Source organism: Eretmochelys imbricata, chromosome 3 (genome assembly GCF_965152235.1).
Source record: "Eretmochelys imbricata isolate rEreImb1 chromosome 3, rEreImb1.hap1, whole genome shotgun sequence".
Classification (NCBI taxonomy): domain Eukaryota; kingdom Metazoa; phylum Chordata; order Testudines; family Cheloniidae; genus Eretmochelys; species Eretmochelys imbricata.
Window position 1 is genome coordinate 68,177,130 of NC_135574.1, and position 72,089 is coordinate 68,249,218.

Here is a 72,089-nt window from a genome sequence, read left to right on the forward strand (position 1 = left end):
ATGCAACATGGTTTTACAAAAAGTAGATCATGGCAGAGCAACCTAATCTTCCTCTGCAATGTGCAGGAGGTCAGATGATTACAATGGTACCTTATGACCTTAAAGTCTACAAATGTATGAGAGGTGATGGCGGAGGAAAGTATTTTGAAGTGTTTGCAGTCACAGCGTAGTCTTTGATGGCTGAAAGTTCAAATCTGGAATGGGTCAATTTAGTCCATAGTAGTAGTCTTGGTTTCCTTGAGGACACTGAGCTCTCACATAGCAACAGCCAAAAGTAATGCTTTTTACCATCTCTGGTTGGCTAGGAGACTCCATCCCATCCTGATAGAAGGAGACCTGGCCTCAGTTATTCATGCCTCAGTCACCTCTTGGCTGGACTATAGCAATGAGATATCCTTGGGCCTAAACCTTCAGCACTGGCAAAACTCCAACTAGTACAAAATGCTGCAGCACCGCTCCTCAGCCACACAGGCTACTGTGAGCACATCACATCTGTTCTCCACTCTCTACACTGGCTTCCCCTAGAATTCTGAACAAAGTCCAAGGTCTCAGTCCTTTTCTTCAAAGCCCTCCATGGCTTGGGCCCAGGATACCAAAAAGACCATACAGACATCTGGGATGAAGACCGTGGTCAATAACTTTGCCCCTCTGGCACAGCAGAACTCCCAGCAAGAGTGAAGCTTGTCTGCAGCAGAGGTGGAACATTCTCGTGAGGAGGCTGAAAGCGTGGCATGTTCTCCCGCAGGAACGAAGGGCCACAACAAACCTCACCACCACTCTCCAATCCAAGTGCAAGAAGCACTTCTTTGATCTTGCCGTCTCTAACATGCACACAGCAACAGGTATTTTTTATCAAGCACAAACACAAAACCCTACCCAGACCAGTCACTCCCCGCACATGCTTCTCCCTCTGGGGAGAGGATAAGAGAACAAACAGCACATGACCGACGTGTAGTCCTGTGGGTTACTGCACTACTGGAAGGTTCTCAGATACTACAGTGAGCACTATAGACTAAACTAGGTCCTGTCCCTTTACTATATGTGCGCACGCACACATCCACTCGTAATCTTTATGAATGGTGACAGGAAGTGGAAGACTGGTAAATAGTCAAACACAGAACATAAGAACCGCCATACAGAGTCAAACCAAAGGTTAATCTAGCCCAGTATCATGTCTTTCAACAGTGGCCAATGCCAGGTGCTTCAGAGGGAATGAACAGAACAGGTAATCATCAAGTGATTCATTCCCTGTCGTCCATTCCCAGCTTCTGGCAAACACAGGCTCAGGACACCATCCTTGCCCATCCTGGCTAATAGCTATTGATGGACCTATAGTCTTGGCCTTCACAACATCCTCTGGCAAGGAGTTCCACAGGTTGACTGTGTGTTGTGTGAAAAAAATACTTCCTTTTGTTTGTTTTAAACCTGCTGCACATTAATTTCATTTGGTGGCCCCTAGTTCTTGTGTTATGAGAAGGAGTAAATAACACTTCCTTATTTAATTTCTCCATGCCAGTCATGATTTTATAGACCTCTATCATGTCCCCCCTTTGTTGTTTCTCTTCCAAGATGAAACTCCCGGTCTTATTAATCTCTCCTCATATGGCAGCCATTCCATACCCCTAATCATTTTTGTTGCCCTTTTCTGAACCTTTTCCTTTTTCAACGTATCTTTATTGAGGTGGGACGACCACATCTGCAGGCAGTATTCAATATGTGGACATACCACGGATTTATATAGTGGCAATATGATATTTTCTGTCTTATCATCCATCCGTTTTTTAATGATTCCCAACACTGTGTTTGCTTTTTTGACTGCAAGTGCACTTTGAGTGGATGTTTTCAGTGAACTATCCACAATGACCCCAAGATTTCTTTCTTGAGTGGTAACAGCTAATTTAGACCCCATCATTTTATACCTATACCTGGGATTATGTTTTCTAATGTGTATTACTTTGCATTTATCAACACTGAATTTCATCTGCCATTTTGTTGCCCAGTAACCCAGTTTTGTGAGATGCTTTTGTAGCTCTTCACAGTCTGCTTGGGATTTAACTATCTTGAGTAGTTTTGTATCATCTGCAAATGTTGCCACCTCACTCTTTACCCCTTTTTCCAGATGATTTATGAATATGTTGAATAGGACTGTTCCCAGTACAGACCCCTGGGGACACCACTATTTACCTGTCCCCATTCTGAAAACTGACCATTTATTCCTACCCTTAGGACAGCTTAAGAGCCTTTGGTGAGGAACCTTGTCAAAGGCTTTCTGAAAATCTAAGTGCAGTATATCCACTGGTTCCCCCGTTCCACATGCTTGTTGACCCTCTCAGAGAATTCTAGTAGATTGGTGAGGCATGATTTCCCTTTACAAGAACGATGTTGACTCTTCCCCAACAAATTATGTTCATCTATGTGTTTGACAAGTTTAGTCTTTACTATAATTTCAACCAGTTTGTCCAGTACTGAAGTCAGGCTTACTGGTCTGTAATTGCCAGAATCACCTCTGGAGCCCATCTCCAGTCATTTGGTACAGAAGCTGATTTAAATGATAGGTTACAGACTACAGTTCGTAGTTCTGCAATTTCACATTTGAGTTCCTTCAGAACTCTTGTGTGAATAGCATCTGGTTTTGGTGACTTATTACTGTTTAATTTATCAGTTTATTCCAAAACCTCCTCTAATGACACCTCAATCTGCAACAGTTCCTCATATTTGTCACCTAAAAAGAATGGCTACCTCTCATTCTCAACCGTGAAGACCAATGCAAAGAATTCATTTAGTTTCTTCGCAATGGCCTTATCGTCCTTGAGTGCTCCTTCAACATTTCAATCGTCCACTGGTCCCACTGCTTGTTTCGCAGGCTTCCTGATTCTGATTTACTTTTAAAAGATTGCTATTACTTTTTGAGTCTTTGGCTAACTGTTCCTCAAATTCTTTTTTGGCCTTCCTAATTATTTTATACTTCATTTGCCAGAGTTTATGTTCCTTTCTATTTTCCTCACTAGGATTTAACTTCAACTTTTTAAAGGATGCCTTTTTGTCTCCCACTGCTTCTTTTACTTTGTTGTTTAGCCATGGTGGCACTTTTTTGGTTCTCTTTCTATGTGTTTTAATTTGGGGTATACATTTAAGTTAAGCCTGTATTATTGTGTCTTTAAAAAGTTTCCATGCAGCTTGCAGGGATTTCACTTTTGGCACTGTACCTTTTAATTTCTGTTTAACTAACTTCCTCATTTTTGTGTAATCCCCCTTTCTGAAACTAAATGCTACAGTGTTGGGCTGCTGTGGTATTTTCCCCACCACAGGGAGGTTAAATTTAATTATATTATTGTAACTATTAGCAAGTGGTCCAGCTATATTCACCTCTTGGACCAGATCCTGTGCTCCACTTAGGACTAAATCAAGAATTGCCTCTCCTCTGGCGGGTTCCAGGACTAGCTGCTCCAAGAAGCAGTCATTTAAGGTGTCAAGAAACTTTCTCTCTCTGCATCACATCCTGAGCTGACATGGGGGTAGTTGAAATCTCCCATTTTTATTGAGTTTTTTATTTTTATAGCTCCTCTTGCATTTAAGTCACTATCACCATTCTGGTCAGGTGGTCGGTAATATATTCCTTCTACTATATTCTTATTATTACTATCCATAGAGATTCTATGGTACAGTTTGGTTCATTTAAGATTTTTACGTCATTTGATTCTACGCTTTCTTTCACATATAATGCCACTCCCCCACCAGCATGACCTTTTCTGTCCTTCCCATATATTTTGTACATAATATCCTGGTATACTGTGTCCCATTGATTATCCTCATTCCACTAAGTTTCTGTGATGCCTATTATATCAATATCCCCATTTAATACGAGGCACTCTACTTCATCCATCTAATTATTTAGTCTTCTATCATTTGTAAATAAGCATTTTAAAAACTTGTCACTTTTTAGCTGTCTGCCATTACATGATGTAACTGAATGGGACTCTTTTTCATTTGATGTCAAGTATCAGGGAGTAACCGTGTTAGTCTGTGTCCACAAAGACAACAAGGAGTCCGGTGGCACCTTAAAGACTAACAGATTTATTTGGGCATAAGCTTTCATGGGTAAAAAACCACTTCTTCATTTTCCCAGTTCCTAATAACTCTAAACCCCTTCTTCCTACACCATCGTCTCATTCACGCATTGAGTCCCTGCAGTTCTGCCTATCTAAGTGGTCCTGCACACGGAACTGGAAGAGATTGCTACCATGGAGGTCCTGGACTTCAATCACTTACCTAGCAGCCTAAATTTGGCCTCCCAGACATCTCTCCTATTGTTCCCTATGTCATTGGTACCTACATGTACCACGACCACCGGCTCCTCCCCAGCACTACACATCTGAAGAAGTGGTTTTAAGGTGCCACCGGACTCCTTGTTGTTTTTCTTTTGACTATTTCTTATCAGATCCTACCCATATTTTATCATCTTCCATCTTCCCCTCCTTACTAGAACATAGAGAATCTCCATTAATAGATCTTCCCCTAAGGGATGTCTCTGTCCAAACCATGTGCTCCTCCACGCCTATCGGCTTTCCCCCAACTCTTAGTTTAAAAACTGCTCTATGACCTTTTTAATGTTAAGTACCAGCAATCTGGTTCCATTTTGGTTTAGGTGGTGCCCATCCTTCCTGTATAGGCTCCCCCTTTCCCAAAATTTTCCCAGTTCCTAATAACTCTAAACCCCTTCTTCCTACACCATCGTCTCATTCACACATTGAGTCCCTGCAGTTCTGCCTATCTAAGTGGTCCTGCACACGGAACTGGAAGAGATTGCTACCATGGAGGTCCTGGACTTCAATCACTTACCTAGCAGCCTAAATTTGGCCTCACAGACATCTCTCCTATCGTTCCCTATGTCATTGGTACCTACATGTACCACGACCACCGGCTCCTCCCCAGCACTACACATAAGTCTATCTAGATGTCTCGAGAGATCCGCAACCTTCACACCAGGCAGGCAAGTCACCATGCAGTTCTCCTGGTCATTGCAAACCCAGCTATCTATGTTTCTAATGATTGAATCTCCCATTACTAATATCCGTCTCTTCCTAATAACTGAGTTCCTTCCCCGGGAGAAGTATCCTCAGTGCAAGAGGATACCACATCACCATCTGGAAGGAGAGTCACAACTATGGGATCATTTTCCTCTGCTCCAGTTGGATGTTCTCCTTCCCTGAGACGTTCATCCTCCTCAACAGCACAGAGGATGTCGGACCGGGGTGGGACCATTCTACTGTGTCCCAGAAAATCTCATCTGTGTACCTCTCTGTCTCCCATAGCTCCTCCAGTTCAGCCACTCCTAAACCCATACACGGTCTCTGAGGGCCATGAGTTGCTTGCACTGAATGCACACATACACCATCTGCCCATAGCTGAGGTAATCATAAATGCTGCATTGTGTGCAATAAACTAGATAGCCCCGACTTTGTTGCTGGACTTCTGCCTGCACTATCTTTTTGCTCCTGCAGCTTGTTCCTTTGTTGATATTTTGTTTTTATCGGGGGTGTTTTTGGCTTTAAGTTTAAAGAATGTTAAGAATATCTAGCTCACCCTGTTAACTTCCTTGAAAAACTCCCGTTAGCTGCTCCTGTTCACTAGCTCCTCTGGTTGCTGAGGAGTGGACTTTTTAAAGCCCTGGTCTACCTGAGTAGCCCCACCCCCTGGTTAAGGGTTGATGGGTGCTAAAGGGCTTAGGGATCAAAGCCTCGTTAAGAAGCTCTCAGCCTTGTCTAGCAGGCTGCTAGGCTCAGCACACGGTCCCCCAAACAAACAGACCACATGATATATTTCAATCAGGCAGCAAGCACACCACAACACAAACGCACACAGTACAGACAACAAACTTACCCCAAGGGTCACATAATCACTCCTCCTTCTCCCGGAAAACTCCCTCCCAAAACTACGCTGTTAGCCGCTCCTGTTCACTAGCTCAAACAGCACCTCCCCAAACCTCCCTGGCCAGAGCCCTGGTACTGAGACAATTCAATTAAATGAGACATGAATGGACTCTTTGCAAATAACACTGTGCTCATATACATAAAGTTAATGGTCACGGTGAATGGTGAGTGACAGCATGATATGAAATGCAGATGCCGGGGTTTAGTCTATGCACTTTACAGGTTCGTGATATAGTATAGTCTCTCGATGGGATAATGGAACATGTTCTTTGGTCAGAGCCCCGCCATTCAGGCATTTAACTGAGCCAGACAAGCACCTGGCCACAAGCTTCACAACTAAGCAGGGACTTACACACACAGTTATTAAGTGAATATGAAAAGAGGAAATTGAATGTGAAATCTTTTTCTCTCCCTCAGTCAGGAAAGAACAAGGCTATTTCTAAATATGGAGACCACGTAAGTAGCCAAATATAATGCTCCTTGTCCAAAAGAGGACAAGAAAAGTTTCACAGATCTGATTTGCTCGCAGTTGGCTTTGATGAGACTTAAACATGTACTTACAGTTAAGCATGTACTTGTGCATTTTGCTGAACCAGGGCTTTAGCTCAAGCTGTTAAATGGCATGCTCTTAACTCTGGAGGGCCCTAGTGATGACCAAGATGATTGTTCTTACATACTGTTTGAGATAGTAGTTGTCATTTAGTACATATTTGTCCAGAACTAAATAGCACAATAGGGCCCAACCTGGCTGAGGCTTCTAGGTTCTATCACAATATAAATAACACTAAAGAAGGACAATATGTTCTAGAACTCAGGAGAGGACTAAAGAGGGGGCTCAGCTATCACTTTCTTCAGCATCCCATGAACCCAAGGTGATGTGATCTGCCAGTTAGAAGCATGGCCAGATTCTTTTCTTTTCAGCATGGATGTCATGGTCTTCAGCACAAGGTAGACTAATCCTTTTTTGAATGCCAGTTGGGTAAAATCCACAAGGTGTTCCCCAACTCCAGACACCCTGAAATATCTTACCCTATTCAGAAAGTCAACTCTAGGCCCCACTGTCTGAACACTACTCTACTCTGCCCCTCACTCCCAACCAGCATAATTCAAGAAAGTAAAGGCAAAATTTAACCCTTCATTCCCAAGGTGCCACCGATATCTACAACTGAGCTCTGAATGATGCAAGGCATAAACACTTTCAGTGCAATTAGAATCAGTGCAGCACAAGAGTTAGCCTGACCTGAGGGTGGGGCACACAATATTTGTAGGTTTCAGTGCAAGGAATAGCTGCCATATAGCTCCGCAAACAAATAGGCTTCAACCGATATGTTTTAAAGATGAGAAACAAATATTGCACAAATAACTGACTCCGCAGAATTCACACAGTGAACCAGTGCGCTCAGTTACTCTCACACTTCTCCAAAACAGGCTTTGCAGCAATTTCCCATTTACAATGCAGCTACTTCTTATAGTGCATCAGTGCAACCAACAGTTAAATTGTTACAGTTTTTCATCATCCCCTTTATAGTTCACAGAATCTAATACAGTATTAACAACCCATTTTGTTCCAGAGGCATTTACCCCAGTGGGGGAAGGCAGGTGATATTTGCACTGCAACTGTTTGTTGAAGGTCCAGCCAATGAAGCATGGCTTTAAATTACAGCTGAAGCAGAATAGGAACGCTGCTGAATGAAGCTGTTCAGGATTCACACTGAATCATTAATGCATTCTCTGGCTGTCTGGGCCATTCCCCTACCTCAGGGAATGCCATCCACCTTTAGGATGCTAAATCAGAATCACCTATATCAGCTCAATCTGAGCTCTTATTTTATTTAAAGACTTTGATTTCTTTAAGGAAGGAAGAAAAGAAAAGTCCAGCCATGTCCCTTCCAAGCTTTGCTTTCAAGTCAGGGACTGATGTATTTGTGAAAGGGCCAGGAGGAAGCTGGGGAAACCTCTCCCCCACATACACTGTGTTTCCTAGCTTTAAACATTCAATAATTTCCCAACCCAGGAATGCATTTGTCTCCTCCTCCCTATATTTTCTGAGCATGGTTTTCATTATTATTGGCTAAATATGTATATTGCAACATATGCTATTTGCCCAGGTTCACAGGTCTCAGACAGTGTGTAGAGTAGTTTTCTTCTTAAGGATTTAATAAATAATTCTGAGGTTAGGAACCTGTGCCCTCAAATGTTCCCTGATAAATAGACTTCGACCAACCAGTAATCTACAGGAAAGAGTGGAGATTGATTAAATACGTAGATGGCACAAAACTTGTGTGGGGGGGAATAGCTAATAATGTAGAGTCTATGGCAATGATCTGGATGAATCAGAAGAACTATCAGAAGAGAAATGAAATGTAACAAATGCAATGTAATCTGCAGTAGTCACAAAGTCACAAATAGAAGTACAAAATGGGAAACCAGTGACTGGACAGCAGCAATACAAGAGGAGACCTTGGGATAATGAATGATGAAAAATTAAATATAAATGTTTAATGTAATGCCATAATTAAAAAAGCAAATACAATCCTAGGATGTATTAAAAGGAGAATCACATGGAAAATACCATAACAACTACGATCAGCTGAAATGCTCAAGCCAGCAGTCTGAGCTTAGAACGTTGGAAAGATGAGGCCAGGTTGTTCCCAGTTGAAAAGCCTTGACTAAGGAGCTCACTCCCCTCCTTGGTCCAAAAAAAGTCTGAGTTTTTTAACCATCAAGGTATACTGAAAGGCGAATATTTATTCAGGCTGTTTCAGAGAAGAGCGGGAGGGATTGGCTTTCTTTTCTGGTTCAGGTTGGAGTTTTGTCACTTTTTATTATGTTTGTATTTTTTTTAATCTATTGTCAAAGCACCTAGAGAGATTGGCATACAGATACATTGAAAAAGCTGCAACACAGATGGATGTAAGGAAAGGGAGGGGATATTTCCCCTTTACAAAGTCCCACAGTAGAAGAACTGCAGACATTTCTTGGCACTACTATGGTACGTGTAACACTGGTAGTACCCATTGTAGTCAATGGTTCATGGGTTGGTTTGAAGCCTAGTGTCAGAATAAGACTCCATTATGACTCCTCTGATTACAGTTACAGAGGTGGTATGCCAAGTACTTTTGAGTTTTCAATGTGGTGCATCATGACTCAAAATCCAGGAACCACTACATTATAGAAAGCATAAAGAGAGGCTGGAGTGAGAACAGCTAAGATGATAAACCATCTGAGGCAAAGAACTTTGAAGAGAGATTCAAGGAATCAAGGCTGTGATTTCCAAAAGAGCCTACGGAAGTTAAGCACCCAACTACCACAGTCATTTGGGGCTGGGTGCCGCTGCCTAACTCCCTTAGGCTCCTTTGGAAAACCTAGCATAAATCTGTACAGCCTGCCACAACCAGTGCTATGGGGGAAAATGTTATTCTGGCATATATGTGCACAAAAGATACTCCAAAGAGGGGTAGAAGTTGTTTTCTCTAGTTAGCAACAATAAAAATAACAGATTCAATATGAAACAAGAATGATTTGGTTCAAGCCAAATTAGAAGCAATATTTTTAATGGGAAATTTCATTGGGACAATTTAGAAAAGTGTTGTTGGCATCAAAATCACTGGACATGTCCAAGTCATGGTTAGACAAGGAACTACAGAAATAGGTCTAGAAATATTGTAAATATCAGATTACCAGAAAATGCCAGGGGTGTATTCTGCTCTTACTAAAATCAATGGCAAAACTCTGTTAGCTTTCAATGTGTGGTGGATCAAACACTGCTGCATGTCCCTTTCATCTATAACAATTGTAAGATACTCATGTACTCTCTTCCTGATGCAGTAAAAATGATCTAAGAATCTGAAGTAACACTCCTAACCCAAAGCCTAGATTACTGGGATTCTGGGAACGTTACTTTGACCATTGATCCTTCATCTGCAGAGTTGCGGTGGGTGAATTTGTACACACCAGTAGAGAAAGGGCAGGAGTATCTTTAACTGTGCTCTCCAATAGCGTCCTCTGGGATAATTCTGCCCACTCCGTCCTCTCCTGTTATGCTCATGTGGTCAGTGGACCATCCTCTGAAGAGGCTGACAGATGGTATATGGGGAGACAAACTGAAATGAATGGAAAAATAGTAGCTGGTTAGAAGGTGAAATAGATGAGGGGTGCAACATCACCATCTACCCAGCTGAATACCATATTGGCAGCAGTTACTTTAAAAATCAATATCCTGCCTGTTTCCTCTTTCACCTGTCTTTGTCGTCTGCTTTTGCTTGAATTCCTTAAAGTCAATAAGTGAAGAAAACAGAATATGAGTTGTCTTGAAAAATATCCATGCTGTTAACTGCCAGGCTTAACCTTTGATATAAGGAAATGTGATTATGTAACTACCACTACAGTAAAACTGGATACTGCTGGGCCCAATGTCCATCTTAATGGCTCAGTAATTCATTTTGCTTCCCAGCAGTGGAGAGAGTGCTACAAAAAATCCTTCTAGCTAATAGATGGGAGGTCAGAGGCTTATACTTACAGTCACTGGCAAACTACAATGGCTGAAGCTGTCATCATAACAGTACTTATTGCTTCTAGCTGCATGACATCCCCTACACGCATCTTGATATGTAGGGGGAACAACTCAAGTAAATGCTTTTGTCCATAAAGCAGATATGATTAATTATTAAAATGGCACCAGAGGAGCGAGTGCATGGCACTGCAGACATTTACCAAATGACACCTCCCTTGCCCAAAAGAGGTTCCTTTCTAACTTCAGACATCACAAGACAGGTAGGAGGAATTGGTGGAAAGGGAGGCAAGGGTTATAAAAATAAGTACCTAATTACTTTGGTTTGTCACAAATCTTATGCATACTGCATTATATTGAGGCCAAGGGCTTCGGGGGATTTAAAAAAGGGTTAGACAAGATTGTTATGCTGGAAGATGAGCAGTTCCCAGGAAGCGTATCTTAGCACTATGGGCAGTCAAACCTAGTTGAAGCTGGTGGGCATAATAGTTCTATTAGGGCTAAATGACAGAGCAATTAAATGCTCCTTTGTTTTGTGAATACAATGGATACAGCTGAAACAATAGAGACACCACCCAAATCGTGGACCAACATAGCAAGGCTGGAGCAGGAACTGAGTCATGTGATCTGAGGGTTTTCCCTTGGAGTCTGAATGCAGACTCTGAACGCAGAGGCTGGGTATTATTTGGTGGAGCTGCATGAGGAGCAGTCAGAACAGAAAGCCAACAAGAAACTAAACAGAAAGCCAGGAGACAACAAGTGAAGTGAATCATCACATGGCCTTGAGAGAAAAACCAACGAGTGAGAGAGCAAGAGCGTGCTTTTGGAGCAGAGTTCTGGCTTGAAATTGTAAGCAAGGAAACTGTCTCTTATTGTTTGATTCTTCTTGTGTTCAGGGAAATAGAACTTTATGTACAGAATTGCATTCAAGAAATATCTGACTATCAGCAGTTTCTCCTCCTGACAGAAACAACCCACAAGGCCCCAAATATAGGCTAACCTCTCAGGCTAACACTATAAATAATGACAATATCCACATTTACATTAGATAGGATAAATACATATTAGATGGGACTTCGAGGGCATATGTTAACCACTAACTGATGGGGTTAAGGAACAAACTTCCCCAGTGAGTGGATTGTTCAATAATTGTCCACTGCAGGCTTTATTACATTTCTTATACTGTCCTCTGAAGCATCTGGTACTTGCCACTACCAGAGATAGGATACCATACTAGATGATCTGGTCCACTAGGGCAATTCCGATGTTGCTTGTATTTTCATGTTTCCATATTTAGCAGTTTTTTAAACACATCTTTAGACTTTGTTTGTGGTTGATGATGAACTAACGGTGAAGTGTTTTCCTCGCCTCTTTCTCAATCCCCTTCTTTTTTGTAGGCTAGCTTGTAGGAGAAGTGGTAGATGCAGAAGGGTATATGTGTACTGATGGGAGCGAGAGCAGATGAGATGGACTAGCTGTAACAAATCCAGGATTCACAGACAATAAACACTGACACAGTAATGAATGAAGTTTAAATACTTATATGCACGATTTATCCATCTGGGAAGCTGAGGCTAGAACCCTGGTTCTGCAGCTACACAACAGAGTCCTCTACCACTTGAACTAAAGAACAGCACTTTTAAGTGATACTAAGTAGGAGACATTCTATCCTAGCTGTAGGCCAGCCACTAGAGGCCGATATGACTGAGCATTCATCACTCTCTAGTTTGCAATGGTAGGAAGGAGAAGCCTGGAGGAAAGGAATAAGAGAGGTTAAAAGAAAGCCTGGAGAGAGTGGGGGCAAACAATATGATCAGTAATGTTATAGTAAAAAAGGAATGGGACAATAGTAAGCAATTAGTACAGTAAGTTTATGGCAAGCAATGAATATGCAGTATGGGAAATGGTGCTGCTCAGTACTGTAGGGATGATGGGTACTACATAAAAACCTAAACAGATATATAGGGAGAGTGTGACCCAGGGACCTCTTGGTGCCAAGAGGCAGCAGGCACGGGGATGCATAGGGTTTTACAAGGATCCCCTGGTCAGATATATACACAATAGCTCACCAAAGGCTGGCATGTAAGATCACTACTGAGAGCCAGTACGCCTCTGGCCATGATAATCATTGCAAAATGTATGGATGGATAGTATTTAAGAAGTTACGTATCCACACTCGAATATTATGTTAAGGTCTTGGAGTTAAGGCAGGCGATGTACCTCAGAAATATTCCTTTTAGGCTAAAGGTAGTAGACACCTATCTCCCTGTCTGGTCATTTGTGTACTCACAATGTACCCTCTTCATACTGAGCCACAAGAACAAACAAACAACAGGGGGGTGTCCTGTTTATGAATAAAGATAAAGGATTGTTCCGGCATTTCTGGGAGTGCAGAGCGACACACTGGGAAGGCAAGCGGACAGTCTATGTGTCTCACATAAAGCGGGTCACAGCCAGCCTGGCTATGAAGCTCTGTCAGGGTTTTGGGTGAACAATATTTTGTTAGACATGAGAGTATCTTCTTACCAAGTCTAGGCTGTAGGATGCTTATTTTGATTTTATTTTATATTTAACCACCTGTTTCTGATACTTCTAGTTGCTATTATTTGAAGCTCTGTGCTTTGTTAAATAAACTTATACTTGATTTCACCATAAACAGATATTGAAGTGCTGTGTGTTAAGTGAGACAGTACTCTGAGGTGGGACTGGTAAGCTTGGGTATGCTGTTTGTTTGGAAGCAGCTACTCAGAGAATGATGCGAATGTCCAGCGGACCAGGGGCTGTACACTCCAGGTAGGGTGACCAGATGTCCCAATTTTATAGGGACAGTCCCGATTTGTGGGTCTTTTTCTTATATAGGCTCCTATTACTCCCCACCCCTGTCCTGATTTTTCACACTTGCTGTCTGGGCACCCTAACTCCAGGGTGCTGCTTAGAGGGCTAAGGGGTTGGGGCGTGCCAGTTGCTAACCTGTAGAGTAACAGTGGGACCTGTGAGGCCTAGAGAAGAGTGCTTGTGTTGCCCATGGCTGGTGGAGTTGGGGAGCTGACCCACAGCAGACACAGAAAAAGCTTCCCCATGCTAAGGGCAGGTGGTAGTGAAGTTCCTCACAACCCTAGTGTCCCTTGGAAGCACTACAGAGAGTCAGTCAAGGAAAGAATGAATGTGGCAGCACTGGCAATGAGAAACATCACAGCATTAACTACCATGCAGATATTTGTTGGCTCCCAAGCTGCTCCTCCACCCTGCTACTTCCCATTGCTGGAAAGCACACACTGACCCCCAAGGTGCAGTGCCCTAACCTTGCAAATGGAGGCTGAGGCCTCCATGAGACTGGAGGCAGGGGAGAGCATGCAGTAGAGATATTGCACCTCTTCTCAGGCAATTCCTGTCTTGTGTGCGCACATTTTTCCTCCCTCTCCCCTATAATTTCTGCTGATACAGACACTGTTATATTCTGCTTTCATTAAACACAAAGTAGTTTTATTTTTTAAAAAGTGCTTCTTGTTTATGGTGAACTTGAATGAAATTGCATTAGATAAATGTGGATTTAATTGCCCTTTCAAGCAGTGAAAAGGTAAAATTGGCTGGTTTTGCCTCATATATGCTGTATTAAAGAGAGTCATTAAATCTGTACTATCTATGCAAGCAAATTTCACTGCTGGAACAGTGGGAGTTAGTTGACATAATGTAATGTCAAACTGTTTGATGAATTACAGTATCAAAAAAGGATACTTTTTTTGTGCCTTACAAAAACTTCTCAACAAACATACCTGGTCCAACTGCATTGTTTGATCAAGCAATAACAGCACTGTAAGCTACATTTTATACTTTCTTCAAATCAAGCAGTCGGAAAAGAATTGCCTTTCTTGTTAAAAGGCATCTTTAAAAACATTTTTTTTTTAGTTACAAAGGTATGTGGTACCTGGGTTTTTTCTTACTGTGAAAATTTAGCACCAAGATTTTAACTGATGAGAAGCCATCCCTTAAAGGTCAGAGATCACAGATTGCAGGATGTGTTGCTTTGATGTCCTGTGTACACATCCTGTACAATGGGCTCTGTGCCAGCTCTTCCCATCCTCAACAAAAATAAAATGAGAGCATCTGTGGCTTGAACCAACACCTACTAAAGTCAATAGGAGGCTCTCCACTGACTTCAATGGGCTTTGGATCAGGCCTCTAGTGGACAGAGGAGTGAGGGCCTAATCCTGCCAAGTAAATTGCAGCATGTACACACATTGACTTCAATTAGTGCTGAGGGCACTCAGCACCTCACAGAAGGCACCCAGCACCTTGCAGGAACAGTCTCTTTTCATATGAAGAGAGACTGAAAAGACTGGGACCACGGTCTTCAGAGAAGAGACACATAAGAGGGGACACGATCAAAGCATACAGCATAGAAAACTGTAGAAAACATAGAAAACTGGCAAGCCTATTTCCTCTCACAAAAGAAGTGAGAGTTGAAGGACAGTAAATTTTAAATTGATACCAGGAAATACCACTTCACATAACACCTAATTAGCCCATAAGATATTGAGGGCAAGCATTTAGCAAGCTTCAGAAAAGATTGGACATTTATATAGGTAATAAATAATAATGATCCTATGTTTCTTCTTTTTTAAAACAAATATTGAACTAAGTGGCACAGACACTGGACTGCGTCATCTACTTGACCTGCGTGCCACTAATGTAGATTGACAAAACCCCAAACCATAGAGTACATTTCTCCTCTACTTTGGCTTTTCCTTTTCATAATAATAGGTGCTTGGCAATTTTCCCTATTCATTTACAAAGCTTGACTACATCAGGATTATATAACATTCAATCGTAGCAATATTTTAACTGAACCTCGTCGGCTTCAGGAAAGTCAATGGGAATTTTGCTTAACTAAGCAAGGCAGAATTGGCCTTCAACCCTTTTTTTCCACAATGGTGGCATATTCTCTTGTAAAAGGTTTTTCTTAGGTAAATTGCTGTCTTTCTCTTTCCTGTATTCCACCTGCAGTTTCAGAAACAGTGGCCTTAAGTTACATGAGTAAAAGCTGAGGCTAGAAATTCAGGAAAAGTTAATAGAATAGTTAGACTGTGATATGGAACACCAGGGGAAGTAATAGACATTCCAAAACTGCAAATATTCATGACCAGGTTAGAGGAGACATTGGTGGGAATATCTAATAAGGAATTCTGCAAATGCAGGAGGTCAGAGTGGCTGACCAAAGTGATCTTTTCTGTCTGATTCTACACCAATGCCTAATCATACAGGCCTTTTAAAGAAGATGAGTAGGCAGACATTACTTCAGCTGAGCTAAGCACTCTGTAAATGTAACTGACAAATGCGGTTATCTCAGGTGCTGAGGTTTTTTTGCCTTTTATATTTAATGAACATCTGTGGCATCCAAACTTTGTCCAACAGAAGGTCACATTGGGAACAGAAACCAGCAACACCCAGCCTCCTTCATATTTAATAAAGATGAGAGTTCTGCAGAGACTACAATCTCAGCATGCAGTGCTCAGTTGATCCATCTGGTCATGCACAGTCTCAATGGGCCATGTCTTTGTATTAAATATGAGGGTGGCTGTTGGCCATATTGCTGAACTCCATGATTGAGGCTGCACTTTGGCCTACACTGCTCCAAAAGTTGTTCTCCCCTGAACAGTTATTCTTAAAAACCTGACTCTACAAAATTCTTGATCTTCTTACATCTGAATGCTTTATAACTTCCATCCATGTGGCAAATGAAAGGTCATGTTATTTAAATTGTTTATAGTTACACCTTTTTACCACAGTGCGTTCCTTAAATGACTGTGGGTGTTAAACTCTCGAAAGGCTGGAATGTATTGCACTTAATTTGAGAATGTCAGAAGAAAATTAACAAACAGACGTTAAAAAAAAAAGGTGTATTCACATGATAAGCCGAGAAACTCATTTGTTTTGCACATGCCATACGACAGTTGTGAATGGCAAGCATTTAGGGGATTGTAAGGCCTATCAGGCCACTGAATTTTTGAACTGTTCAGAAATATTATGAATGCTTCACAAGTCAAGTGACTGCTAAAAACTTGCTGAAGAAAAACAACTGCTTTGGATCAGAGAGAAAGATACTATTATGGGTTGGGTTAAAATCTTTTTTAAACTGGGGGAGGGTATAACCTCCACCCTTCATTTAAGATAGTTGTAAGAAGCCATTAATCTCCTTTATGGAACAAGGTAGCAGAGACAATAGGAACTTCCATGCAAAACACAAACATCTATGTGACTGCCCACCACAAGGTGATGGAAAGATAGGAAGAATGGTAAGAGGCCAGTGTGGCTCCATCAAGAGCAACTGAGTGACCAGAAAATCAAAAAGTAATCCTACAAAAAATGGAAACATGGATGAATTGGTAAGGATGAGTAGAAAAGAACAGCACAAGCATGGAGGGACAAAATCTGAAAGGCTAAGGCACAAAAATGAGTTAAACCTAGTGAGGCAATAAGAAGCAGTTCTTTAAATACATTAAGAGCAAGAGAAAGATGAAGGACAGTGTAGGTCCTCTATGTAGCAGGGAAGGAGAGCCAATCACTGATCAACAGGCTGAGGTGTGTAATGCCTATTTTGCCTATTATCAGTCTTCACAAAAATAGGTTAATTCTGACCAGATACTCAGTACAATTAGTATTAATAATAAAAGGGAAGGAACACAAGCCAAAATAGGGAAATAATAAGTTAAAGACTATTTAGATAAATTGATGCATTCAAGTCAGCAGGGCCTGTTGAAATTCAGCCTAGGGTACTTAAGAAGCTAGCTGAAGCAATCTCAGGATTGTTAGCAATTATCTTCAAGAACTGATAGATGAGTGCCAGAGGGCTGGAGAAGGGCAAACATAGTACCTCTCATTAAAAAGGGGAGTGGGAAGGTCCTGGAAATAATAGACCAGTCAGCCTAACTTCAATACCTGGAAAGATACTGGAACAAATTATTAAACAAGCAGTCTGTAAGCACCTAGAGGATAATAGGATTATAAGGAATAGCCAGTATGGATCTGTCGAGAACAAATCATTCCAAACCAACCTAATTTCTTTCCTTGACAGGGTTACTTGTCTAGTGGGGGGAAGAAGTAGATGGGACATATCTTGATATCAGCAAGGCTTTTGACACAGTCCCACATGATGTTCTCATATGCAAACTATCGAAATGTGATGAAATTACTATGAGATGGGTGCACAATTGGTTGAAAGACTCAAAGTGTAGTTATCAATGGTACACAGTCAAACTGGGAGGGTGAATCTAGTGCGGTCCTGCAAGGCTCAGTCCTGGGTCTGGTGCTATTCAATATTTTCATTAATGACTTGGATGGTGGAGTGGAGATTATTTTATAACATTTACGGAGGACACCCAGCTGGGAGGGGGTGCAAGCACTTTGAAGGACCGGGTTAGAATTCAAAGTGACCGTGACAAATTAGAGAATTGGTCTAAATTAAAAAGATAAAATTCAATAAAGACAAATGCAAAGGTCATCACTGAGCAAGGAAAAAAATCACATGCATAACTCCAAAATAAGGAATAACTGGCTAGGTGGTAGTATGGCTGAAAAGGATCCCATTGAATGTGATGCAGACGTGAAAGAGACTAATATTCTGGGGTATATTAACAGGAGTGTCATATGTAAGACATGGAGCTAATATTCCTGCTCTGCTTGGCACTGGTGAGGTCTCAGGTTGAGTACCATATACAGTTCTGGATACCACACTTTAGGGAAGATGTGGACAAATTAGAGACAGTCCAAAGAAGAGGAACACAAATTATAACAAGCAGAGAAAACTAGACCTATGAGGAAAGGTTAATAAAAAAAACTGGGCATGGCTAGTCTTGAGAAAAGAAGACTGAGAGGGGACCTGATAAATCTTCTATTATGTTAAGGCCAGTGGTGAGCTGGAGCCGGTTCGCACAGGTTCACTAGAACCGGTTGTTAAATTTCGAAGCCCTTTTAGAACCGGTTGTTCCGCAAGGGACAACCGGTTCTAAAAGGGCTTCTAAATTTAACAACTGGCCAAAAGTGGTGCCTTAGGCACCAACTCCGTGGTGCTCCAGCCTTGGAGCACCGATGGGGAGAATTTGGTGGGTGCAGAGCACCCCCTGGCAGCTCCCCGCCCCACGCCCGGCTCCAGCTTACCTCCTCCCCGCCTCCGCCTCCTCCCCTGAACGTGCCGCCCCGCTCTGCTTCTCCGGCCCCCTCCACTCCCGGCTTCCCATGAATCAGCTGTTCGCACGGGAAGCCTGGGAGAGCTGAGAAGCAAGTGGCGGCTTCGTGCTCAAGCCCAGGGAAGTGGAGGCAGAGCAGAGGTGAGCTGGGGCGGGGGGGGGGGGGCGAGGAGGGCTGCCCGCGCCGCAGCAGGTAACCTGGGGTGGGGGGGGCGCAGGGGAACCACTCTCCGCCCCAGCTCACATCCGCCTCCCTGGGCCTGAGCGCGAAGCTGCCACCTGCTTCTCAGCCCTCCCCGGCTTCCCGTGCAAACAGCTGATTCGTGGGAAGCCGGGGTGAGTGGGGGGAGAAGCAGGGCAGGGCGGTGCGTTCAGAGGAGGAAGCGGAGCAGAGGTGAGGTGAGCGGTGGCTGGGCGCAGGGCGGGGAGCTGCCGGTGGGTGCTCTGCACCGACCAAATTTTCCCCATGAGTGCTCCAGCCCCGGAGCACCCACGGAGTCCGTGCCTAAGGTGCCATTTTTGATGTGATCATTTTTCCCCATCAGCTGCTCCCCCCCAGCTACGCTCCCCCACCCCTAGGAGCCAGAGGGATCTGCCAGATGCTTCCCTGGAGCTGCCCCAGGTAAGCACCACCAGGACTCCCCACCTCACCCCGGCAGGTCCCTCTGGGTCTTAGGGGCAGGGTGGGCACCCACTACAGTTGCCCACAAGACCCTCCTGTCCGGTTCTGGGGGAAGTCAGGGGACAGGGGAGGAGGGTAGATGGGGCACGGGTGCTGCGGGGGGCATCAAGGAACGCGGGGGGTTGGATGGGGCAGGAGTCCCGGGGGGAAGGGGTAGGCCACGACCCCCTCGTGGGGTGAGGAGGGAACCGGTTGTTAAGATTTTGGCAGCTCATCACTGGTTAAGGCTGTTATAAAGAGGAAGGTGATCATTTGTTCTCCATGCTTACTGAAGGTAGAACAAGAAGTAAGTTGTTTAATCTGCAGCAAGGGAGATTTAGGTTGGATATTAGGAAAAACTTTCTAACTATAAGGGTAGTTAAACTTTGGAATAGACTTCTAAGGGAGGTTGTGAAATCTCTATCATTGGAGGTTTCTAAGATGATGTTGGACAAACACTTGTCACGGATGGTCTGGGTTTACTTGGTCTTGTCCTCAGTGCAAGGGGCTGGACTGGATGACTTCAAAGTTTCTTCCAGCCCTACATTTCTTTGATTCTGTAGACACCACAGAAATGGAGCCATGTGGGCAGAGGGATTTTGCTCGGTACTTTTTTGACAGAGATGTGTAGACTTTTGTATGACATCATGGGTAAAATTAAGTCACTGTCATAGAATTCCATGACACATGACTCTGTGAGGGATTGTTTCCACACATTTGTGCAGGGACTGAATTTTCAGGGATGGAGAATCCACTACAACCGTTGATTAATGGTTCCAATTGTTAACTACCCTCACTGTTAAAAATGTGTACTTTACCTTATTTCCTATCTTAATTGACTACATCAAACCATTGGATCTTGTTATACCTTTGTCTGCCAGACTGAGGAGCCTGCTATCAAATTGTTGTTCCCCATGAAGGTACTTGTAGATTATGATCAAGTCGCCCTTTAATTGTCTCTCTGTTAAGTTAAATAGAATTACCTCCTTAAGCCTATCACTATAGGGCATGTTTACTAAGTAAACTTCTCTCCATTTTGACTAGTGACCACCCAGAATGAGTCTCACAACTATCAGCAGCCACTCCAAAACAGCAACTGACCTGCTTTGAATTTCAGTGCCAGAAAGATTGCAGTCTGGATAATTTTCTGTATTGCTTTGGGTTTTTATACTGAAGCAGTAGGCAGTAGGTAAATAAAATAAACTTTACTTTTGATTTGTGTTTCAGTTATATTATTCATTTATATTTTAAGACCCACCTTTCTTTAGAGACCTCTTTGAGTCAGTCCCTTGAGTGAGTGCTACAGTTTCACTACGTTTTCATTCAAAAATTTCCCTCTCCCTATTTCATTGTCGCTTCGGAGTGGACTGGAAACCTGATCACTTTCAGTTTCAAGTCACACTTTCAAATCCATGATGTTCACATGGAGTCTTTAAAGTTAGACAAAAGGCATTTGCCCACACCTTGCAATTTGAAGTGATAAGTAAAAGACTTTTCTGATCTTCACCTGCTATTATGAGGCCTACTTATAGCCTCAGTGGAATCCATCTATTAAGAAACATGATTTACATTTAATAGTCATTCTCTGTTTGCCAATAGTTTGGAGCTATAAATATTTCTTTACTGTGTGGAACATGACCTTTGCTGTATCAGCCACCAGTCACTGAAATTCACAAGAGTTCTAAATAACCCATGCTTGTTTTCATTCTTATTCCAGTAGGACTGGACATCAGATCATATATAAGAGTAAGTTCCTTTAAAATAATGCCAATCAAGTTGAGATTGTTTTAAAACTCCAGACCCCAGCTCTAACAATGCAACATGTATTTCCATGGAGTGGGGAATGGAAGCAGCAGTAGAGAGCTTTTAAATTTCAGTGGCTGTCATGATCATTTTCCAAATAGCAACAACAGGCCGCTCAGTCTTGGCCAGGACCTAGGGAGTCCCAGTATGGTGAGAGTCAGCTGTGTTAGTCAGTTAGTTAGAGCCAGGGAGAATGACAGGGTCTAACTACATTAAACAGCCTCATTAAAAAAAATGTATTTATATTCATTCAGGAATCCTGTCTCTTCTCTACATAGGAGACAAACAAACCTTTGGATCCATCAATCTGTAGAGCTTCTACTTTGAAACAGGTAAAGAATTGAGTACTTATGCATGTATTTAAGAGAACTCCTTTGTGCTATTACTTACTGTCACAGAGTGTACCTGCTCGATAGCACCCCCTTCTGGCCAAGTGCGACACTATAGGCACTTCCTGCTTCAGTTTCCCCTTATGTCATCAATAAGTTCACCAAGACTTTATGTAGGAAGCAATGCCCCCTCTGAGAGGTCTAGTTTATTAACCCAAGACCCAGTTAAAATACAAGCAAGCTTTCATCTTAGCTGGGAGACAGGTCAGTCTTAGTTTACCCATTCCCACTTGGCTCCACCACTCCCCTCAATGAGGGCTCTCTCAGCTCAGATCCCTTCCCTACAATCAGGCCACTTGCCTCTGCCTGGGAAGAATCCTTCTCCAGAACCAGGGGTCTGCAGAGATTTGTCAGTGGCAGCTCATCTCTGAGGCAGCACATAGTCCTGGCATACTGGGCTTTCTACCACTGTTTGGGACCTCCCTGCACCTTACAAGCCCCTTACACTGGTGACCTTTCCTATAGCTCCTCTCCTCAGGAGCCTCCTGTCACCAGGAACTACCTCAGCTGAGCCCTAGCATCCCTTATCAGGCGCATTAGCTGAGCAGCTGCCAATGAGCCACCTAGGGATTTAATAACTTCCAGGTGGGTCTGATTTGGTTTGTTCACCTGTCACCGGTAGGCTGGTACCTCATGCCCTGAAAGGGCCACACCCATGACACTCTCCTTTTAAAAACACTTTTGTATTGCTTTCCTTTGCAGATACAAGGATGGAATATTTACTAAGTCAACAATGCTCTGCAAAAAGTTCAGTTATGCCAGGTACACTTAACTGCCACCTCATGCCTTCAAATACACCCAAGGCCAGTGGGTGTCCAGTATAAACACATACCTTGTAGGGTGAGACTGACAGCTAGCCAACAGGCTATCCAGTTCTGTTGGTGATGATCGGAAACCCTGCCAACATGCAGCAGCTTAGCTGTGTAACTCTGAGGAGTGTAGAAACTGTAAGAAACTTAAGTCCCATAGGGCCAGATTCTGCTTTTTGATAGGGAAAATCTACCCCTCTGCAGATGGTCAGAATAAACCTATGTACCATTTTAGCTGGCTTTAAGTAGGCCTTGTGCTGGCCATGTACATGGGGGATTTGCACTTTGTTGGGTATGGTTTTGGCTTGAATTCATCGGCAACCCAAGGTGTGTGTTTCTGGTAGCGGAATTGGGGCCATATGATTTAAATGCTCAGCCTGATAGCCAGGGTGGGTTTTGGTGGGGCCAAGAACAGTGAAGACAAGGGGTAGTGGGGGAGAGAGATCTCAGCTGAGAACAGCTGAAGCAGCGTGCCACCTGCCCCCTCTCTTTCTTCCCCCCAACCTTGCCTTCAACACTTGGAGGCTGTTTATTCTCTCTTCCCTCTTCCCACCTTCCTCATGCTACAGGGAGTGGAGGGGAGAGGGTCACATGCTGCTTCTAGGCCCTGGTTTGGGGGATCTGTTACCCCCTCTGCTACTGTAGGGATGGTTCTGGATTGGGGGATTGGCTCCTGTGTGGGGATGGTGAAGCATGAGGGGAGTTGAACCAACTTACTGCCTGGGTGGGGGAGCTGTTGTGGTGTCTCTGTTTCAGCCCCACTCTTTCCTCTCAATCTAGCTGCTGGCACTCTGGTGATGCTGGGGTCTAGGCTGGCCACTAGTTCTGTGGCCTGAGGGGGATTTTTCCCATAGAGCAAAATGCCAAACCGCTCTGTGGGCTTTTTCACCTTCCAGTCAGCATCCAGGAGGTTTGGATTTGGGGTTTGTTAAAATTGTTGCAACATGGGCAGGTTCCGGTGACACTGGTGAGTTAGAAAGGGTCTGACTGAGGTCGTGTAAACCCATTGGGCTGCCTGGGTATTAGTCCTAAGCACAGCAATGCCTGGTGAGATAGGTAAGCCTCTACCTGGTTCCCCTCAACTCATCTCTCCCCTATCTCCAGCATGAAGGAGGGGAGTGGATTGGGACTATAGCTTCCAGTCAGATCCCCTTTGCAACCCTGAGGTTGTAGAGGAAGCATGGCCTTCAGACCAACCTTCAGGTTTATATGGTGCCCACAGTGAACTGCACTGGGATAACTCTGCTGGGTAGATTGGAGTGGTTACCCCAGTTAGGTAAAAAGAAAAGGAGGACTTGTGGCACCTTAGAGACTAACAAATTTATTTGAGCATAATAAAAACTGTAGCTCACGAAGGCTCATGCTCAAATAAATTTGTTAATCTCTAAGGTGCCACAAGTCCTTCTTTTCTTTTTGCGGATACAGACTAACACGGCTGCTACTCTGAAACCCAGTTAGGTAATAATCTATAAATAACGTTCCAACCTCCACATTTAGCCATATTATAGAGACTGTGTCTCATTGTTTCCATGTCCATATCAAAAAGCTGGCCAAGCAATTATCCACAGTTTAATACCACTGAACTGTCAGTAAACTTCAGTAAAACAAAGTTGTGACTGGTAAAGTTATATTTTTAGGGTCCTCTGCTATTGCAGAGACGCTGTTATTATTCTAGACTTCACACATCACATTTGAATTCCTCCACAGAAGTTTAGTGTCTTTGCTCTCCCGTAGCTTCATCATATTAGATTCTAGAATTGGAACAATACATAACTGCTTGTTTATATATCCAGTAACATCTAGGCAATATATTATCCAGGAAAACTGTTTTTCCAGTGATGAATCACTATCTTCACACCATTATACTCTAACCCTCTATGACATTCATTATCACACCATTTGCAAAAGCCAGGCTTGTCGATGTGGTAAATAACAAGGATTAATATAACAAGAAATGTGGTAGTTAAGAGTCAGTAAGTACAGTTGTTTTTCATGGCTACATGGCAGTGCACATAAAACATATATGTGTGTGCATACATAAACACACAGGCCCCAATCTCTGGGCCAGCCAAGCTCTGTTCTCCCCCATCAAGGGAGCATTCTGATGTCTACTGAAGTTCACCAATGTGCTGGCCATACCCTGCTCCGCAGAATGTCCCCTACATGGAAGAGGGCCAGGAGGAGGTGGAGAAGAACAATCTGGATCTATGCCAGCCAGTAATTCCCCCTCAACAGGTTAATGGTTCTTTTGCATTGCCAGACCCATGCAAAGGGAATCGAGCATGGGCCAGGATGTGGCCTACTACACATCATGCATAAAAATATATTAAGTGCAAAAGCCTAAGTCTGTGGTTAAGAATCCTAAGGAAGCAAGAAATTTTAACACATCAGGAAATGCAAATCATTTGATTCCAATAGCAATATTCACTCAGTGATTTTGACATTGCACATATCTATTTATCTGTTTTCGGGTTTTATACTACCACTCATCACAATAATGTCTGAGCACTTCCATGGAAAATTAGTAGCAATAGTAAAGTCCCTAGTGGACTGCCTGGAGATTCTGGCAAGTCTCCCTTTCTTTTTGGGGTCAAAACTCTGCTTGTGGAAGGGTTTTGTTTATGTTTCTTTGTTTGTTTGTTGGTTTGTTTGGCGGGATATTGGTAGGGAGTTGGCAATCGCCGGGGGTGTTTGTATTGTGAGCATCATATATGGTGGGAAGGCTCTCTCAAAGACCAAGATTTTGCACTATTCTGTTAAGATGATCAGATTCTGGATTTGCCTCATGTCCACCCTGGAAGATGTTCTTTAGCCAGATCCCCTTAACAGAGAATGCTTTGTCCCTAGCTCTAACATGCTTTGTGATCTGCATTGTTACAGAGGATCCCAGCCATTGTGGTGGTTCATAGATCAAAATTCAGTCTTTGGTGTAGCTGGGGCTTGATACATTAACTGATGTGCTCACAGTAGCCTAAGACATGAAGAAGCTGAGCCACTGCATTCTGTACCAGCTGGAGCCCATGCATCATCTTCATGTTCAGCTTCAGATCCAATGAGTTGCAGTTATCCACCCTGGAGCTGACAAATACATGGATTACTGAGGTCAGTTCATTGTCCAGGAGGAAAGGACAAATTTTCCTAACAAGCTGGAGGTGAAACAAGGTATTTTTGGAAACTGATGCTACCTGATCATTCAGGCTTAGTAAGGAGTCAAACAGGAGTCCAAGGTTTGCACCACTTTGACTAATAGGGGGTTCAGTGGTAGGTAGAGACAAACTGAGACAATGTTTTGGCCAGGTCTTTGAAGCATTTTCCCTTTTCCGACCAGCAGCACTTCAGTCTTGCCACAGTTCAGTTTAAACTAGCTGCTCTATTTCCAAGAGCTCATTTCTTGTGGGCATTCTAAAATTTTAATAATGGTGGTGGGTGCATTCGTTGGGAATGAGTTATACAGCTGAGTACCATTAGCATACTCTTGGCAGGTAAGCCCATAATGTCTCTCTACCTCTTCCAGTGGCCTCATGTAGACATTCATGAGAAGCAGAGAGACTGTAGATCCTTGTGGGCCCTCATAGGTGAAGCCTCTTGGGAAGGATGAACATTTAGTTGTCACCACTCTCTGAGTGTTGCTGGTTTCTTATTATGGGACCAGGCCTGTAGTTCTTATGCCAGAAAAATTCCCACTGACTTCACTAGGCATTTTGCCTACCATAGAACTGCAGGATTAGATGCAATGCATATTAAAGGAATATATTTTGTAGTAAAATAAATGGGCCATACCAGTAGCTATCAGGCATTGCTATCAGAACCTGAAATTTGTATTTTCTCATTCTTTTATGTTTAAAATTGCAACTTGGCTGTATCAATTTTTTCCTCAAAACAGAAAAGAAAAATATGAATTTGCAGTGTTACAAATCTGTTTTGCATAACTCCTTGGGCTAAAGCCATCCCTGCTGTGTCCTCATTGACTTCAATCGTACACATTTTGTCCCGTATATTTCAGCTGCAGCAGTCTATAGATATGACAACTCAGGCAGCAGAATGATATGGCAAGAATGATGTCAGATACTGATCCTTGATCTTTAATCCAATTAAAATCCCTGTCTCATCCCCTGCAAACTCAGAGCACGATCCGAGTACAGTACAGTAAAATTATGTACTTGGCATCTATCTTGGACCATGCAACAGAAGTAGAAGATGAATGAGTAAAATGGGAAATAGCTCATAGCTAATTTGCAAGGCATACAATGCTGCATGTTATGCCAGAATAACAAATGTGGCTGGCAGGTTGGCGTCTGTCTTTGCAGTGACCTGAGTTATGTGAGGGCTGAGGTTTTTTTCCCCTGGGCTAACGGTGACTTAGCAGCACAACGTGGCTGTGCTCCTTATGAAGCTGGAAGGCAGGTTCAGCAGGCCGTTTCTACCATCCAGAGGCAATCCTGCTGGGTGAGTGAAAGAACAGAGTGGATTTGAGACAGCAGACAAACTTTGCAAAGGAGCCCCAAAAGCAGCCAAGATGTTTTAAAAAATGTATTCCTAATACCCACTATGATCCTCCATGACTGAAAGCTGCATTATCTGGAACCACTGTTTGGAGGTAGCCTCATTCTCCAGTGATGAAGACAAGATGCGAGTCTCTGAATGAGTAAGGCCCTGAACATTCTGCTTTCAGTCACATCAGCGAAAATCTGAAATAGTGACACCGAAGTCAGCTGAGTTACTCTGGTTTGAAGCCAGTGTAAGTGAGATCAGAACTGGGCCCGAAGTCGTTAATAGTAAAACATCGGGGATATGAATGTGGACTGTTGGGTTGAATCCAAGATGCAAACAGGGATTGAGGAGAGCTGCAGCGTGAACATGACAGTTCAATTCAGATCTGAGCAAGTTCCTTCCTGTGATTTTTCCCAACAGTCTTATTTGTTTAAAATAAGTCCAAAAGTTAGAGAATATATAGTTTTAAAATGGCCTGATATTATTTGTATTTCTCTGGTGTCTAAAGGCCATAACAGAAATCAGGGCCTCATTCTAAGGGGCACTGTACAAACATATAGTAAGAGACACTTGCTGGCCCAAAAAATCGATAGTCTAGACAGACAAAGCGTGGGAGGGGAAACAGAGGCACAGAATGGTGAAGTGATTTACCCAAAGGTCACACAGCAAGTCAGTAGTCTCCTGAGTCTCAATCCAGGGCTCTATCCCCTGGACCTACTGCCCGGCCATGTGAGAAATGAGTAAATCAGGGTAACAAAATAAGTTGCAACACAAATCAGGTTCTGACTCTGGCTGACAGTTCTAGTCACCTGCAGCAGTTCAGGGACTTGTTTTACATGGTTATAGGGAAAGGATGGAGACGTCTAATAGCATCATGAGTTCTTTATTGTTCCCACTGAATCCAGCTGTCTGGGGTGGGCACACTTGCCATGCAGGGAAAAGAAACTGCTATTGCATAAAACTATTTCAATGGCACTAATATTTTTTTTAATGTTTGAAAAAAGTCACTATTAAACCAGAATGATCAAATTAGTCTGTTGTAACTTTAACCTACTATGAAACAGAATATAAAAAAAGATAAAGGGACCAAGAGCCTTTTCTTGTGACACAAGGGAGCATGTATGAGAGAAATAAAGAGAGACAGAGTGAAAGAGAGAAGAGATGAGGGGATAAAGATACTTGAAAAGCTTTTCCTCATGCCTTTTGTTTAAAAGGGAACTCATGTTTGCATGTGGTTAATTTCTCTCTCTTTGGAGGGGCTTTAAAAGGATTTGTTATTTAAAGTCCCATTGTCAGTTTTTATTGGAAACTCGCTAATTTTGTTACATGCCAGGATATCATTTGAAAACCCTTTCAAGGCTCTTTTGCAAACGTCAGTCAAGCTTTAGATTTCTTTCCAGCATCAAGGCCTTCGACAAATAGTCCCCTCCATGGAAGCACTCTGGGGCCAGGAATGAAAGCCTTGGATTCCTAGAAAATGATACATGAACCGATGGGGTAGAGACAGAAATGAGCCTGATGGCAACCTTGTTGCAAGAAGAGATTGTGAATTTTACCCTGGGAATTAGGCTGTACGAGGCAAACCCCTAACATCAAACCAGTTTTGCTCATGCCTCTTATTGCACTTGTTAATGAGGGTCTTACAAGGACACATAGTTGACAGCTCATCTTGAAAAAGAAATGTCTGAGTCATTATAGGACTGCTGTGGATAGTTGCACAATCTTTACCAATATCAGGGTCACAGAACTGCAGCTGTTTTGCTATATAGGCAGAAAAAACTTCAATGTTATTTTCTGGTGTTTAACCTCAAGTGTGAAATAGCTACTACACTCCAGGGACTGTCCCTTAGGGGTTATGCTGAATTCCTCTGTGATGCAGAGAAATTGAAGATTAATGTGTTGATAATATTAGAGCTGTGCAGAGGGCAGAAATTCCATTTCGTGAAGGATTTCAGGATTTCAGCATTTGTCTTCGTTCCAATTAGCAATTAAACCTGTACAATCTGAAATTCTCCACAACAAGGAAATCATTCTGGGTTGATGGAAACACTTTGTTTTGACAAAACTGTTTAATTTCAATTTAGTTTTTTATTTTATATGATCATATAAAATCCAAAACGAGCTAAAACAGATTTGAAACAGACATTTCAAAACACAAATTGAAATGCTTCATTTCCAAAATGTCAAAATGGGATGTTTTGACATTGTCAGAACTCTCTTTTCCCCCTCTGGGTAACCCCCACGTGGAATATGCCAGATCCTGGAACTCCATACTGAACTTGTAGGGGGCTCTACAACTTTAATGGCTACCAGAGCCCTCCAACATCCTTTCCTAAGATGTTTAGGGATGGGAACAAAAGGAACTAGAACCCCCACCCCAGCAAGGGGACAGCCTAACTTTAAGCAGAGAGAGTTTACTTTCAGATTTTCACGTGAAAGCTGAGAAAGAAACAGCACAATTCAGGGAGTCCCTGCTAAACTCGCACTCCCCCCAAAGGAGTTTTGCACAGCTGAAAGATCTAGCTGCATAGATCAGGCAGCTCCAGCACTGCAGTGACCGGCATTCAGCAAAGAGAGACCCAATCTGGCAATGGCTACCAAAAGCCAGCCAAAACCCCAGGAGGATCCCAGACCAGGGAACCAGCAAGCCTGGCTGGAGTCAGAAGAACACCCTCCCGCATTCAGGGTGAAGAGAAAGTAAAGGGACTTTTGTTTAAGTCAGCCAATGCCAGAGTGCTATGACACTCCACTTGAAAGCTCAGCCTTCCATCTACCATGGGGAGTTGGGGATTGGAGGGTTGTTGAGAAGTGGAGAACTGGGTTATTTATAAATGTATTAGTTAACCTCAACCCTTCACTTACCCAGATCCTATTTTCCTGTTCCCTGTAAAGTCACCCCCTTTGTTACAGTGTTATTTTAGGTGTGTCATCCCTTTGCTGGGAGTTATTTACTCTATTGTCCCTTGTATACTGGGCTTTACACCCCTTGTCAGCTAGTAGTATTAATATTCTCAAGGGACAGCACCCCTGTGTATATGGCACAGTGAAGATATGCCAGGGCTGGAGACACCAGGCACCAGAAAAGAACCCAGGTCTCAACCCACATGAGAAGAAGGGAGAAGCCTTTCCAAATATTGGTGATAACAAGCACCCCAGAGAGCGAAGGGAGGAGGCTTCAGCCACAGCTCAGGGGAGGGACCATATCCAAAACGAAATTTTGGAAAAATTAACATGATTTTGCAAAGGATTTTGACTTCAATGGCACTGCATTCTCCAACTGAAAATGGTTTCACTGAAGTTTTTCTGACCAGCTCTACTTGATAGCTATTGATATGTAACTAATTAATGTTAGTATTTTTCCTTGTTTTACAAGCAAATTAATAAAATAATTACCCTTAATTATTTAATCTGAACAGGCTGCAATCTTCCAAGAAGGTCCTCAAGGCAATTGTTCCTGAGCTGCTGGATGCTGATGACCGTGGTCTAGAGGCAAATACTCCAGAAGAGATACAATTGATTATGGACAGATTCGCAGAGCCTGCAGAACAGTATGAGGTGACAATCAATCTGAAAAAGACAGAGGTCATGTCTCAACTTGTGTCAGGGAAACCCTACATGAAAGCAAAAGTCAGCATCAGCAAGATACAGCTGAATGCTGTTCAGACATCTGCTAGCTTGGTAATATGTCACGGAGTGGTGTTACTATAGACAAGGAGCTGACAAGTCATATCAACAAAGCTAGTTCATCATTTGGCAGACTATCAGGCAGAGTCTGGCAGCGACATGGTATTAAGCTTCAAACCAAGTTAAAAGTCTATAAAGCGATTGTTAGTGTATGGGTGTGAGACCTGGACCTGCTACAGTCATCCCGTTAAGCTTCTAGGTATGTTCCATTTATGACATCTGCACTCCATATTCTGTATCAAACGGCAGGATAAAGTTACCAATAATGCAGTTCTCGAACATAGGGGACTAAAGCCATACTTATCGCATCACAGTTATGCAGGGCTGGTCACATGTTGATGTTTGAGCATGCCAAAGCAGTTGCTGTATGGCAAACTGAAAGTGAGCAACCACTCACAAGGCAGCCAGAAGAAACACTTCAAAGACACACTGAAGCATAACGTGAAACAGTGCAACGACGTTGACAGCGAGGAAGCATCAGCAACAGATAGCTTCTGCTAGCAAACAGTAGTCAATAAGGGGTCATCTTGTTTGAGATTAACTGGCCAATGGATCTCGAGGCACAGAAGATGAGTCATAAACAGTGGCAGATTCAGCCGGCACAGACTGTAATCCCTTCCTCTGCATTGAGCCACCTATGCACTTCCTGCAGAAAGGACTGCCACCTGCACATCAGTCTTTTTAGCCACAACCGTACTCACAAGACACAAAACCATCATCACAAAGGACAACCACAACAATCTGATGTGTGTCAGAATCACCAGGCGGGTAGCTGAGGCAGGAGCAAATGCAGTCTGAAGCAGGGCTTGGCTAACATGGAAACAGACACATGCTAGAGCAGGAGTAGGCTGAAGCTGGAGAGGAAGCAGGAGCAAGGGTCAGCTGGAGCAGGAGCGGAGGCAGCCTGTCAGAAATATTAGGTAATATGAATGCCCCCGGCCTGGTACTGACATTGAGCAGACTGGAGACACTGCTTCCCATAGGAGCCTGTATGCCAGTGGTGTGCCATCTGTGTATGCATTGCATCCCCGACTGGCTTTGTGTTGTCCAGTTGGGTCCACTCTGAGACACAATTCCATGTGGCCAGAGACAATGCATGCCTGCCAATAGCAGGGGGGCCAGGGGGGAGAGGGCAGAGTGAGGTCAGTGGCTTCAGCAAATGTTACTGAGCATGTTCAGTCTGCATGAGCATGCTCAATAAAACCCAAGCAGCAACTCGGGGGGGGCAGAGGGCACATGACCCTGTGTGCCATCCCATGTTGCCTCTACATCTGGCCCCTTAGTGTGCATGTGGAACAAAATTATATCCTCCACCCAGTGGGACCTTGCATGCACCGTACGTGAGAGGTCACACTGCATGGAGGACACCATTTTATAGAACAAAATGATGTCCCCTACACCACATCTCGGGATAAAAGAAAACCTAAACCAGAAATATGGACAGGGGAAGGGTTAGGCAACCAAACAAGAATATTCAGAGTCAGCTGCAGGCAGTTGTCTTGGTGTGAGGACCAGTTTATTTTAATGTCTTCACTAATGACCTGTAAGAGAAAATAAGCAGACACAGACTATTCTAAACTGGGAGGAGGTGCAATCATAAATCAGGATACAGAAATTATACAACGTGACCTACTAAGATTAGTAACACTGACAGAAAAACAACAAAATGTGTTTCCACTTGGAAATATGAAAATATACCTAAGGAAAAATAATCCAAACCTCATATACTCAGTGAGAAACTACTAGTAGAAATTACTGAAAGAGACCCAGGGGTAACAGTGGACTGCAAATTATATGGATGTGTAATACAATAAAACTAAGAATGCTAATGTGATTTTAGGATATGATCACCTTGACATTATGACTCAGAAGAGAGAAGTCTACTCACTATGTACCTCCAGTACAAACATAGCTCATCAGTTCTGGTCTGCTAGAACACACTGGAAAAAAGTTCTGAGAAGAGCAACAAAAATGATTAGGTATCTGGAGGGACTGACTTATAAAGGAAGCTTTAAAAAGCTCAATATATATAACAAAACTCATGGCAGTACATGCTAACAGCATGTGTGTATATTTGAAAGGCGTAGACTCCAAGAAAGGAGAGGCATAATTTAGAGTTTGTGATACAGCATGGCCAGAAGGCAGCAGGAGAGTGATATAGGAGAGATATGTAAGTCCCAGGATGAGGAGAAGAAAGGGGGACTTCCTGTAGAGGGAAGAAAGGTTTCTATAGATTAATTAAAAGCACCTGAAGCCAATTAGAGCACCTGAAGCTAGTCACTTGATAAAAACCCCCTGCTTCAATCAGCCAGGGGAAGGAGTTGGAGCAGAGAGCAGTTTGGAGAAGTGCCATGGCTGACTAGAAGACCAAGACCTTAGGTAGAGAGACACCTGGCTTGTGCAGAGAGAGAGAGGGCAGGAAGCCCCACAAGCTGAAGAGCAGGAAAGGGAAGTAGCTCAGGGGAAGGAAGCACTAGTTCAAATGGTTTACTATTATCCCTAGGGCCCCTGGGCTGGGACCTGGAGTAGAGGGTGGGCCCAGGTCCCTCTCTCTCCATTACCCTTCTCTGGGTTACTAGTGGGACAGTAGATACCCTAGTTCAGGGGCAGTTCCTGCTCTGAACCTCCCCACCCCCCAAGAAGAGGAAGCATGGGACCCATCATAATCATACTGGCAATTTGCCACACGTGATACACTAGGGTAACTAAAGAGGTGTTTAGTTGCAGAACAGTCTCCCAAGGGAAACGGAGGAAGCCCAGTCACTTATGATTTTTAAAACTGGACTGGGCAAAACACTAGAAAATGTACCAGAGGGAACAATACCACACTGGCATAGAGATGGAGTGGATGATCTAATGGGTCTTTTCCATCTCTAACCTCTATAATTCTGCGGTTTCTCAGTGTACAGCATTATGTTACAAAAGGAGTTAAAAAAAAATGGAAGGAAAAGTATTAGATGAGTAAAAGCCCAGCAAAAACTGTGTTTTGACCTGACTTCCTTTGTGTCTTAAAAAGGTTGCTTTCACTGCACTGTTTCCTATTAAGAGAGATTTTTATCCCCACACCTTTAAAATTTGTCTAATTAGTTTACCTGTTTCCATTTATAAAAGCAGAAAATCATAGAATCATAGAATATCAGGGTTGGAAGGGACCCCAGAAGGTCATCTAGTCCAACCCCCTGCTCGAAGCAGGACCAATTCCCAGTTAAATCATCCCAGCCAGGGCTTTGTCAAGCCTGACCTTAAAAACCTCTAAGGAAGGAGATTCTACCACCTCCCTAGGTAACGCATTCCAGTGTTTCACCACCCTCATAGTGAAAAAGTTTTTCCTAATATCCAATCTAAACCTCCCCCACTGCAACTTGAGACCATTACTCCTCGTTCTGTCATCTGCTACCATTGAGAACAGTCTAGAGACATCCTCTTTGGAACCCCCTTTCAGGTAGTTGAAAGCAGCTATCAAATCCCCCCTCATTCTTCTCTTCTGCAGACTAAACAATCCCAGCTCCCTCAGCCTCTCCTCATAAGTCATGTCTTCCAGACCCCTAATCATTTTTATTGCCCTTCGCTGGACTCTCTCCAATTTATCCACATCCTTCTTGTAGTGTGGGGCCCAAAACTGGACACAGTACTCCAGATGAGGCCTCACCAATGTCGAATAGAGGGGAACGATCACGTCCCTCGATCTGCTCGCTATGCCCCTACTTATACATCCCAAAATGCCATTGGCCTTCTTGGCAACAAGGGCACACTGCTGACTCATATCCAGCTTCTCGTCCACTGTCACCCCTAGGTCCTTTTCCGCAGAACTGCTGTCTAGCCATTCGGCCCCTAGTCTGTAGCGGTGCATTGGATTCTTCTGTCCTAAGTGCAGGACCCTGCACTTATCCTTACTGAACCTCATCAGATTTCTTTTGGCCCAATCCTCCAATTTGTCTAGGTCCTTCTGTATCCTATCCCTCCCCTCCAGCGTATCTACCACTCCTCCCAGTTTAGTATCATCCGCAAATTTGCTGAGAGTGCAATCTACACCATCCTCCAGATCATTTATGAAGATATTGAACAAAACCGGCCCCAGGACCGACCCCTGGGGCACTCCACTTGACACCGGCTGCCAACTAGACATGGAGCCATTGATCACTACCCGTTGAGCCCGACAATCTAGCCAGCTTTCTACCCACCTTATAGTGCACTGTACAACAACAAAATAAACCACAACAAAATAGCCACTTAGGAGGAGTGGTGGCTTTCAGAGAAGGATGCAGCTCTCATGATTTTAAGCAGCGCCAAACCATTGGTCATTCAGAACACGAAAACCTTATTACTGGTTGTTGGAGTGGATTTCTTTTTAATAACGATTAAAAAAAATCAGGAAAAGAAAAGGACAGGTGCATATGTATGTGCCTATACTTATTGACTGTGCTCTCTTTTCACATGCCCTTCTCCCCTGCTCCGCTAATGACACAAGCCTCAACATCTGTTTGTCTACATAACCCATAAATAGGTCTGTGCTCCATATCACTCCATAGGTGGAATACCTCCTTCTGAGCTGGCCTGCAAGGGCGCACCCCTCTCGGCATTCAAGTACCTGTTGAAGACACACTTCTACTATGTTGTCTACAAAAGGTTAACTAGTTGATACAACAAGGGCAGCTCTATCTTTACATAAAAATAAAAATATGCTGAAAGTAATACGATCATTTTGAATGATCAGATCACGACCAATCATCCCCTGAGCACTTTACTTTTATGTTGTAACCGTTTCCTCTGCTCTGTCTGTTTGCATTTTTAGTTTAAGTTTTTCAGGGCAGGGACTGTGCCTTCTTTTGTGTTTGTACAGTGCATAGCCCATTACGAGGGCTACTGGAAACAAATAATAAATAAAATAATAATAACATAGTATATGTGTGTATATGTATGTTTGTGTGTGCACATATGGTATGTCTGATTTTTCAGAGAAGCAGAGCATTCACAGGTCCAATTGATTTCAGTGACACTTGTAAGTGCTCAGCACCACTGAAAATCAAGCACAGCCATTAAGATTTTCAACTCCCCCATCCCCAGGGGATTTGAATGACTGATTCCAATTCATCTTTACTGTGAAATGGATGGCTAAACCCCTTAGAGGCTTTGATAGTCTCAGTCAACATGTGCATGCTGATGGCAGATAGACTGCTACATTATTTGAGGGAACAGGAAAGCATTATTACTTTTAAAAGCTGTGATAGAAACAGATTTCATGTATAAACATAGGACACAAGAAACTAGCATTAACTTCCATCCCATCATGAACTGTCTTAGGATTTTATAGTGCTGCCCATCACCATAGTATCTAAGTGTCCCTAGTGGATTTCATGGTGTCTCTGGCACTTGCCCTTGTTTGGGGACAAAATTGTAGTTGGGGTAGGGGCTTCTATTTTTCATTTTGCTGTTTTGTATTATTTTATTTGTTGGCTGGGGTGGGGGCAAGGAATTGCTAGGGAGCTGGGAGTGGAAGGGGTTTTTCATATTGTGAGCATCACTCATGGTGGAAAGACTTCCTCAAAGAGAAAGGTTTTGCAACATTTCCTACAGATGATCAGGCTATCATTCCAGGCTCCGATTTTAAACTACTGAATGTGTTTATGACAATGCCCAAGGGCTTATGTTGGGAGGGCTTTTCATACAGACACAGATGAAATTTTTTTACAAACTTTACTAACTGCACAGACTTCAGATATGCAAGAATAGCTTTGCCTACCAATGCAACTCAGCCAGCCCTGTGGTGAGAGGCTGCAACTATTTAACTGTGTACAGCTTCACTTCACAGCAGTGAATGCCATATCCCGTGGAAACTGCTGGGGATAGATAGAATGTAGTTATTCGCGTTAGAACAATGGCCAGGATGCTTTGGCTAATGCTCTAAACCTATAGAAGTGCCTGGGAATATTTAACTCTTAGGAAACTGGCCAGTCCCTAAGGGGATGTCCTCTAAAGCATGGATAATTTCCAGGACTTAATCAAGGCTAACAAGGGATGCACTGTCAAAGAGCAGGAAACTTCTGTGGCTGCTGAGAGGAGGGTAAGGGCACCTGAGGTTGCTTTGAGTCCTGATTTGCTCCACTTCTCCTTTGCCAGGGATCAATCCCTCTTGACCTGGCTGGCTCCTTTAATGGACAGCTGCCTCCTGCAAATACCAGCACCTCACCCAAGCTCAGGAAGCAGCCGGGGATGGCTGGCAAGCACCTGCAGCAGTATGCACAGGAAGGGATTTCCCAGAAGAGAGCAAGGTGGCCCTTGTGTTGCCTATGGAAGAGCAGACAGGGCATTGAGTGTAGGCCTGTGGGAAGAGTGATGTCCTTTTGATGTCAATAATGGTGGTGAAGAAAGGGCTAGAGAGGAAGGAAGGAGGAGGAGGAGGAAGGAACTGTACAGTAGGGAAGCACTGCTAATGCTGGGGGACAAGGGTCCCAATTTACCTCAGAAATTTACTAAGAAAAAATAGGCTGTGTCTCATGGTCCATGTGGTGAATGACCAGAAGGGGTCACCAGGACTTTGGTTTTATGTCTTTATCTGAAATTTAGCACCCTCCAGCACTCAGTGCCCCGAACAAACTGGGTCACTGTTGACTCGGGGAAGAGAGACACCTACTGACTAAACAACACTTCTTCCTGCTGCAGCAAGGCTTTTCCCTCCAGCCTGTCCCATCTAAATTCTGGCTCAGCCCAATTCTGTTCAGCTTGTGAGATCTAACAGCTTCACAGCCGGAGGGAGCCAAAGTGTAGCTTTAAAAGTACGCAGAATGCTTTACATATCCATTTTGCTGATTTGGGGTTTTTTTTAACAGTGCCACAACACTTATTCAAAAATCAAGCTTGAACCCCATTTTTGGTGGGAATGTCAGAATTCCTTAGCTCTTCCGATCCCTGAAATGATGGTGACGCTCTATGTCAGGTTTGAGCATGGCTTTGCTAATACAGTCTAAGAGTCTGCTCTTGGGCTCAGGGCTAGCTACAGTAGAAATGGTGAATTAAAGACTGGGTAGAAGAGAAAACAATGGTAAAGCAGGAATTTTCAACAACAAAAGAACTACAAAAGACCTTCACAGTAGGTTAAGATATCATAGGGACATCTGATCTTTTTTTTTCTTTGTCTAGGAAAGGCAACACACACACACATACCTATATAGATTAGTTAATGGGAAGTTAAAAATACATTCACATTTCAATGGCCAGGAAGTTTTAAATATTTACATGCAACCACCTTTCCAATTCAACTGGAAAAGGAAATTCACTGATTCCCACATGACCTTTAACATCCTCTTGTTTCCTCCAGTGCGTTGCTGCTGGCCGGTTCACATCAGACTTCCATCCCACTAAGGGGCCATTTTGCAAACAAAACTATAGATCTGAATATACCCTAGTTTTGAATTCAAGAATGCTATGTTTGTGGTAAGCCTAGTTAGACTCTAGTGTACAATTACCTAGCCCTGGAGTTTTTACTGCTCTTTCTTAACATACTCATTGTTCAACCCCTTTTTTATTTGCCGCTGATTGTTATTGTTCTGCAAAATATCCTGTAGTCAGAGTTGTGCTGCTTGACTCTTGGATTCCTGAAATTCTTCCTGTAAAACACAAGGAAAAGAAACCTTGCAAGATGTGAAAGAACAAAAGTAACGAGCTGGTGATTCTGTATTCTGTATACAGTCCTATTGCTTTTATTGACTTCAAGGATATGTTGTCTTTCAGAGAGCAGGACTGTGGTCTTTAGATTAGGATTTCAAGGAACACTACTCCTATAAATTAGTAAAATGTATGAGTCATTGCAATGTTGTGTTTGAGTCAAGACGTTATCAGCCTAGCATAACATTTCAGCATCTGTCCAAAATACAACGCCCTCATTAGCACACTAGTCCTGGGAGGTAAACCATCTGAAGGTTACAACAGGTGCTTTTGTTATAGCAGGGGTGATTCTGGTGTTTTATTGATGCCCAATATGGACAGTGTGTTAGCCTTAGAGCAGAGAGAGAGAGAGAAAGAGCTATACAACAAAGAGCTTTACAAAGAATATTGGAGTACCGCTGATCAAATACTGTTCAATTAATATAGTCAATGAAGTTCAGGATCTTTTTTCAAATCAATTATTTAATAACTAAAAACAAACTATTCATCCAGCTACAGAGCTGGGCTTCTTATCTACAAATATATCTGCAGATAATTTATTCAATGATTTTTTCATGATATTTTTCAATTCCATTTTTTAAAAAAATACTTTTTTTCATTCCAGGCCCAGCTTCTCTATGATTTCATAGAGATTAGCACTATAGTCACTTGAGAAAGAGAGAGAACACTTTAACCTAGGCATTTGTATGCTTAGGACTAGGACTGATGTTTGAAATGATCAGGCGTTTTTGCAACACAATGAACCTGATTGGTAAACCAAGGCTAAAGAAAGGAAATTAAGTGCGACTGCAGAACTTGATGAAAGGCATACGAATATGGGTGCTGTTCACGAGTCAAGAATTACTGTGGGTGTCAATTAACCCCACAGATCACAGGGTTTATTAGGCTGAATTATTTATCCTGAAGATAAAACACTGGAAGAAAGAAAGACATAATTAAACAGCACAGGCTTGCACAGATTTTAGGCAGCGAACCAAGTTTCCGAACAATTTAATTTATTAGGGGCCTAAATTGTACTAGATTATCAAATCAAGTGGAATAGTGGAAGGCAGTGCATTTTACGTTCAGTGCCCAGAATGTAATAAGTGTGTTATTTCATCCATGCCATGTCACAGCTTGAGTTATGAAGAGAAGGGTATGTTTCCTCTGTAGGATAATTTTCCATTTTTTATCCATTTTCAAAAGCTGTCAAACAGCTGTCATGAGGAAAATGTTTCCAGTTTATCACTGAAGCTTGAAACCTGTTAAATGTGAGCATAAAGTGGTGCGCTACTTATAGACCCGATACAATGGGAGGAGGCTTAACTGTTTGAAGTCTGTCTTTGTGGAGATTATAGCTGGGCAGAGAGGGACAATGAGAGAGTTTCTCTTGGGAGAAGAGAGACTGACAGGTCTGTGTGTTTTTGTGAAATCAGGAGCACTGCTTACATGATGGGCATCAATTAAAAAACACAAGAATTTGGGGAAATTCCCCAAAGAGCATAAATCCTTCCCGAGAGGGGGGGATGGTTTTTTCAAGAGTGTTTCCATGAAAAATTCATGCAGTGGATCCATTTGTACAAAAAAGTGTATAATAAATAAATAATCATATTAATCTCGCTGTCTCATAAGACAATAGAATATCCATTTTGGCCACTTAGTTTGAAAAACAGGTCCTGAGTCTGAACATGTGTGAAATTACATCATCTGGAATCAAAATAAGACAAAAGGTTGCACTGTCTCACTAAAAGAAGCAGCTCACACAGTAGAATCACTCACAGTGTCTGGGAAGTAAGACGCTGCCATACATATACAGCCAAGAAACTGTTCAGAGATGAACACAAAGAGGCAGACGAAACACAGTATGAAAATGGGTGATAAGCAGAGATTTGCAGCCATCAGGAAAGGGAGAAGAGGAGGCAGCTGCAAAGACAGGAGGCCAGAAAAAATAGACGAATTGGGCTGGAAATATATACAGTAATGATAACGACTGTGAAAGGATTATATGGAGCTGCAATTAGCTAGCCATGCTCCACTGCTATTCACTTGTGCCTTCCCCCCTTTTCAAAGATTTTCTGTGCAAGAAGAAAGCTAGCTTATTGGTGAAGAGTTATGTATATGGTGCTCAGGTTGAAAAAATAGATGCTCTGGTATGGTCTCTCTTCTTCCTCCCTCCATCATGTAGTCAAACCCAGAGCCCCTTCCCCCAGGGCCACAGACAGGCCACCCTCCACCATTCAGCTCCCCATTTTTTTTAACTGGGAAAACAAAATGGCGATACATTTATTCATGTAACAATTACTATCCTTCAGGGTCAGAATGTTTTTTCTTGTCTGTGGAATTTATTTCTTTATTCCCTTTTTATCTCCCCCCCACTTTTATACCCACACTTTACATGTCTATTTTTCTCCCCCATATTTATTTTCTCACCTCTTTGTTTCCTCTTCCCACCCCCTCTCTCAGTTACCTTCCCCTCTCTGCCTGGCCCCCTGAAACCCCTCTCCCCCACCCCCCGCTAGCTGCTGCACAGCTTGCTTTCCTTACCTCATCCGCCTATCCCTGCCAACCAAGTCTCCTTCACTCTCCTCTCTTATATCCTCCTTGAGTGCTCTAGGGAAGGCTCCCAGTCACAGGCTTTTGAAGCCAGCCACCCTCCTCTGGAACTGCCCATATGCCAAGGTGGCATCTTGGGCACAGACCCTTCCATCAATCCGCCCCATTCCTTGCAGCTTGTGATCGAACTCCCAGGCACGTTGCATATAGGGCCTCTTTCTATCAGCCTGGTGGTTTGCTCTGTTAGTGCAAGAGCTAGAACCCAATGGGAGAGCAGCAGTACTCCCTAGGGAGGCAGAGAAAGACCATCAATGCCAGTATGTGGCTGCAAATGCCAGTCCAACACACTACCAGTCCAGCGTGAGCGATGTACATACGGCTCCAAACTGCAGTAATATCAAAGCATGGTAGGAAATATTCAATTTGAAAAAGCAATTAAAAATGAAAGGCTGATGGTTATTGTTAGCGACATGACACAGGTACACAGCACCTTTCAGCCCCAAGCCTTTACAGGCTATACCCTGTGCACACTGGAATAACTTCACTGCTCCAACCCAGCTACATCTGGGGAGAAGATTGGCAGGCAGGAGCACAAGATGCTGCGTGACAGTGATGGGACTGTTTGACCCAAGGGCACTGGGGCAAGCAGCCACTTTTTATGTAAAGTGCTTTGAGGTCTTCAAGTTCCATGTACAGGAGGCAGAACCGTAGTGCACAATTCAGGCCCAGATTAGGAGAGTGAAACTCCCATGAATTTGGTCTTTGGTTTTGAAAGTCTTGTCCAAAAGACCCAAATACAGTAAACTCAATTTATCTATCTCAAAAGGATGAGTCACTCCTGCTTGGATGTGAACCCGTCACTCCAGGGAGTCTAATTATCACAAATGTGTACTTAGACCACTAAGCCATTCCCTCCTGCTTTAATCAACTCTAAAGGAGTCAGTTTTGATCCTAGATGGTAACATGGCACCTGTGATAAAGGCCAAGTATTTAACAAAGTCTCTGTAAGCGCAGTGGCTCATTATTCATATTACAGAAGTTTTAAAAGACTGGACAGTTAAGGAGGTGCACATTGTGTTGTAACAAAGATTACAGTAGCAACACCGTGAATTGCTTCTCAGCTCCAGTCTCGATTTTCCTTCAGCTACACAAAAGGATTATGGAGCAAAAGGAGAGTTAAACAAAATTGTACTTGTTCCAGGCATGTCTCATTCTTAACTGGGTGTTTACTTGAAGGAGATTTCATTTCACATAGCTCTAGCCCAGGTTAATGGGTTACACAGCTGAAAGATCATGACTGTACTAAGATCATCCTGTTCTGTATCCCCAGCATGCGTCCCTGAGTCATGAGGCAGCCTCCCCCAATTTCAGTGTGCATGTATGTGGTGATTGCTCTAGCAAGATATTTCCTTATGCTCGTGCGTGCTGCCTATACACATATGTGCAGGCTCACAGAAAAGGGAGGGAATCCTTAGCTGTCCAGCTGCAGCATATAAGCTGAAAGGTTTATTTGAGAGAGAGATGGTGCCTGTTCAGCAGATCCTAATGACAGCAGAGAGGTTTTTTTCCACAACATTTGGTAAACTTATGGTGTCTGACATTTTTGCACAGTTCAGAAGACATTGTCTCTCATTTGGATTAGAGAAAGTTGAGGGGTAGCCCTAGCCTCATTATAACAAGGCTCATGGTTGGGAGAAGGCATTTTTCACTTTTTAGAAAGGGTGAGCTGCAAAGAAATTGCATCCTGAATCTTTTCTCAGAGATACCATTGCAATTGATAGACAATATTCTGACTTTATTTCTCCAGAAGAAAAGGGATTGTTTCCCCCATTACCTGAAGGGGACGCAGGCCTCTTACTAACCCAATAAATCTTAAATGTTAATGGACTGGCCGTGTTTGCAGTTTTCTGCTGGAAGGCTGGTTGGCAGGATACCGGCCTGCAGTCATTGAATCATTCCACTGAATCACAGCCATGTTGGCAGGAGCGCATTCTGAGGAAGTTTGCAGTGCTGTCCAACACCTGCTGTTGCCATTGAGCGATATTATGCAAGATCCGAAATTCTATTTATTTAGACCCTCCTTTGATTTTTTTTTTATCCTCTTAAGACACTGAAGCCTCAAGTGACAACAACAATAAAACCCGCTCCCAAGAGCATTATACAATACTTGGCCCAATGCCAATGAGCTTGTTCTTATAGGATGAAATCCTGCTCTTCTTACTGTGCAAAGATGCCAGGGTGATAGGGGCCATAAAGTACCAAGACAGGCAAGTACTTATGCAAGCAGTGCTACTGAATTCTTAAGGTTACAGGTGCAAGTAAGGCAAGCAGGATTTGGCCAACAGACATTTCATTAGTCCCCTACAAAACCTTTCAGAAGAAAAAGTGAATGTACAAGCCTATGGGAAGCTAGGAAAGGAAGCTACCAAATCCATAGAGAGATGCTGTCACATATCCTGTGATGGACAGTTTTAATCCCTGGTCTGCTAGGACAGTGACTGTTTCACAATGAGCTATCTCATGGGTTACCAAAATCAGAAGCTAACCCTATCTGCACCATGGAAGCTTTCCAATGATTATAGCAAGTTTATTCCATTCCTGGCAGTTCATAAGATCCTATTAAAATCTATATTTAAATGTATATTTTTTCTGATTATGCTCAGTATGCTTATGTCTCCCATCCCCTAATACACTTCAGTTCCATCCTGATTTTAGTGTTCACTATCTCAAAAACTGTTACAAATATTGTATACTTATTTAAGGTATTTATGTGGTCCCCATTACCATAGTACCTGAGTGCCTCACAATCTTGAATGCATGCAGCCTTACAACACCCTTTTAAGGTAGGACATTGTTATTATCCCCATTTTACAAAAGGGGAACTGAGGCACAGAGGGACCAAGTGACTTGCCCAAGGTCACATTGGAAGTCTGTGGGAGAGCAGGGGATTGAACCTGTGTCTCGCAAGCTAGCACACTAACCTTTGGACTATCCATCGCCTGCAACCTTGCCATTCCCGCTACGTGATGTCATAAAGCAAGGACTTTGAGAGAAATGGCTTTTAAAATTGAGCTGGAATTCAATGGGAAGTGAAGCAAGATGGTAATCAGAATGAACTGCAAGTCACCCCAATTACTAAATTGTATTGTAAATGTTTTTTTATTGAAGATTAATTATGTAAAACTTTGCAGGAATTTCACACAACTGAAAAAAATGCTAATATTTGTACCTCAGCCATGATTCCTTATCTCAGCAACTTCTGAAAGGCTGTATAAGTCCCATGCTGCTTCTGACATATGGTTTCCTTGTTTCTATGACCATGAGTAGCTACAACTTTCCCGTTTGGAGAAAATATTAGACTTAGAAAAATCAAAGATAATGAAGCCTGTTTAAGGCCACTGGGTCATTGACACTTTTCTTTGTTGTGGAAAATGGAAGAAACCTAGAGGATTTGTGTGTGATGTCAGCATGGAATTCAAACAGCTGCTCAGTTTCTGCTGGGAGAGGGAACCAGCTGGGGACAGGTATGAACTTTGCTGTAAGTTTTGAGAAGCCTTTGAAGTGTTATGTAATTATATTCAACACCTTCAAATCTACTGAAAAAAGAACGTATTACACTAGGTGAAATCTATGCTTTAAGGTTCATTCTTTCATGTCTTTCCAGGAGAGGGTTAGTAAAAATACTTTCAGGAGAGTGAATGTTTCTATGCACTAGTCCCGAACTAGTAATCAGTACAAAAATATTTGATCCCCTAAGTCCCACCCCCATCATCACCCAAAAGCCACAAGTCCCAGCAGCACCCACCAGGACTTCCTGCTGGCACTCAGGATCAGCACTTATCGTGAGCGCAGTTGGTGGATGGAGGCGTCATAGGGCTGTCTTTCTGCATGTGTCAGGTGGTTGTCTTCCTGTATAGTGGAGGAGGGAAGGGAAATGGGCAGAAGTGGAAGCATTTTCATTGCAGGGAGAAGGAGAGCAGTTATGCACTAGAGAGGAGTTATGTCTGTCACAGCTTGTTCCTGTAGCTTAGTACCCTGGTCATGCCTCAGTAGTCTGCCCTTGCAAAATGATGATTAGTTGCCAACCAAAATAGTTGTATTGTATCCATGGACTATCAGAACTCCAGTGATCTCAAAGACCGTAATGCTCATGTTTACACCTGCCTCCCAGATGAAGCTTCACTGAGAGGAATGTCAATAGAAAGTGAAAAACCTGAAAAGGATCCGTCTGGTTTGGGACAACTGGTAATGTTCCATTGTGCTGCATGAGAAACCCAGGTTCCGTTCTTGTCATTAGTGTCTCACACTTTCTGAGCTGGCGGAGGCTTGGAACTCTGGAATCCGACAGAAAATGTAGCTGCTATGGAAATCCTGCCACTTCAAATCATTGGTGAACAGATACAGGATAATACAGCATCTCAGTTTAAATCCTGGATTTAAAGCTGAGCTCCGCTCATTGCCAATATTAGGAGCAATATGAGTTGCAAAGTTTGGATCAGGCGCCAAATCCACTTTCCCCAAAGTATGAGGGCAGTGGGTCAGGGAAATTGGCTCTGATTTAGGATTTCCCTTTTATACTCATATATTCCACAACCCCATAGCCCCAGAATGCACTGGGAAATACAATCCTTGCTGCAGAATTGTGCTCCAAAGCTAAGCTGTCAGTTAGAAGTAATAGTGTCTCCCTCTTGGTTGTGAAGATAGCCTTGAACACTTGAAATGAATGTAAACTGATGCAGTGTTCTCGTCCTAACACTAGCCCAAGTTGTGAGAGTTGTGAACAGCCCCATACTTTTCAATGTGTTGTTCACTCTGAAACCAGAGAACCTATAAATGTCACTATTCACTAATGATCAGTTTGGCAGAAAAATCCAGCTAATAGGTTAATTCCAGAATCCCAAACTGAGTCCCACGGCTCCACAGGTGCCAAAAACTTGGGTTGTATTCCCCCACCCAGCTCCTTCTAGGCAATCTGTATGATACGGTTATACGGTTTTCAGTACAACAATCTACATAAACTGAAAAATGAGAATATTTTAAAAAGTATTAAAATGTCAAATAAACAACAACAGGGGCCACTGTACTGATTGTGTTTTCATTCCATGTGTTATTCATTTAAAAACCCCGATTCTTTAATGAAAATAAACCTGCCACGGAATCTACATTCTGTCACAGAGCGCTGCTCAGTTGAAGGACCCTGCTGCGTATTTCGGTCCAGCTTGCCAGTGAGTACACAAGACTTCGTTCTAGAGACAGCCCTGACCTCTGACATTCAGATCCAGATCCAAATCTCCCCTAAGTTCAAACCCAAGGCTATGGTCTGGGCCCATCTCTAATTAGAACCTGCCTTTGTTTTCCCAGGGTCAGCTGCAATGCTTGGCATAGGCCTCCTGGATATTTAGATGACAACTAATGAAGATTTTTATTAAAGTTGAGTCTCGGCTGACTGGGAGGGGGAGAGTTGTTTAGCATCAGATGGGAGAGCCAGTTGCCTCTGGAATAATTTTCAGTGCAGAGCTAAAAGAAAGGTAGTGAGGATGCTGTCAGTGCAGGTGCTAATAAGGCCTGCCTGGGGCACAGTGCACAGCTGCACTGGTGCATCCCTTTAAAGGTGACTTGGGCCATTAACATTAACATTTCAGCAGACATTTGACATATTCGATTGTTTTTATATCGAAAGACACTGCTCTGGGAGATACTTATGCTCAGATCAATGTCTTCAATGCCACTGTCTTCTTATACTGCAGTCCTTTGATGTTTGATATTTAAGAAATACATACTACAGGAGCACAAGGTAATGCACGTTCTTATTTAAAGCATGTAATCAATCAAATCACTCTGTGTATATACAAACTAATTCAAGGTACAGAGTGCTCACTATGCAAATTAAAGTGTCTGCCAAAAAATATAAAAATAAAGGCCTTCAGAATAAATCTGAAAAGTACTTATTATTCAATGAATCAACCAGCCACCCATTACTATAATTCAGTAGTGCCTTTTATGCTATTTATCATCTTCTGATGTGTAGAACCCACTACAGTTGCCCACTGCATGGATATGAGCCAAGATCCTGAGAAGTGCCTCCCACCTGCAATTGCTGTCAACTTCAGTACCTCTCAAGAGCAGGACCACAGACAGAGAATAGGAGATGGTGTGAGGTGCTATGAGGTTTCTATTGCCACTCGTTTGGGTACTCCTGCAGAACTGCTGCATGCTTCTCTCCTATGGTATATAATGGCTGTTGAGTGCTGCAGTTGTCCCCAAATAAGTGGCTACAAAATCTTTATAGCAACCCTCTGTACATGTTTTGTTTATGCCACATATTTGTCTTATTTGCTTTGGGACTTTTTTTTAAAAAAGTCTCTCTGTTTTCCCTCTTTGAAGTTCATCAGTTACCATGGAAATAGTGATGTCACTTGTATTGGTGTACAGTAAGAATATGAGACCACACTCACATTTATATCAGGTTTTATTAGGCATAAATATGGTCACGGATTTGATATAAATATTATCTTTACATACACATTGCATCTAGTGTACAATTCAACTACAGAGGAGGTGCAGTTGAGGAGTTTGTACTGTATGCTTCAGGTGAACATATTATTACAAAGACATTAAACTTTTGCTGTCATGCTAAACATATTTTTACGTATCTGCCATAATACTTTTTACCATACCAAGTTGGCTAGGAGACTAGCTGACTTGGCCTCAGTAATTCACACTTTGTCACCACCCATCTGGCCTGCAGCAACATAATACACCTGAGCAAGAAGCCTTCAGTGTGTATGAAACGCTAACTAGTACAGAAGGCTACAGTAAGTCTCCTCAGACACACACACTAGCAGGAGTAGATCAGACCAGACCTCCACTCTCTAAAGTGGCTTCCCATAAAATATGTAGTGAAGTTCAAGGTCTCAGGCCTTATCTTCACCACGCTCCATGGACTGAGAGCAGGATACCTAAAACACTGCCTGAAGTTCGGAGATGAGAACTGTGATTGACAGCTTTGCTCCTCTGGCACAATGGAACACTCTATAATAAGAGTAAAGCTCAGCTGCTCAGGTGACAGAACCTTCTCATGGGCCAATCCCAGACTGTGGAATGAACTCCACCAGGAACTCAGGACCAATCCAAACCCCGCTTCCTTCTGCTCAAAGTGAAAGGGGCATTTCTTTGCCTTCTCTAATGTACACACACACACATATACATATATATGTAAATGTATAAAATATTAGCTCAAAAACAGTCCACCACATACACTTCTGTTCCCAGGGAGAGGTTGATAACATGACACACAGGCACCGACTCCGTGGGTGCTCCGGGGCTGTGACAAAATGGTGGGTTCTGAGCACCCACCTGCAGCCCCATTACCAGAACTGCCTCTCCCGCCAGCGCCTCCTGCCTGCTGGCAGTCTCTGCCAATCAGCGCCTCCCCCTCCCTCCAAGCACCTACCGCCTGCCACAGATCAGCTTTTTTCGTGGCGTCTGGAAGTGCTGGCGGGGGGAGTCAGGGTGCAGCATGCGAGGGGGAAGGGGGCGGAACTGTGTGGGGGTGGGAAGAGGCAGGGAAGGGGTGGGGTGGGGGCGGAGCAGGGGTGGGAAGAAGCAGAGCAGGGGTGGGGCATGGGCGGAGCTGGGGGGAGCACCCCCTGGCAGATTAGAAATTTGGCGCCTATGACATGACGGATGTTAATTATGGCACTTAATGTGCGACTGGAAGGTGCTCAGATGTTATGGTGATGAGCATAGGTATAAGAACCTATATATAATGGAATACCAAATTTCTTACCTGTGTTACTAATACTGCATTAACTTTGAAAGAAATTTTAAAATCCCCATTTAGGTGATTTGTGTACTCTTTGCACCTCACTTAACTGAATGATGAAACTAGACTAGTCAGTTTCATTTTGTCTCTGGTACAGTTCACCCTACACCAGCACTGAAATAGTGAAATATTTGGGTTACAGTATTTCAGTATCTCCTCCAAACCCCCCTCCACTCCACCAGCTATGCCAGCCATGACCTCCAATTTTTCAGCTTCCCACACAATCACCTTTATGCTTTCTTCTGCACCACCCTCCTGAATGGCCACTAACCTCTCTTTCAAATCCATCCTCAACACTTACATCTGCCACGATGCCTTCAAGAAATTATGAGAAAAATGGCTCAGTCCAATGGCAGTTGGGGACAGTTGATACACAAACACACACACACACACACACACACACAAACACCTATAATCTTGATTCAATATTGTATTCCTTGACACAACCCTTAGGGATGTGGTGTCTCTTTGCAAATTATAAGATCCTCTGAGGATGGTCAGTGCCTGCCTGTCTGTGTGGACAGTGCTCTGGGTGCTAGCGTAATAAAATAATCAACCATAATACAAATAATTTGATGACATTAATAAACAAAAGTCCATTTTCACTGCATTTTTTTAATGTAATCAAAAAGCATTTCTCTAAATATTAAGGACCAGATTCTTGACCCCACTACAGCTACTTTGTGCGAAGCAACCAGAAAGCCAGCCAAGCCAGCTCTCCAGAGAATACCACTTCTGGGTGGCCTAGAGTTAGAATATTATGCCTATTTCTCCCCTTTCCTCTTGCCCCTGATGAAGAGGGTATATCTGGGATTGAAGAGCTGTGGTTGGGAAGTGCCTAAATACACAATTGAGGCTCTAACAAGCACTGCAGAACCAGATTAGTACTTGGCAGTCCCAGGATCAGGGAGCCATGAAAGCAAGTCCACTAGTGTATGAAGGATGATCTAGCAAATAACGTCAGAGGATGTTGGCTTAGCCACAGACTTCCTGTGTGACAAGTCACTTAATCTATCCTGTTCCTCAATTTCCCATTCCCCTTCGTATTTCAGAGGGGTGTTGTGAGCAGAAATTTCATTCATGATTGTGAGGTGCTCAGATGCAGTGATAGGGGCCATATAAATACATAGACAGAACTACCACCCACTGAAAGGCCATGTGTGGACAAACAACCCAAAGATCTGAAGTTAGGGTTCATAAAAGCTTTTTAGTGAAAGACCTAAATTTTGGGTCTAAATAACTGTCAATATGATTCATATTTTAGAAAAAAATCATATGTTAAAAATCCTACCATGTAATGTTTGAAAAATGTGTCAATTTTCAAAATATTTGCATACATTATGACTGCTAAGTTTTGGCTTATTCTTAAACACAGGATCTGTTAATTTGACTGCTTTTTGTCAATGCACCTAGAAATTATGAATGGCAAGGTACTATTAGAGCGTGGTGAGGCCTATGAAGTATTTTTCAGCATAGTATGAATAAATACCTTTTATTTATTTGACAAGTACTTTCATTTGCATGGCACGCAACTCCTATCTTAAAATAGCTTTTTTTTATACACCTGAACAATCAGGCTTCATGCTGAGAACTAGGCAGAGAGTGAGGGGGCAGAATCCAACCCCACAACCTGGTGCCAGGTCAGCAATGGAACAGGTCTGGGTCACTGCTATGGCCACTGTTTTCCAACCTGTGACACACACTCCTTGTGGATGCCAGATAAGACAATCTGTCAAAGTTTGCAGCTCGTGCCACAACTAGTATTCCCTGAAAGATGCTATGGTTGGCCATGCCCATGGTAACCCACCTTTATCAACTAGTGCGACCTCAATGTCTCAAAGTCCTGGATCCACAGCCTGAGCTTCCCACTGTCAGGGACCAGACCAGCTAGGAACAGCTGCTGGCCAGCTCTGACTAGCTGTGCTTCTAGACAACCAATGAGCCCAGCTGCACTGCCTGAGAACTCACCGAGTGTCCACAGCTCCTGAGTGGCTACTGGTTTAGCAGTCCTGCTTATAAGTCTGGCCTCCACAGCAGATCAGTGTCTACTCAATGCACCCCATGCCCTCAGCTGTGCTTGCCCTTCTTCCAGTCCCTGCTCCTGCTTGTTCCCGCCCTTGTTCCAGTCCCTGCTCCTGCTCTGTTACAGCCCCCGTTCCCCTCTGAGTTCAGGCACCTGGCTTCGACCCCTAGCTCTGCCTCTGGCTTATGACACCGATTTACCCACCCCTATCTCTGGGCCCAGTTCTGACATTTGGCTTCTGCCCCTCTGGTACTCACCTTCAGTTCATTTCCCGGACTCTGCTCACCCTGGACCCAGCTCTACCCAGTAGGCCAAACTCTCTTTCACCACTAGGCCTGGCCACCCATGGCTTTGTCAGCAACAGTTTGAGCAACTACAAAGGCCAAGGGCCCATCTCCCCAGCATGGACCACACTCAGGCCAACACTTCCCTGGCAAAGCTTGCAGACATGTAGACACAGGTGTACATCCTACAAGTGGAAAAAGTGGCCAAAAAAGCCCAGGTGGCTTCATCAACAACCCCAGCTCTTGTCCCCTGGGAGCTAAAGGTCTCACTTCCAGACAAGTTTAGTTGCGATCGCGGACAGTTCTGAGGTTTCCCAAACCAATGCCGGCTCCTCTTCTTGCTTTACCCCCAATCATTTCCCACAGATCAGGCCCGAGTAGGGGCCACCGCTAGTCAGCTCACTGGGGATGCATTGGCCTGGACCTCCCCACTCTTGGAACAGTCCAGCCCCTTCCTGGGCCAGTTGGAGCAGCTTCCTCAGACCATGTCAGTTATCTTTGGTGACCCGCACCACACCGGGACCACGGAAGCTGTGCTACAAATGCTATAGCAAGGGCATTGATTGGCACCCAATACACAGCTGAATTCCCTTGCCTCTCTGCGGACACTGAATGGAATAAAGCCATGCAGCACCATCAGTTTCAGATGAGTCTAAACAATGATATAAAGCAGCATTTCTCAATTTGGGATCCGTGGACCCATGGGGGTCTGCAAGGGTATTCCACGGGGTCCATGGGCCCCGCTGATCAACTCTTCCCCCTCCTTCCCTCTCTCCCTCCCAGCAGGAGCCTGGGGCTAAGGCAGGCTTCCTACCTGCCCTCGTTCCGCGCGGCTCCCAGGAGTGGCCGCCAGCTCCCTGCGGCCCCTAGGAGGCCAAGGAGGCTCTGCATGCTGCCCCCGCCTGAGTGCCGGCATTGCAGCTCCCATTGGCTGGGAACCGCAACCAATGGGAACTGCGGGGGCAGTGCCTGCAGGTGTGGGGGCAGTGTGCAGAGCCTCTGACTAGGGGCCACAGGGACCTGGCAGACGCTTTCTGGGAGCCATGGTAAGCACCGCCGGGACCCCGCACTCCAACCCCCTGCCCCAGCCCAGAGTCCCCTCCCATACCCAGACTCCCTCCTGGAGCCCACACCCTGCAATCCCCCCTCACATCAACCCCCTGCCCCAGCCCTGAGCCCACTCCTGCACCCCAACCTCCTGTCTCAGCCTGGTGAAAGTAAGTGGGGGGGGGGGAGCGAGCAACAGCAGGAAGGGGATGGAGCAAGTGGTGAGAGGCCTCTGAGACGGGGCAGGGCCCCATGAAGATGCAAGGAAGGGGTCCCTGAAAAATTTTCAGTGAAAATGGGGGTCCTCAGGTTGCTAAAGTTTGAGAACTGCTGATATAAAGGACAAACTGGCATGTGTCGAGTCCTTGGCCCAATAATCCAATCACCCTATATATCAGAATTGATGACCACTTTGCCAAGCAGCGCCATGAACATGGTGCAGCTCCTTGAGCCCTGACAACACCTTAACCTCCTACCCCTCAACAGCACACCCTGCTCCAGGACATGGAACCGATGAATGTCAACCAGGCCCACCCATGCCTGTCTGAGGCTGATACTGAACTTCGGGCCTGTGTCTGTATTGTGGGGCAGTGGACACTTCACCTTGAGATTCCCTGCAAAGGTCAGACAAGCTTCAGGGTCAGTCAGTACACTTTTTCTCCTCGTGCTGCCAATGATTGTGGCTTCCCAAGAGAGAACCGGTATCTTCTGCCATGTATGTCATCATTTGGGGAATCCCTGCTGTGAAGGAATGGGCCCCTGGGAGTTGGGCACACCCCCAACTCTACTGCCTGCCACTGCCAAAATACCTCAGAAGTACCATAACTTTGCAGATGTATTTGACAAAGGAAATGTGGACACCCTGTCCCCACACCACAAATACAACTGCCCAATCAACTTTCAGCCAGGTATCAAAAGTTCCTTTGGCCATACATACACCCTTTCCAAACCAGAGCTCCAGGCCTTTGTGGCTATGTGCAGGCAAATCTGCAGAAAGAGTTTATCTGGTCGTCCACCTCTCCAGCACTGGCCCCAATCTTTGTTAAATCTCAGTGAGATGATGGTTAAGAACTGTTACCCGCTTCCCCTCATTCACAAACTCCTAGACCGATTACACTCTACCCAATTTTTTACAAAGTTAGATCTCTGTGGGGCCTATAACTTCCAGATGCGAGAAGGAGATGAATGGAAAAATGCCTTCTCAGCCAGTATGGACATTTTGATTACTTAGTCACACCGTTCGGGCTATGTAATGCTCCTGTGACCTTTGAGCACTCTATCAATGATATTTTCTAGGACATGCTGGATCAGTTCATTATTATTTTTCTCTATGACATTGTTATTTTTTCTGATGATCAAGTAAAGCATGATCAGCACATACAGAGGGTCTTAGAAAGGCTTCGCCAACACCACCTGTATGCCAAACCAGAGAAATGCTAGTTTGATCAGGATACAGTAGTGTTTCTCAGCTACAGCATCTCCCCTGAAGATGGACCCACACAAGATGCACCCATTTTCAACTGAGCAGTACCCCAGGACACCCAGGGAGGCCAATGCTTTTTGAGCTTTGCCAGTTTCTGTAGATGGTTCATTAAGGGTTTCTCAGGCATGGTCACCCCAGTCACAGCCCTTCTGTGCAAGGGAGCCCATTTTTCTTGGTCCCCAAAGGCGCAAGCAGCTTTTGAGTGCCTAACACAGAAATTCATCCCAGGCCCCATTTTGGTTCACTCCGACCTGGGCTAGCCATTTATGACAGAAGTGGATGCCTCAAACTTCGTGCTGGGAGCAGTCCTCTCCCAAATGGCAGGCTCCGATGGTCAGCTTCACCCTTGCACTTTTTACCCATGCAAGTTCACTCCAGAGGAGCAAAACTATGACATCCTTGATAAAGAGCTACTGGCCATCAAAGCAGCCTTCGAGAAATGGTGGCAACTCCTGGAGGGTACCGGATTCCTAATTCAAGTCCTCACTGACCACAAAATCCTGGAATTCCTGAAGATGTCTTGGTACCTAAATCAGTGATAGGCCCACTGGTCCCACTTCTTCACACGATTTGACTTTGTGGTGATCAACTGCCCTGCAACCAGGAATGGGAAGGCAGATGCATTATCCCAAAAGGGGAGTGTTGCAAACTTAACCAAGAGACACCATCCAGGATCCTGAAACCACTGTCCACGACCTGCTCCCCAGTGATCCCTTTGCAGTTAAGATCCACCGAGCTCTAGACAATGCAAACACTCAGACTGCCTTGACTTTCACCATCCATGAAGGATTTCTGTATCAGAAGGGGTGCACCTTCATACCTGATGGTCCAACCCCAGCTGCAAGTCCTACGAAACTGGCACAATGCTCCTCTGATGGGTCACATTGCTTGATTCAAGACCCAGGCCCTGGTGTCGAGGAGTTTCTCATGGCTGGCCCTCAGCACTTCGGAAGCAACTTATGTCCGGTCCTCTGACCTCTGTGCCCAGACCAACACCCCCACCCATGAAACCACTTGGTCTCCTTCATCCCTTGCCCACCCTACCTCAGCCTTGGGCTATCATGGCGATGGACTTCATCATGAATCTATCACCTGCCCAATGGTACACCACAGTTCTAGTGGTAGTGGAACACCTGACAAATATGGCACATTTTATACCACCCAGGAAACTGCCCATCTGTTCAAAAACAACATCTTTCACCTTCATGGATTTCTCACAAGCAGAGTATCTGACTGGGTGTCCCAGTTTGTTTCCCACTTTTGGCAGGAATTTCTGCACCGCTTGGGCATCAAATTTCACTCCTTGTCGGCTTACCAATGGTCAGACAGAGAGCCTAGGGCAGTACCTATGCTGTTTCATAAATTATGACCGGGATGATTAGCTGGCCCTCATTCCCCATGCAGAATTTGGATACAACAATTCCATGCATACCATGACACAGCAGACCCCTATCTTTGCCAATTTGGGGTTCCACCCCTAGTAATACCTCAAAATCCTTCTCAGTCCACCCATGCTGACCATTGCTGACCTCACCATACACATCCACTGAGTACACCAGGAACTCAGGCACTGATTGAGGATGCTAAGACAGTATACAAATGCCACACCGACCGACACCATCAGCTGACCCCGAACCTCAAGGCAGGGGATAATGTTTGTCTGTCCACCCAAATCTGAGCTCCACCTGTCCAGTTAAGGAAACTGGACCACAAATACTTGGGACCACTTGCAATCATGAAACAATTTAACCTGGTAGCCTTTTTGATTGTGGCTGCCAGAATCCCTGAAGATCCACCCGGTGTCCCACATCTCCCTCCCTCACTGAGAAGCCCTTCCCACACTACACTACTTGTCCCCTTCCGCTGATAACTAATACAGGGCCAAAAGGAATATGTGACCAGCAGATTCTGGACTCATGCCAAATCCGGAGAAGACTCCGATATACAATTCCTCTAGGCCATATCCCTCCCAGTCAGTATTCGTGGGAACCTGAGGAACACATCCATGCCCTAGACCTCCTACATGTCTTCCACCAGGTCTACCCTGAGAAACCTGGCCCAAGGTCTCCTGGGAGGCCACTCTGAAAGCTGGGGGTGCCATCAGGTACTTAATTGCGCTGCTAGGCAATCAGTAAACCCCGCTGTACTGCCTTAGAACTCACCAAGTGGCCACAGCCCTTGAGTGGTTGCTGGTTTAACAGTCCTATTTATAAGTCTGGCCCCCACAGCAGATCAATGGCTGCTGAATGCATCCCATGGCCTCAGTTTGCTGGCTCTAGTTCCCATCCCTGCTCCTGCTTGCTCCAGCCCCCACTACCCTCTGGCTTCAGACTTCTGGCTTTGACCCCCCACCAGCTCTGCCTCCGGCTTACAACTGTCTGGTTGACTGCCTGGTTCTGGCATTAGGTTTCTGTCTCTCCAGTACCGATCCCTGACTCCACCTCGGGCTCACAACTCCAGTTCACCCTCTACCAGCTCTGTCATTTGGCTTCTGCCCCTCTGGGACTCCACCCACCCTGGACCCAGCTGTTCTAACCAGTAGACTGAAATCTCACTTTCATCACGAAGCCTGACTGCGCACACCTTGGTTGGCAACACCCATAATGCTGCAGCCAACAGTCCAGCCTCAACTCTGGCAGCTGCTGGTAAAAGCTCTCAGGCTTCAGGGCAGAAGCCAATCACTAACTGCCCGGTCTTAGGAAGAAACTTTCCAAAGGGACAGTTTATCCCAGCTTTTCCATTACAGAGTTTCATGCACCTTCCTCTGAAACATGGTCTCCTCTATGGCAATTCCTATGTTCCTATGAATGTATACAGCAGGTGGAGATGATATGACAGTTTCAGCTTCGGGTCCACAAGTTACAGAAGAAATCACATAATTCAGAAGCAAAATTTAGGATTTTATCATTAATTCAGTGTGAGAATAAAAGTAGTAGGTCAGTACCACACATTTCATATAGTGCTTATTTTGCCATGTTTTTAAGGGCCAGATTATGGGCTAGGCTGTGCAGTCATATAGGTGCTTAAGAGGGAGTGGGAATCCTGTCTCTGCATCCCTATGCAGTCTCCCTGGACCTTGACTCTGGATGGTCAGCAGGCACTTGTGCACTCATTACTGCCCACACTCAAGCAGATAGGCAAGGAGTGGGCAGAGCTCCCCTACCCAGGGTGGAGGTGGGGTTGTACTGCTGCTGGTAAAGGCTAGTAACAGATTTTTACACACAATGCAAGGAGGGAAAGGGAACAACACATTGCCTTTCTGACCACAATTCTCACACTCCCCAATTCCCTTGTGCTTCTCCTGAACCACTTTTTACACAGGGCAGATTGGAAAACCACAATCTAGCTCTACGTGAATGTCCTTTTCACAATTTTTAATGAATTCCAACATGGAAATTCTGCAGCTAAAAAAGATATTCCTCCCACTGGGAGGGCAGCGAGTTACCAGGAAATCTTTCTAGGCTGGAGTTTCATTGCCAGTGTTGTCAGATTGACAGCTAGAGGCATGGTTGAGTTTCAAGAGGCAGACATGTATGTGTGTGATGCCCTCGACAAAGAACACGTTTGACAATTGCAATGTTTTTGTTTTTGAGATGAAGAAAGAGTAGGCACTGTGGAAGGGTAATATTTTTGACAAGCATGCTGGGTCGTGAATGATGAGCTTGTGGGCTAGTGTACTGCACTGCTCTGACTGCATAGAGAAGGGATACATAGACTCTGTGGGTATGAATATATTTAGATCACAAATCTGGCAAATAACGGCACTTATCAAGTGAATTTATTTTCAACTACTATAGCACTGGAATCTAAACAGATATATATACATTTTTGCAGTATATTATCTAGATGCTATGGTGATAGGAAAACATAGACAGATAGCATGAGGACATTGTGTAGCATGGTATAAAGTTTTACCAGCACGAGTGCCGCTGAATGAGTGCAGATGAAACCTTTATATCACACCATTATGTACTCTGTACAGGCACAATTCAACAAAGCATTTAAGCAGGTGCCTAAGTCCATCCCTATTCAGCAAAGCACATAAGCACCTGCTTAACTTTAAGCACTGAAATCAGTGGTACTTAAGCACATGCCTATAGTAAAGGGACAGGCTATTAACTTGGACTACATGCTACATATTTTACAAGAAAATTATTTTAGGAACATTTTAGAGAGTTTTTAAAAAAATTGTTGGGACCATTTTTTTTTTTTTATTTCTCTCCACTTGTAAAACCAGATGCCTTCGTTACTACCAGTCCATCTGTGCAGGGCTTAGAAGGGGAGAAAGATTAAACCCAGGTATCGAAAACCATTTGAAAGATGGCCAAAAATAGCTCTTTCACACATAAAAATGTCATGACTTTAAAGTCCAGTGTTTTGAGAGAATTCAGAGCTAGAAGCAAACCCTGAGTATCTCACTGGAAAGCTGTGAATCTCCCCTTTCCAATGGTATAAAGCTCTCATTTCTAACCTGAAGAATCATGAATTACTGGATCCTAGAGATGACCCTGATGGACGACTGAACATCGCATACCCTGGGTCTTGCGGCAGGGTAATATGGGGGGGGGGAGATTCTATATTTGAACATAAACGAAAAAATATTTTAGTGGCACATAGGTTTTTCAAAATAGAAGCTCTTTTGAAGCTGCTTAGGGGATGTAATGTTGGAATAAGTCTTGGTCTACACTTGAAAATTATATCCACATAGCTACCTCAGTCAGGGGGGTGAAAAAAACCACACCAGTGTAGCTATGCCAACATAACTCCCAGTGTAGACACAGCTATGTTGATGGAAGAGTGCTTCCAGTGACATAGCTAATATCATTCAGGAAGAGGGTGTTGCTACACCAAAAGAAACACCCCTTCTGTGGTGTAGGCTGTGTCTAAACAACAGGGCCATGTTGGCATAGCTATGACAACATAGTCTCTGTAGTGTAGACGTATCCTAAGTCCGTTTGGGAAATGAATTTTGATGAAGAGATCAAAAGAACATGGTCCTGCAATTGATCGGCTGGGTACCACCATCATATATCTGAGTGTGTGCTTACGTGCATGCATACCTATGTATAAACATATGCCCAAATTTCCAATAATAAATGTCAGTGTAAGTAATTTTTCTTGACATTTTTATACCCTTATTGTTAGCTCAGCTGAGCATTAAATAGCTCCATGAAAAGATATTGTTTTCCATGAGCAATAAAAGTTAGATATTACTCTGTGAAGCTGCAGATGAGTCATTGCTGAAATCAGCAGCTATGCCAATAGCTTTGATTATAGATATATATGAATACATTTTGCTTTCTACTGACACCACTGGAAGGAAGAGTGTAGGACTCGCAGGGACCTGAAAAGGAGCTAGGAGAGGAGAGAAGGAAAAGACAGATCCCAGAAGAGGGATTTTGGAAAGGGATGAGGGAATGCAGAAGGGGAAATAAACAGTCTTCTCATTTTCTTCTTTATTTAGTGTGACTTTATAGTTGGATTCAGGATCAATGTGTTCACTAGAAATATCCTCACCAGCTTCTCCCTGAGACCCCTTGGCAGGCTAACTGATTTGGACTTTGAAACTTGTTGGGCTAGCCTGACCCAGGGGAAATTCCTTCCCGACCCCAAATATGGCAATCAGTTCGGCACCATCACAGTCAATCTAGTACCAGCCCCCACTGCCTCTGGAGCTTACCATCACCACTATCCAACGCCATGGCAACATTTACAGAAGTGCTGTCAGGATGACAAACAATGTCAGTGTGGTGACAATGGAAGAAATGAAGAGAGGGGCGATGACTAGGAGCCTAATCAGACTCCCAACTTACTCTAATGGGAACGGGAACCAGCCCTAAATTAAAATTTTTTTGCACCACTCTCAACTTAGGAAGAGAAGCTTCCTGCCTACAGCCCCACAGGAGCATCTGTATGAGCTTCAGCCACTGTAACGTCCATGATGTTGGCACAGTAAGTCCAGCCACTGGATGAAGGGCTCTAATAGCTGGTTTCAGCTACTCCAATGTTCGCCTATCCATTCAGAGACACAACAGTCCAGAGAACTTCCAGGGCTAGAAACAAATGTTAATGGACTAGAATTCCAAGAAACTCCATTTGTCTTCATTAACAAGGAAGGCGAGGCTTGAAATCTCAGCACTCGCTTGTGTACAGTAGTAACATCCTTGTCTTAGCCTACCCCAGGCTTGGAATGAATGAGCACAGTATAAACACAGAGACAGATGGTGATCTGAGCCCCTCAAAACTGAAAAACAAAATTAATTCCACATGCATTTTTTGAGCAGTTCTGTTGTATTAATTTAGATGTACTATATGGGCTCAAAGACTTAAAGGTGTTAACATGACCATGTCACTGTCCAGTGACAACAGTACCTCCTGCCTTCTTAATGCCTGGAGTTGACATCTTGCCAGGTATAACAAGGTGGCTTGCCACGTGCCAGAGAACCTGGGGTTATGCCACCCCCGATGACTAGATATAAGCCCCCCCTGAGAGGATTCAGGTGATTGCAATATAAAAGTCAGCAGGAAGCTGCAGGGAAAGGAGTGGTTGAGAGAGTAGCTGAGACTGCCAGAGGCAGGAATCATAGAACCATAGGATTAGAAGGGACCACACGGGTCATCTAGTCTAACCCCCTACCAAGATGCAGGATTTGTTGGGTCTCAACCATCCAAGACAGATGGCTATCCAGCCTCTTTTTGAAAACCATCAGTGAAGGAGCTTCCACAACCTCCTTAGGCAGTATGTTCCCTTGTCCTACTGTTCTTACAGTTAGGAAGTTTATCCTGCATTGCGTCTTGTCCTGCCCTCTGTGATAAGACAGAACAACTTTTCTCCACCTTTTTTATGGCAGCCTTTCAAGTATTTGAAGACTGCTATCGTGCCCCCCCTTAATCTCCTCTTTTCCAAACTAAACATACCCTGTTCCTTCAGTCATTGCTCATAAGGCTTGCATTCCATCCCTTTGATCATCTTTGTAGCTTGTCTCTGGATCTTTTCCAGTTTCTCCACATTCTTTCTATACATTGGTGACCAAAATTGGACACAGTATTCCAGCTGAGGCCTAACCAGCACCAAGCAGAGTGGTACTATCACCTCCCGTGACTTGCATGCTATACCTCTATTAATGCAACCTAAAATTGCATTTGCTTTTTTTAGGACTGTCAAGAGATTTCAAAAATTAATCGCGATTAATCCCATAAAAAAATTAATCACGATTAATTGTGCTGTTAATAATAGAATACCATTTATTTAAATATTTTAGATGTTTTCTACATTTTCAAATATATTGATTTCAATTACAACACAAAATACAAAGTGTACAATGCTGACTTTTTATTTATTTTTATTACAAATATTTGCACTGTAAAAAACAAAAGAAATTGTACAAAAATAACTGCACTCAAAAATAAAACAATGTAAAACTTTAGAGCCCACAAGTCCACTCAGTTCTATTTCTTCTTCAGCCAATCACTCAGACAAACAAATTTGTTTACATTTACAGGCGATAATGCTGCCCCCTTCTGTTCTACAATGTCACCTGAAAGTGAGAACTGGCCTTCACGTGGCATTGTTGTAACTGGTGTCACAAGATATTTACTTGCCAGATGCACTAAAGATTCATATGTCCCTTCATGCTTCAACCACCATTCCAGAGGACGTGCATCCATACTGATGAGGGGTTCTGCTCGATAACGATCCAAAGCAGTGTGGAACGACTCATGTTCATTTTCGTCATCTGAGTCAGATGCTACCAGCAGAAGGTTTGTTTTCTTTTTTGGTGGTTCGGGTTCTGTAGTTTCCGCATCAGAGCATTGCTGTTGTAAGACTTCTGAAAGCATGCACCACACCTCGTCCCTCTCAGATTCTGGAAGGCACTTCAGATTCTTAAACCTTGAGTGTAGTGCTGTAGCTATCTTTAGAAAGCTCATATTGGTACCTTCTTTGCATTTTGTGAAATCTGCAGTGAAAGTGTTCTTGAAATGAACATGTGCTAGGTCATCATCCGAGACTGCTATAAGATTAAATATATGGCAGAATGCGGGTAACACAGAGCAAGAGACATACAATTCTCCCCCTCCTCCCCCCGCAAGGAATTCATTCACAAATGTCATTAACGCATGATTTTTTTGATGAGCATCATCAGCATGGAAGCATGTCCTCCGGAATTGTGGCCGAAGCATGAAGGGGCATACGAATGTTTAGCATATCTGGCACATAAATACCTTGCAATGCTGGCTACAAAACTGCCATGAAAACACCTGTTCTCACTTTCACATGACATTGTAAATAAGAAGAAGGCAGCAGTATCTCCTGAAAATGTAAACAAACTTGCTTAGCGATTGGCTGAACAAGAAGTAGGACTGAGTGGACTTGTAGGTGCCAAAGTTTTACATTGTTTTGTTTCTGAGTGCAGGTATGTAACAAAAAAAATCTACATTTGTAAGTTGCACTTCCATGATAAAGAGATTGCATTATGGTACTTGTATGAGATGAATTGAAAAATACTGTTTCTTTTGTTTATCACTTTTACAGTGCAAATATTTGGAATAAAAAATAATAATATGCACAGGTGCTGGAACTAGGAGGAAGGGGGGTGCTGCAGCACCCCATGACTTGAAGTGGTTTCCATTATTTATAGGGTTTACAGTTTGGTTCAATGGCTCACAGCACTCCCACTATAAAAATTGTTCCAGCACCCCTGACAATATAAAGTGAGCACTATACACATTGTATTGTGTGTTGTAATTGAAATAAAAATGTAGAAAAATTTCCAAAATATTTAATACATTTCAATTGGTACTCTATTGTTTAGCGGTGTGATTAAAACCGTGATTAATCACAATTAATTTTTTAAATCACGATGGATTTTTTTCGTTAATCACATGAGTTAATTGTGATTAATCATCAGCCCTACTTTTTTTGTAAGAGCATCACATTGCTGACTCATGTTGAGGTTATGATCCACCACAACTCCCAGAGCCCTATTAGCAGTGCTGCTGCCAAGCCAATTATCCCCCATTTTGTATTTGTGCATTTGTTTTTTCTTCCCTAAGTGTGGCACCTTACAACAAGGCTTTGTTGAATTTCATTTTGTCATCTATAGCTCAGTTCTTTAATTTGTCAAGATCCCTCCGAATTTTAGCTCTCTCCTCCAAAGTGTTGGCAATCCCTCCCCCAGCTTTGCATCATCTGCAAACTTGATCATGATGCTCTCTAGTCCTACATCCAGATCATTACTAAAGATGTTAAACAACACTGGATCCAGAACAGATCCCCATGGAATCCCACTTGTGACCTCCCTCCAATCTGACATCAGTCCAGTAATAGTTACTCTTTGTTTGTGGTTGTTTAAACAATTATGTATCCTGCCAAGCCTGCATTTCTCCAGTTTACTTATCAGAATGTCACATAAATACTTTGCCTCAGTCTTTAATGAGGCTAATGAGGAGCTTAGGGATAATGGTAGGATGACAAATGGGAATGAGGATATGGAGGTAGATATTACCACATCAGAGGTACAAGCCAAACTTGAACAGCTTCATGGAATTAAATTGAGGGAGTCCAGATAATCTTCATCCAAGCATATTAAAGGAACTGGCACATGAAATTGAAAGCCCATTAGCAAGAATTTTTAATGAATCTGTAAACTCAGGGGTTGTACTGTCTGACTGGAGAATTGCTAACATAGCTCCTATTTTTAAGAAAGGGGAAAAAAAGTGATCCAGGTAACTACAGGCCTGTTAGTTTGACACCTGTAGTATGCAAGGTCTTGGAAAAAAATTTTGAAGGAAAAAGTAGTTAAGGATATTGAGGTCAATGGTAATTGGGACAAAATACAAAAGGTAGATCGTGCCAAACCAACCTGATCTTCTTCTTTGAGAAGGTAACAGATTTTTTAGACGAAGGAAATGCAGTGGATCTAATTTACCTCAATTTCAGTAAGGCATTTAATATGGTTCCACATGGGGAATTATTAGCTAAATTTGGAAAAGATGGGGATCAATATGAAAATTGAAAGGCGGGTAAGAAACTGGTTAAAGGGGAGACTACATCAGGTCCTACTGAAAGGTGAACTGTCAGACTGGAAGGAGGTTACTAGTGGAGTTCCTCAGGGATCGGTTTTGGGACCAATCTTATTTAATCTTTTTATTACTGACCTTGGCACAAAAAGTGAGAATATGCTAATAAAGTTTGCAGATGACACAAAGCTGGGAGTATTGCCAATACAGAGAAGGACCGGGATATCATACAGGAAGATCTGGATGACCTTGTAAACTGGAGTAATAGTAATAGGATGAAATTTAATAGGGAAAAGTGCAAGGTCATACATTTAGGGATTAATAACAAGAATTTTTGTTATAAACTGGGGACGCATCACTTGGAAGTAACAGAGGAGGAGAAGGACCTCGGAGTATTGGTTGATCACAGGAGGACTATGAGCTGCCAATATGATACAGCCGTGAAAAAAGCTAATGCGATCTTGGGATGCATCAGGCGAGGTATTTCCAGTAGGGATAAGGAGGTTTTAGTACCGTTATACAAGGCACTGGTGAGACCTCACCTGGAATACTGTGTGCAGTTCTGGTCTCCCATGTTTAAGAAGGATGAATTCAAACTTGAACAGGTACAGAGAAGGGCTACTAGGATGATCCGAGGAATGGAACACCTGTCTTAGGAAAAGAGACTCAAAGAGCTTGGTTTGTTTAGCCTAACCAAAAGAAGGCTGAGGGGAGATATGATTGCTCTCTATAAATATATCAGAGGGATAAACACCAGGGAGGGAGAGGAATTATTTAAGCTCAGTACCAATGTAGACACAAGAACAAATGGATATAAACTGGCCATCAGGAAGTTTAGACTTTAAATTAGACAAAGGTTTCTAACCATCAGAGGAGTGAAGTTCTGGAACTGCCTTCCAAGGGGAGTAGTGGGGGCAAAAGGCATATCTGGCTTCAAGACTAAGCTTGGTAAATTTATGGAGAGGATGGTATGATGGGATAACATGATTTTGGCAATTAATTGATCTTTAACTATTCATGGTAAATATGCCCAGTGGCCTGTGATGGGATGCTAGATGGGGTCGGATCTGAGTTACTACAGAGAATTCTTTCCTGGGTGTCTGGCTGGTGAGTTTTGCCACATGCTCAGGGTTTAGCTGATTGCCACATTTGGGGTCGGGAAGGAATTTTGTTGTCCAGGGCAGATTGGCAGAGGCCCTGGGGGTTTTTCACCTTCCTCTGCAGCGTGGGGCATGGGTTACTTGGTGGAGGATTCTCTGCACCTTGAAGTCTTTAAACCACGATTTGAGGACTTCAGAAGCTCAGACATAGGTCAGGGGTTTGTTACAGGAGTGGGTGGGTGAGATTCTGTGGCCTGTGTTGTGCATGAGGTCAGACTAGATGGTCATTTTGGTCCCTTCTGACCTTAAAGTTTATGATTCTATATCATGTGGGACTGTGTTAAAAGCCTTGCTGAAGTCCAGGTATATTATAGCCACTGTATTCCCCCATCCACCTAACCAGTTACCCTGTCAAAGAAGGAAATCAAGCTGGTTTGGCATGATTTGTTCTTGGGAAATCCATGCCGGCTGCTGGTGATTATCCCTTCATTCTCAAGATATTTGCAAATTGTTTGTTTTATAATTGCTCTAGTAGCTTCCCAGATATTGAAGTTTAGGCTGACTTATCTATAGTTCCCCGGCTCCTCCTTTTTCCTCTTTCTCAAGATTGGCACTACGTTAGCCGTTTTCCAGTCTTCTGGGACCTCTCCTGTTGTCCATGTGTAGGGCCCTACCAAATTCACAGTCCATTTTGGTCAATTTCACAGTCATAGGATTTAAAAAATCATAAATTTCATTATTTCAGCTATTTAAACCTGAAATTTCACGGTGTTGTAATTGTAGGGGTCCTGATCCAAAAAAAAAAAAGGAGTTGTGGGGATGGGGGTCGCAAGGTTATTGTAGGAGGGATGTGGTACTGCTACTCTTACTTCTGCTCTGCTGTTGGCAGCGGTACTGCCTTGGAGCTAGGCTTCTGGCCAGCAACCACCGCTCTCTGGCTGCACAGCTCTAAGGCAGAACCACTGCCAACAGCAGTACAGAAGTAAGGGTGGCATGGTATGGTATTGCCACCCTTAGTTCTGCGCTGCTCCTGGCGGGGTGATGCCTTCAGAGTTGGGCGCCTGGCCAACAGCCGCCACCCTCTGGCTGCCCAGCTCTGAAGGCAGCACAGAAGTAAGGGTGGCAATAACGTGACCCCCTAAAATAACCTTGGACACCCCCCCCCCGTAATCCTCTTTTGGGTCAGGACCCCCAGTTTGAGAAATGCTGGTCTCCCCCATGAAATCTGGTCTTTTGTGTGCTTTTACCCTATACTATACAGATTTCACGGGAGGGAGAACAGATTTCAAGTTCCATGATGCATTTTTCATGGCCGTGAATTTGGTAGGACCCTATCCATGAGCTTGCAAATATTATTGCCAGTGGCTCTGAGATTTCTTCAGCTAATTCCTTCATTACCCTCGGGTGAATAGCATCCGGCACTGCTGATTTGAATTCATTCAACTTGGTCAAAAATCTTTCACATGTTCTTTACTTATATCAAGCTGCATCCCCTCCCCTTTATTGGTTATAGTAACTTCTCTAGTCATCCGGTCACATGTTATTTTTTGTGAGAAGACTGAAGCAAAGTTGGCATTGAGCAGCTCTGCTTTCCTAACACCTTTCTTTACCAGCTCATCTTCTCCACTAGCAGCCAACTCACACCGTCCTTGATTTTTCTTTTTTTTTCTGACATATTTGAAGAACCCCGTTTGTTGTCTCGAACATTCCTTGCCAGCTGTAACTCATTCTTTGCCTTGACTTTCCTAATTTTGTCCTTACACGCGTGTGTTATTCCCATGTATACTTCCTTGGTGACATGCCCCTCCTTCCATTTCCTATATGTATCCCTTTTGGGTTTTAGCTAGCTAAAAAGCCTCTTGTGCAGCCACATTGACATCCTGTGGCTCTTCTTATCTTCCCTCTGCATCAGAATAGCTTGATGATGAGTCTCTAGTATCACATCTTTTAGGAACTGCCAGCCCCCTTCAACTCCTTTTCGTCCTAATTGGTCTTTCCCTGGGACCTTGCCTACTATTTCTCTGAGTCAGTTGAAATCCGCCTTTCTGAGGTCAAGTGTCCTTGTTTTGCTGTTCTCATGTCTGGCGGTAAGATGGGGAGTTTTAGGAAACTGCAGCTATACCTGTAGACACTGCAGGGAGTAGTAAGAAGACTCCTGCAAGACCCCGTGTCAGCAGGGGAAGGCACCAGCTGAGAAAGCCTACTGAGAAGGAAAACTGCAGGCAGCAGCTACTTAGAAGCAGACAGACAGTCAGACCCTCAGGGAGGAGAGACTATGCCCAGATGAAACTGGGATAAACACTTTGAAATTTGTGTTTGATTTTGTTATTTTGGTCTACTGGCAGAGGGACACTGAACTGGGGCCAGTCTGGGGCCAGTCTGTACCCAGAGGACTAAATAAATGGGACCCCTTGTGGGGACTGAGAGATCTTACCTGTGGACTGAGAGATCTTCAAGAGCCCTGAAGAAGGGGAAACAAAGTGGTCACTGTCCTACAACAGGGTTTCCAGCATTACCATGAGACATGGCTGCTTCCTTTACAATTTGTACTCGAGAACCGTTCAGCCCCTGCTCTAGTGTCTCCTTTGACAAAAGCTAAGTGAATGGGCAGCAAGATGGCAGATGACAAGTGCAAGGTAATGCCCAATGAAAGAAATAATTTGAACAACTCATACAAGTTGCTGGATTCTAAATTACCTGTAACTACACAGGAAAAGACCCAGACATCTCAGTGAAAATCTCTCCTGCATGTGCAATTGCATCAAAAAAGCAATCCAAATGTTAGATTGTAAAGGCAGTGGGATAGAAAATAATACTGATAATATTACATGTGCTATTATATAAATGGATGGTGCACCCTTATCTGGAATACAGTGTTCCGTTCAGATCAACTCAGCTTTCAAAAGTTATAGCAAAAAATAGTCAGGGCCTGGGGAGAAATGACTCAAATAATGAGAAGAATGCAAAAACTAGCATATGAAAAGAGATTGAGAAGTAGGCTATGTCACGGTTACAGGACTAGCAGCTCTTTTGACCCCTCTCTGCTCTCTGAGTGCACTCCCTTAAGTACCCGCTAGGTACTAGACCACCTTCTTCACCTCTCTCAAGGTAGAATCCTGTAATTCTCTACTTTCAAACAGGGTCCTGGGCTCTGGTTCAACCTGTGGTTCAACCATGCTTACCCAGAAGGCCCAACTGGGTTTGGTGTCTGCAAGTATTTCTTTCAGAAGTTTGTGACTAGTGGCTCATACTGGTGACTAGAGAGCCTTCTTGGTGCAGAGTACCATTTAATCTTAACCATAGGCACAAAGCGTAAGCGAAAGAGACAAAACTATAAAAGTGTTACATGCGTTCCTATCTTACACTAAGCCCTATGGTAATGGGCCAGGCAGGTTTTGCTTCTTCCAGCCCTCCAGCAAAGTCTGTCTCTATATCTGTCTTTCCCTGGAAACAGCCTTCTGACAACTGCCTCCTCCACCATCTCTCTAGAGGGTGATTTTTTTTTAACTGTGTGTAGTGTGCTTCAGCTCTTTTGGCTCCCAGCCTTATCAAAACAAGTCTCGTAACTGGCTGAACCCTGCAAATAGCATCATCCAAGCTAATAGCTCAAGCTCCAGGAATTGTCTCTTAGTGACTTCCACTGTATATACCAGGAAGTTGCTTACCTGGAGTCATGGTGTTGCCTTCCTCTGAGTTTCCTAACAGCCAAAATATTAAACTAAATCAATACATGCCTATCACAAACATTGCAATAAAGCCACACCGTAACTATCCCAATTGCTAGTTCACATGAGCCCTAGGATCCTGTCTGGGGCACTCTCCTGAGACCTGGGAGACCCAGCTTTGACTCCCTGCTCTATCCAAGACTGCCTGGGTGACCCTGAGCAAGTCTCTTTGTGCCTCAATTCTTCATCAATGAAATGAGGATAACAGTGTTTCCCTATGTCACCGGGGTGCTGTGAGGACATTCATAACCATGAGGAGCTCAGGTACTATGGTAATTGGGGCCATATTGATTGAAAAGATTTGTACTGTTCAAGTGGGAGAAATGAGGGAGTATGACAAAGATATATGAAATGATGAGTGGTATAGAGAAGGGAAACTGAAGTATTCCCACTTACAGTGGTGGCAACTAGCAATTTCCATTTTGTGGGAAATTCTGACATTTTATTCAATTCTCTTTCAGTCCAATTTGGAACAAACAACTATTTTCTAAATTTCCCATGAAAGGGAAATTTTGAAAATTTTTGGTTTGGGAATTTTTTTTCAAAACTTTGAAACATTTTGGATTTTTGAAATTTCTAATTTTTTTTACATTCTTTCATGACATGTCAGTAGTAGTAGGGCACAATATGCATAAAACTATTGACATGTCATAATATATTTATTTGATGCATCTGATGAAGTGGGTTTTAGCCCACGAAAGCTTATGCCCAAATAAATGTGTTAGTCTCTAAAGTGCCACAAGGACTCCTTGTTGTTTTTGCTGATACAGACTAATATGGCTACCCTCTGAAACATGTCATAATATGACAGTTTCAATTATTTTTATTTTATTTTATTTTAAAAATCATCAAGGACAGCTAGTATTTAATGCTGATTGAAACAACTTACCTTCTTTTCTATATCAAAGTGTCTCCTGTTTGTATTGTAATAAAACAATATGACACTTTGATATATTAGAGATGTATGATGCATAAAAAAATTTTTACAGGAATTTCATCAAAATTGGTATGATTTCACAAAAAAGTCAGATTAACCGAAACTGCATTTCTCAATGAAAATCAATTTAGATGAAATTTTTCCAACCAGCTCTACTCTGAATTGTCTTCTTCCATTGAAAGGGAACAAATTTAAAATACATTAACACAATCCATAATTAGCCTGTGGAACTCATTGCTATGAGCTATCGTTTAGGTCAAGAGTTCAGTAAAAGTCAAAAAATGTTCAGACACTTATGTGGCTAATCAGAACTGACACATGCACCTCAGAGGATTTTTAAAGTTATCATTAATCATTTAGAAAGGGTATTAACCCTCATGATTAGGCTTGGCTGAATTGCATTTTTAATAATTTCAACAGATAAAATCAGTGCTTATTTTTAAGCATTTTTTCTAATTTTATCTATTTAAACTTTCACAGTTGCAGGAAATTGGGGGGTGGGTCAGACAGTTGGGAGGGTCAGACAATAATTATTTAATGACAGAAGATGTTGAGATTCGAACAAGTAAAGCTTTCTAACCATTAAAACACAAGCTGTCAACATCATATGTCAAGATTTCAGCCTTAAATCAAACTTTAATAAGATCTCAAGCAGCATTTTCCTACTTTGCCTACCAGTACATTTTGATTATTAGCAATGGAAATATTTTTTTCATCAGTTTGTGTGTGTGCACACTGAAATCAATGTTTATTGACACTTACCAATAAAAATCGAATCCTTACAAATCTACTAATGATTCAGGACATCAACCAACCATTAACTGATCGTGGTCAGGAGGAAACTTCCCCTATGAAGCAGGCTTTTCTATCATTGTCCACTAGGGGAGTTCTTGCACCTTGTGAAGCAGCCGATGCTGGTCATTGTCAAAGACAGGACACGGCACTAGATGGACCGTCAATCTGAGCCAGCCAGGCAATTCCTATGAGCAGTTCAGAAGCACATGAGCTTTATAACAAACACACAGAAAGTATTTCTAACAGGAAATAATTGGGCCAGATCTTTGGCCTCATTGAAGTCCCTTTGCACCACCAGACCAAGCACAAAGGGAATTTAAATCTGTCTTACGTGGACAGTTGAGCATTCCTCCACTCTAGCAGAAGCCTCAGCTGGTGTAAAGCTGGCATAGCCCTCTCCATGCCAGCCTCTCCTAACCACACCACTGTCGGGAGTGTTCCGAAGGCCGGAGGGTAAAGAACCAGAGACACTGTATCCATCTATCCTCAGGGGTGTCATGGCCATGCGAGGGAGAGGGCGCAGAAGCACTGCAATTTGGAGCAGCAAAAGGACCAGGAGCCAATTCAACCCTTAGCCGGCTCCAGGTGTATGGCCACCCTTGGCCACCCCACTGATCACATGTGCTGAGCATAATCTTGGTACAGCAGAGGATTGAGTCCATCTCTTCCTACAGAACCCGATGACCAAGTAATCAGAGCATACAATAACATGGTGATGGCCAAACACAGGTGAATATTTAACTGCAAAAGATCTAAGCACAAAAATTAATGAGCAGTGGCTTAAAATCTCTCTGAATATGGAAATGTAAAAGCACCTAATCTCTCATTTTTTCTACAAAGCCTGCTTTACAGAAATGTCTTTTTGTTATGCAAACACTTAGCGCAATACATACCCCTCCTTATCTTGCCATAATAAATGATCTTGTGGATACTTCTCTAGAGTCATAGAGTTCGGGGCCAGAAGGGACCACCACTGGGTCCTGCCCCCTACCATCACAAACAAACTCATTATATAATTGCACTCACAAATTTGTACAGCTCTCTCTTAAAACTAATAAAGTCATTTCCCCCTACAACTCCTATTAGGAGGCTGTTCCAGAACCTCATCCCTCTGTTAGAAACCTTCTAATATCCAGCCTGAATTTGTTCATGGCCAGTTTATATCCATTTGTTCTTATGAAGTCACTAATCATACAGTTGATATTAATTTTTACCCTCTTACTATGTCCCTTTTATACAAACACACACTATAGCAGATGATCCATCTGAGGCAAACTAGACTGTGCTTTGGCTGGTGCTCTCCTCTCCCCAGGGAACATTCCTCTTGTTGGTTGTGAAGTGTTTGCCACAATGCATCCCGTAATGACATTCTCCTTTGGTTCTTCCCCAGCTCGCAGCAAGACATTTTACTCCATTCTCTGTAATAACTCAGATACAGGATTCTTGGTGCTACAGATTGTTAACCTCCTTACCAGACTCACCCCAGCTGGCACAGGGAAATGCAAAATGTCCAGTGTACTCTGGAAAGGGGGACAGGGATTTACCCTCCGGGTTGCAGGCAGTATTTCCCTTGAAGTTTCCACCGCAGACACCATAGACGCTTGGCTGCTGAAAAGATACTGTGAATCACAGCTTCCCTCAGCTACCCTGCCCAGTGCTACCCACTCTTTGGGCTGTGCTGGCCTTCTGCAGACCTCAGCAGAGGGGAAGTCGATGCCATCTTTACCACCATAACCTCTTCCCCTAGTGAACTTTCCAGTATCAAGAAAATGTCAAAAGAAAATCTGTTCTCTATTCTGGATGTTCAGAAACATGGGTGGCTCTATAGAAAGGAGCATAAACACTGCCAAATTAAATGTAAAAATGTAAAAAGAAAAGCCAAAAAGGAGTTTGAAGAACAGCTAGCCAAAAACTCAAAAGGTAATAATAACATGTTTTTTAAGTACATCAGAAGCAGTAAGCCTGCTAAACAACCAGTGGGGCCCCTGGACGATCGAGATACAAAAGGAACACTTAAAGATGATAAAGTCATTGCAGAGAAACTAAATGAATTCCTTGCTTCAGTCTTCACGGCTGAGGACGTTAGGGAGATTCCCAAACCTGAGCCGTCTTTTGTAGGTGACAAATCTGAGGAATTGTCACAGATTGAAGTGTCACTAGAGGTGGTTTTGGAATTAATTGAGAATCATTAAAAAA